The 71,512-nt window shown below is 39.9% G+C and overlaps 4 protein-coding genes across 4 annotated transcripts; 1 reads left to right on the top strand and 3 right to left on the bottom strand.

The window, feature by feature from the left end:
• Positions 1-12,136: 12,136 nt before the first annotated feature.
• LRRC10B (leucine rich repeat containing 10B) lies at positions 12,137-13,020 on the bottom strand. The gene has a single exon (XM_015816545.1). The coding sequence runs from the start codon at positions 13,018-13,020 to the stop codon at positions 12,142-12,144; it is 879 nt and encodes a 292-aa protein (XP_015672031.1). The 3' UTR covers positions 12,137-12,141.
• A 5,481-nt stretch (positions 13,021-18,501) lies between these two features.
• Positions 18,502-36,066, bottom strand: PPP1R32 (protein phosphatase 1 regulatory subunit 32). The gene is made up of 13 exons (XM_029284245.1): positions 35,877-36,066; positions 34,753-34,870; positions 31,507-31,660; positions 28,629-28,757; positions 27,775-27,838; positions 24,996-25,090; positions 21,371-21,430; positions 21,149-21,235; positions 20,612-20,728; positions 20,393-20,487; positions 19,661-19,825; positions 19,426-19,513; positions 18,502-19,013 (listed from the first exon to the last, which is right to left on the bottom strand). The coding sequence occupies exons 1-12, from the start codon at positions 36,064-36,066 to the stop codon at positions 19,426-19,428; spliced, it is 1,362 nt and encodes a 453-aa protein (XP_029140078.1). The 3' UTR covers positions 18,502-19,013.
• Positions 36,067-43,220: 7,154 nt separating this feature from the next.
• SDHAF2 (succinate dehydrogenase complex assembly factor 2) lies at positions 43,221-49,908 on the bottom strand. The gene is made up of 4 exons (XM_015816511.2): positions 49,704-49,908; positions 49,416-49,621; positions 47,278-47,387; positions 43,221-43,630 (listed from the first exon to the last, which is right to left on the bottom strand). Exons 1-4 carry the CDS (start codon positions 49,722-49,724, stop codon positions 43,500-43,502), a joined length of 468 nt encoding a protein of 155 aa, XP_015671997.1. The 5' UTR covers positions 49,725-49,908; the 3' UTR covers positions 43,221-43,499.
• A 92-nt stretch (positions 49,909-50,000) lies between these two features.
• CPSF7 (cleavage and polyadenylation specific factor 7) lies at positions 50,001-69,843 on the top strand. Its single transcript, XM_015816499.1, has 10 exons — positions 50,001-50,009; positions 50,484-50,582; positions 62,463-62,681; positions 63,356-63,459; positions 64,423-64,568; positions 65,542-65,947; positions 66,710-66,828; positions 66,912-67,086; positions 67,272-67,445; positions 69,245-69,843. The coding sequence occupies exons 2-9, from the start codon at positions 50,529-50,531 to the stop codon at positions 67,438-67,440; spliced, it is 1,392 nt and encodes a 463-aa protein (XP_015671985.1). The 5' UTR covers positions 50,001-50,009; positions 50,484-50,528; the 3' UTR covers positions 67,441-67,445; positions 69,245-69,843.
• The last annotated feature ends 1,669 nt before the right edge of the window (positions 69,844-71,512 follow it).

Genomic DNA, 71,512 nt, shown 5'->3' with positions numbered 1-71,512 from the left:
AAAAATGCTAAATAACACCAGCTCGCATGATGGCATTACTCCTTCCCCCTTGCCCCCAAATGTGCTTCAGAGAGGCAGCATCTGGAGTAAAATTTTAATGTGAGCCAAGAAAAGGAAATCCATTTACCAATAATATCAATTCGGCTACAAGAAAGGTTTATTTTACTAGATTTAAACCTACACTAATCTCTTAGAATAGGGCCAGGCAATTTTTTTTTTATTTTGAAGGATGCGCTATAAGTAGTCCTCAATTTACAACCACGATTGCGGCCAGAATTTCTGTGGCTAAGCAAGTTGGTTCTTAAGTGAGTTCCATCTGATTTTATGACCTTTTTTGCCACAGTTGTTTAGCAAATCACTGTGGTTCTTAAATGAATCACAGGGTTGTTAAATAAATCTGGCTTCCCCCATTGAGTGCTTCTCAGAGGTTGACTGGGAAGGTCACCAATAGCAGTCGCGTGACCCGGGGGACACTGCAACCTTCATAAATAGATGCTGGTTGCCAAGCACACAAATTCTGATCACATGACCATGGGGATAGTGCACCGGTTGTAAATACAAGAAGCAGTTGTAAGTCACTTTTGTCAGTGCCTTTGTAACTCTATAAACGGTCACTAAATAAATGGTTGTAAGTCAAGGACCACCTGTTCAGGTCACTGGACAGTGATAAAAAGCAGGCAAAGATAACGGCCTTCCCCTACTTGCATTGCATCGCAAGACAAACTTTTCCTGGAAATCTCTTTTCATTTGCTCTGTCCCAAGGATGCGCCTTCAACTCGTTCTCAGCTCATGAAGCTTGACAACCTTAAGTCAGGGTTAGCTGTATCAATGTTTTCCACTTACGCAACAGCAAGTAGTGGCGGCTTAGAAATCAGAACAATCTGCTGTATTTGCTGACTCATTCTGTCTGCAGTGCGGCCAGGTGACTGGAGGCTGAGGGATGAGCCTATCCCTAGAGATCACTTTAGCAGTCACTAAACAAGGACTAATTGATGAGATGAGGTTAAAAGAGCCAGATCTCTTGGCTGTTGTTGAGGTAGCCTGTTCTCCCACAGTGTTGTGTGTCCCCCTTCAAAAAGCTCCTGTCCCCCAGGCAAGCTTTAAGACTGAAAAACTGATAACTGGGTTAAGGTGCAGCCACCCATCTCTATTCTCAACCCACATATTAATTATATAGCCTGCTTGTTTTAAGTCCTCTCCCCCTCAAGAGAATGCTAAATACTGTGTCAAACTATACCTGCTGAACAACTGATTATCAAGCTAGGGCAGGGGTAGGCAACCTTGCCTCTTTTATGACTCGTGGACTTCAACTCCCAGAATTCCTGAGTCAGCCATGCTGGCTCAGGAATTCCGGGAGTTGAAGTCCACGAGTCATAAAAGCCAAAGTTGCCTACCTCTGAGCTAGGGGAAACTGCCTCAAAAAAAATGGAAAGCATCCACTATTTTTGTCTTAAAGGTGCTTTTTCAAAAGACAACAGGACTGCTTTTTCCCTGAAGAAGAAGACATTTCGCTTCTCATCCAAGAAATTTCATCAGTTCTGGCAAGATGGGGGACCATCATAAGGCATAAGGCACAGAAAGGAAATGATAGAAGCGTAGGTAGAATATCTACTTGAACTTAATGTGCTCTGGAGAGGACAAAGTAAAATAGCATGTCCTCCACATTGCATTCAATTTTTGGCAACTTAGTGGAGCTGTCCCAGCAGTTTTCTTGGCAACAGAAAAAAAAAATTGCAATTGCCTTCTTCTGAGTTGCTTTTTGTCTTCATGGCTGGCCTACAGCCTTGGTATTCCCTGGAAGACTCCCATCCTCATGCTATCCAGATCCTACCTCACTAGGCTTCCTAGATGCAGAAGAGTATGGAGAAAGACTTGAAAAAGGAACGCAACAACCATGAAGTAAATGTCAACTTAGCCCTGAAGAAAAAAGGGGGGGGATGAGAAAAATACTCCAGATAACACAGCCTTGGCTCTTTTTGGTAGAAAAGAGGGACATTCTAACAGGCTTTTAAGATTACGTTATTATACCGCACAACAATAAAATAGAGTGGCAATAGTTCTTGCAGAGTTTCCTAACTTGGCCTACCTTGAACATCAGCCTGGACAATGACAATCAGATGCCACTGTTTTCTAAATCACAACTGACTTTTAACAGCATCCTATTTGCTGTTTTTCATTATATTTAGTATGATTGGTGAATGGAAAACTAATAGTACCTATCCAATGAAGAACTTGTCAAGGATTTCAATATGCATTCCAATGCTGAATGCATCAACACTTCAGATATGAGTAGAAAATATAAACAAATAATTGTACCAATCTAAAGGATTCAATAACATTACTATCATTACTATTATGTATAGTAGCTTATGTTTAAAAGCCTTGATATAATATTTAAAAAAATGAATATCTGGGTGGAATTAACTAAGGCATGAGTTTCCCAGCTGGTTCATCACATTTCACTTTATGAATCCGTTACTATCTCAGTCACTGCAGCAAATGTAGCCTAAGCTACAATTCTGTAAAGGTATAGCCAACAACAACAACAAAAACATTGTTTCCCACACTTGTGTGTTCCCACTATACTCTTCCTTAAGTAAATTTATTCTCCATAGCACCTGAGGGCAGGACAAGAAGCAATAGGGGGAAGCTCGTCAGAGGTAGATTCATGCTGGAAAAAGGAGAACTTTCCTGTCACTCAGAACGATTAATCCATGGAACAGCTTGTCTCCCAGTGTAATGTGGCTCAATCAGATACTGCACAAACTAGGATGTAAAAATAAAAGGGTAAATAAGAATTGTCATTATTTCTTCAAAAATAGATCATTCCACAAAACAATTCATCAAGAAAAGAGTCTGCAAAATACCATTTCTTAAGATGATCACAAGCACTGCAATGTTTTAACTCCTGTAAAATGCAATGTAGCCCCAAACCATCCTGATGCTATTTCTTTCAGTTCCCTAATACGTATGCTTTTTGTTTCCAGATCTCTGATACCTTTTTTGCTGCTAGTATTTTTAAGTTCTAGCACTGCTTAGCTGTAATTCCAGCAAGGAAGATCTTTAAAGTTATAGAACCAGTTTTGCAGTTTTCCCATCTTCCCCTTTGAGTTGAGAAATGGGAAATCATTGCAGACAAGAAATTTATATTTGTTCTTTATTTCTTTTTGATCATCAAGATGCTGGATCTTTTTTTTTCCCAGGCCTAAATATCATTGTATAAAATTAAGCTTGCTAGCCTTCTAAATGGTAACCATTTGTGCACAACGCTGAATATATCTCTGGATATGTAAATATGTAATGGATATGTGAACATGGAGCAAAACTGATACAACTGAACCTGTATATGAATTCAGGGGTGGGAATATCTTACAAAGAGGCCTTTATGGCATGTAGTGTTTTAGGTTTGCAATGACATTTGGGTTGACTTACAGAAAGACTATGGGAGATGCTGGAGTGATATGTCATTTATTGTGGTTGCTCCCATAACACCACATTTTTACAGGTCAAGCTCAATAATCCAAGCAATGCAATTGATCAGATTCCAACTCAACAGGGGTTGAGGCAGCTTTCATTGTGCATCTCCACTTGTGTAACATCTATATTAACTTGATGATTTACAAGGTTCACACCTTAGGTTGGCCAGTAACTATAGACGGGCTTCTAAATGCTGGTAATATGGCACTTTTTTTTCAATGTTTCTCATCCTTTTATCATGTTGAGGCAAGAGCAGCCATAAATCCTAAAAAATGAAAGTTATCTCTTTTCAAACTTGTGAGCAATAGACATAAATGGTAGAGTGATATATATAATATAGAGTAGGTCAAGACCTTGAAATATGTCAGGATCACTTACTATGCCTTGGGCAGTTAAGAGTACATCAATAAAAATCTGAAATAGAAATAGCACCAGGCCTAGCCTCAGTTTCTTTCATACTAAGAGCGATCTTTAGATATTACAGGTAATCCTCATATAGTAACCATAATTGGGACTAGCAGCTCCATCACTAAGCACCACAGTCACTAAGCAGAAAATCATATGACCATGATAGATTTATGATATCACTTCCCATTAAGTCATTAAATGAAACATCATGTGACCATGACTTAAAATTTAATGGTCATAAATATGTGCCAATCACAAAGCGCCAAATGGCAATCACGTGACCACCGATGCTACCATGCAAGGATTAGTCACAAAGCTAGTATTCTTACACAATCCTAATTTTAGTTGCTAAACGAGGCCCTTTAGCAAGGACCATTTGTAATGACATTGGTATTGGTTCAAATGTTATATGGGTCTCAAATCTATAACTATAAAGCCCGTTGGCCACTGAAGTCAAAAATTTTATGAACTGCATTTTAGGATGCCCCAGCATCTTCCAAATGTCTCCCTGAATCTGGAATTAAGCTTGTTTCTATCAAGACTCTTGCTTGGATACAAACAAGTGTTTTTCTTCGGATCCATGGTGTCTTTAATATTTCTTGATGAATTGAAATCTTCCTGGAAAAAACCTCCTGAAGAAATTATGTGTAACTGTGGGTTTTTTATTCAGTTCTTGATTCAATGGCAATCTAAACTCCTATCAGAAAAGAGGTATCTGGCACTGATCTCCAGAAAAAAAAAAGGGCATAATTCTTTCCATTTTCAAAATAGGAAATATTAGAAGTGTTGTAACATCTGATAGCTACTTTTCCAACGTTATAAAAAAAAAGTTTCTGTCTATCTTGGTTCAATATCTTATCCTCAACACTTCTGAAGGGCAATTTTTAACCCAACCCTTCAAAACAGGTATGGCGATGTGAAATTAGTAGAACAGTGAGTGGGATATTTATTTTTGAGATGTCAATTTTATGAATGCTCAGTTGATATATCTTTTTTTTTAACACATGCGATGGACAAGTCAGAAGAGGTACATTACTTACTTCTTTTTCAGACTGGTATATAACTCTCCAGTACATCATTAGGCACTGTTTAATAACTACTTATTTTTCAAAGTGCTGTTAAAAATATTAACACTACATTCTTTCTCTGATTTGATTAAAAATTAGGTAGCATATGTTCTGTTAGCTGATCACAGATTGCAATAAAGTATTATCTACCACAGAGCTATAACTGTTGTGGGTAAAAAGGCTGGCTGGTATCAGGATTCTACTGAAGCCACAAAGCAAATCCTATTCATATCAAACCACAAGGTTAAGTGCAAAAAGGACAAACCATCCTTTAGCAGATCTAATAAGAGAAGAAGGACCTTTCTCTCTAAGAAACAAGGGTCAACCTGGAAAGCAGAAAACACAATTTTAAAAAGGATAATATTATTCAGAAACAGAGATATTGAGAGATAACCAGGCAAGCCGAATAACAATAATAATGAATTGCGTTCGAATGAGATCTATTGAAATTCCAAGACAGATCTTTACTGGGCTGATATTGTATTTGAGCTGCACCATATTTAAATCACATTAGCATCAAACACCGTTCCGACATCTCACGAGTAGAGACATTCTCTGCTGCCAGAACAGTGTTACTTTGATAGGAGAGACAAGATCTCCTTCAGGATCCTCACCTGTGATGGAATGTCTAACAGACCTGGGAAGAGCAAGAAGAGAGCACTGCCATTATTAGAGGAAGCAGGGCTGTTGCAGAAATAATTCCAGGGTCCAGGAGAAGAGAATGTGAGAGTCTCACTCCTTAATTATACTAGGTATAAATCAAACTGGAGAATTGCTTTGGCAGGTTTTCTGTTTCTGTACCCTACTAGCAATAAATATCTTTCCAGAAATCCTGGTGGGTTGCCTCCCTCAAATACTTGACATCATAATCTCAAATATTGCAAAGGAAATGCTGGCACCTAAACATAGAAACAATGTAAGCATAATTATAAGAATCACTTGTTATGTAAGACTGGAGGAAAGCATGCCCACTTATTGGATAAAAGATAGAACATCTTTTAATGAAATCTGGGATGTTCAAAACCAGGAAGTGCTGCTTTTTCATTTTTCCATTGAAGAATAGGTAGCTGAGAATAGGGCTATTAAATCTTGGTTGCAAAAAATCCAGGCAGCCACTAGAAGGCAATAAAAATTAAAATATTCTGCATCTACAATAGTTAGTCATCTAGATTTTTACAGCTCAGATCTGGTCAACCTAGTTTGTGACCTTCACTATTGATTTGAATATTAGGTATGCTGGAGAAGTAATTGCAAAATCCTGTGAATTCTGTAGTTCCTGAAACTTTGATATAATTAAACTGGCTTCAGTGACCAGGAAACCTCAGGCAGTGCTGGAGGTTACAGGATAAATTTTAAATATGTGTTTGTAAAATGTATTCCTGTATAACAAGGTGCCTAAAGAACCAATGCATAAGTGCATCTTCTTCCTAAATATTCTATTGCTTCAAAAGATGGAGTTGTCCTGCTCAGTCAGAACAGTCCCTTTGGTCATAGTTATTCCTGCACTGTTCATCCGAGAATAGTCACAAGTCACATATTTTATCTATATAAATAAAAATGTAAATGTTCATTTGTTCAAAATCTTAAATCTCTGAAAGTTCTTCACCGATTGCTTTGAAATTTTGACACAACGTTGCATTCGAATACGCGTGTGTTTTTATATACCTATATTATATAGATGTCACACCTGTGACAGGTAAAACATGCTTTTTTAAAAAACAGCACCATCTGTTGGATGTAAAAGCATACCCACAAGCATTGTGAAATTAAACATATTACAAACGTGCGCTTTCTCTTTTCTTTCTTTTCCATTTAACCAGACTGAGCCACAGCAACGCGTGGCCAGGTACAGCTAATACATAATATAAAACAATATTATCTGAATCTAAAATAATCTGCATAGGCATGCTCTATCAAATTTCTGCTAAGGAATGGTTGTGACAGATTGCAAAGGCAATGAGCTTACTCTATAGCAATTTTGTTGTCATTCAAAGCGCATTGATAAATATGTCTCAGATGTTCAAAACACTGTATTTATATAGATTTCACTGGACCAGAGCCAGTTTAAATTAGCTTCATTTGAAACGCATGGGAGATTGTTATATAATTGCCAACTTATATTAGTTGTTTCAACATAAGTACCACTAATTTTTGAGTTAGATCCTAAGCATGTGCCATTTTCATTTGTTTTGTTAATTACAGGAATATGTCAAGCCATACATCAAAAGCAAAGTGTATGCCCTGTGAACTATGTAGTAAAGAATGGCAGATGCCATTAACTTGTGTCACTTCCAACTTATTTCACAGCAAATTGGGCTTCTCTAGGAAAAAGTGGAGGGGTACCAAGATTTTTAACTGCACCTGTAAGTTTATTGTGACAAAGTGGTGACTCTGAGAAGGCAACATTTCTTAACTGCCTTCTTTCAAAAAGCTGGTTACTGTTGTCAGTAAGGGAATAAGAAAATATAGGATAAACGAGAGTGTAGGAAAGAATTGAAATGAATTTAAGTCTCTAGAGTTAGATGGATTACAATCTAGAGTCTGAATTAGCACAGGTAACTGCAGAACCATCCTAGATAACGTTTCAGAAGACGTGGAGAATTGATGGGTTCCCAGAACACTGGAGGGGATCAAATGTCACTCTTTTCCACAAAGGGAAATGAGGAAGGTATGGGAAGCTGTAGATCTGTTAGACATCCCTATTGGATAAGGTCCTCAGATTACAGTATTAAGCAGCATTTTTATGAGCACTTGAATAGAAATGCTACAGTTAACAGAAGCCAGCATGGGTTTGTCAAAGACAAATCATGCCAGACTAACTTTGCATCATTCTTTGTTATCTGTTTAGCAGCTCAGAGGAATAGTGTAGATCAGTGTTTCTCAACCTCAGCAATTGCAAAATGTGTGAACTTCAATTTCCAGAATTTACCAGCCAGTGTTGAGAAACACTGGTGTAGACATAGCATACAGCAAAGGCATAGGATACCTAATATAGAACTAGTACATATGAAAAAATATAGATGTGCATGTCAATTGTAAGTTATACATGAGCTAGCAATGTGTAACAAGTAATGTGATTTATTTGCACATTCAAGTAGTTTCTGATTTCAGATGTGACAGCCAGTGATCACATTCTCCAGCCTAATTATTTAACTAAAATTTCTTCTGATAAATGTGTATTTTCCACCAAAAAGATTAATAACCCAAATTAGTAAGTGTTGGGGTTGTTTAAAGATACCCTCTTTACTCTTTTATCAAAGTGAAACAGCAAGTGGACTCAAATATTCTAGATGAATTTACCTTCAACCCAGATCACCTTTTCCCTGAACATTTGTCAGTTCTGAATTAAAATCTAAGGCAGAAATTAGTAAGTTCTAGCTCATTTTTTAACAATCAGAAAAATATGAGTGAATGGAGTTCATAATTGTAAGGTTTCGTTATTGTAACTGTGTATTATGTCCCCAACTAAGCTATTTGACGATTTATTTTTGCATTCATTCATTTATTTATCATATTTAAGAACTACTCATCGCCCTCAAAGAGAATCAAGGTGGTGTACAATAAAAAATATAAATAAAAGAAACTATGTGTAAAATTTAAAAGAATTGATATTCTTCCACTTTCTTTTAATGGTGAACTCAGATGCTGTTGCCAATCCACTACAACCCAACGTTCTCTGTGTTGTCTTCCTATCTTTTGCAGGTCTAAGTAGTAACATTTTAAATCACTTAGAAAATGACAATAAAAATATCACTGTTTTTTTCTATGAATAAAACACCACAACATCTTTCAAGATAAATTTATTTTTTATTTTAAAGAAAGCCTCTTCTAGTAGCTGTAGCCACTAATTGTTTCCTGTTCATTAGTCAATTCTTGTTCCTATCAGGAATACCATTTTCTTTTAATCATTTTCTCTTTAAATTTTTAATTTAAAAATAATATGATTTATGATATTTTTTTCAAGGAAACCAAAACCAATAGCTTAAAGCTCATCCTGTTGGGAAAGGCAATTAAGGGATATTTAAGATGTGATGAACAGATCACAATTAGAGGCTGACGCTACACCTGGGAAGCTTCTAATTAAAGTTAGAGATGATTCTTTGATAATCAGAATCTAATTGGAAGTATCACATAAGGGTTTTTGCTAGTCAATCTTCTATAACTGTCATAAGGAACAATATTTAATTCTACTTCTAGCTAACTGCAGAGAACCAGTTCTTTATTATTACTAAAGAGCCCTGGGTCATAGCCACTTTAAATAAGAAAACCTATTTAGAGATGACTGTGCCCCCCCAACCCTTACTGGGGCTACAGTTGGACAATTATTGTATAATTTGTAGTGTATTGCACAGTAGGTGATCTGCTCTACTCCGGCAGGATGCTGGTTGCTTCAAAGACACCTCTCTAACCTCAGTCAAGGCTTGAAAATTCCCTGTCCTAATGACAAAATGCATTTGCCTGAAGTGCAATAAAACCTCAGTTTGATGCTAACCCAAGACTTTTAGCTACTCAAGACAAATGTTAAGATGTATGAATTCGTTTAGCAGATGAATACAACTTTAACACTGGTAACTGAATAGCACCTGAGGGTAGCAAGCTAGCATAGGAATGGAGAACAAGCCAAGTTGTATAAATGTTTTTCAACAAAGGGAATGGCACAGGAACAGCTGTTCCTCCTACCAGTATCTATCATCTGAGGTCTCACATTGTCTCTGACAGGGACAGCCCTGATTGTGTTTTTCAAAGATGATGACACAATTCCACCCATTCCTCATAATTATATCATCAGCATACTCAACATTTCTTTACCACGGACCCTGCCAACTTAGTTTTCCATGACTTATTTGCTTTCTCTACTGCATTTTTCAGTTGCTAACCAACCCACTACTTGTTCAGTGTTTGCCAAGCAAGCAGAACTCTGCCAAATGTGAACTCTTCTTAATGCTGAAAGACACATGTTAATGAACTGTCTCCACTTTGTAGCCAACATGTTTTTCAATTCCTTTAGCATGCTAAATAACATTCTAGAAAGGAAACATTCATGGAAGATTAAAACCAGTCCAGGCAAAACATTTTGGTCTATGATGTCCTGTTTCTTAAACACTGGTTATCATTAATTATCTGAATGTTTTCAAGTTGTTGTGGTTAATACACAACTATAGAATTGGTTACAGTCATGATGAAAATTCACTTAAAAGTGAGAAATGACTTATCTGTAATGACTACAAAGACAACTACCATACGGAACCTCTTAGAAGAAGAAAACACGAGTTTGGTAAATACTGATCTAGTTCGGGTGGCAACCTATGTCATGCAAAATCTGTTGTCTGCTTTGACAAAATCTTCGACAGTTCAACTATTGAACCAATATTTCAAACACATGGCATCACTTACTGCAGTAAACACTGTGATGCTAAAAATGGATATGGAAGCCAACAAAAATTGCTACTGTGTAGTTCAGTTATAACAGCACCATGTGGCTATGAGGCAGAAGCTGCATGTGAATGACTTAGGTGTGTGACTACACATCTATGGTATGAGATTTCTCACCAAAAAAAGCACAGTGATCAGATGGTTAGCCTAACAAGGGTGCAAAATCATGCCATGTAAATGGTTGCAACCAATTTTAAAAAAAAGTGAAGTTGATAATTGCACTCACTATCATTGTACAACACTGATAAGAAAGCCTTCCTTCCTCTGTCAGAAAAAACAACAGTGAGAATGAAGGGGGATAGATAGATAGATAGATAGATAGATAGATAGATAGATAGATAGATAGATAGATAGATAGATAGATAGATAGATAGAAACAAAGAGTTAACAAAAATAATATTTTGTGGCCATCAGCCAATTAATGAAAAATAAACTATAAGATTAAAATATAGCATAAATGTTCATTATAAGGCTAAAATTAATCCAAGAAAAAGATGTTAACTTTGTTGATGCTGGCTACCATGTCATGCCAGCACAGATATTGAAACTGAATCTGAGCAAAGTGCCAATCCAGAGAAAAACTGAACACAGTTGACAAAGAAATATATTCTGAAAAGGCGGGTGGGGAAAGAAAGCATGTGAACTATGGAAGAAAGAAAATCAGAAAGGGGAAGCAAAGAAACCTCAGAAGCAGAAAAAACAGAGAAAAGTGCATGATCAGACATAGCAAAAGCAGGATTTCTAAAATATGTAACAAGGGTGCCTGAGAAACATGATTCCATTCACCAGATACTGCAATTTCATTTATAAGTCTCTTTAAAACAGCCTTATACCTCACAACACCTTTGGTCTCTTGCTTTTATAGCAATCTCCCTGAGAATGTGTGCCCTTCCTTCCCTCTCTTCTCTAACGGGCTTTTATTGCTTAGATTTAATACAAATCTAGCCCGAAGGACCTCAGGAGAATGAACCTGTCACACTCCCATACAAGAAAAAGTCCTGTGGCTACCTCCCTCTTCGGTTCCAGATCCATGCAAATCTGCAGGGGCCAAGGTCATATCAGTTTTGCTTCTGTGCCCCTTTAAGGGAATAGAAAGTTCAGGAAAGCAACAGAATAATGCATGACCCTCTTTCCTGCTGTACAAAGAATAGAAGCAAAGCTTTTCCGGGACAAAAAGCTCTATGCACAAACAAAGATTTCACCTGAGCTTCTTCTCAAACCTGACAGCTGAAGGAACAGCACAAATCAGGTTTCCCTCCAAGTCTAATTCCAGTTATAGGATTAAAAATTTGATGATGAAAGTTAATTATTTATGGGGATAAACTGGGGAATAAATAAACAAAATGGCTTTATCCTGTCTTGCTCTTATAATGCCAGGCAAATAGAATGTCAATCTGAAATTCTGTTTCAGCCATATGTGGTCATCATAGATACTTCAAATTAGGGAGTTGTGCCCTAGGTTTAGACAGAACACAAAATTACCCATACAGCATTACAGACATTTTGGCAGAGGCTGCCCATGATTCCACTGAGAATAAGAAGACAACAAACTCTCTGATAAATAGGTGATCAATGTTCTTTACAAGGGGCTATCAACTATTGTGGTCATTTGCTACCCACAATCCTGCCTCTGATTGCAACTCTTGAGACAAGGGGGAGTGCCCAGCTCTTAATTTTCTACAACCCATTTGCAGATTTGAAAACCTATCAGTACCTACTAGACTTCTTTAGCAGCAATCATGCCATTACTAATATTTCATGTCTCCTCAGGAGAGCATTCCAGAGCAGTAAAACTGCCCTCCTCCTCCAATACAGTGGAATAATTTTTCATATTGGGTTGTAGAACTTCAGATTCATTCTCTTCCTGCTCATCTGCTTTCTGCTGTCGAAGAGCCTGGAGGCGTTCCCCCCTAGACTCCATGAATTCCTGTGCTCCCTCACCCACTACAAAGACAGTGTCAGCCACACTGGGTGGCGCTTCAACGGGATTGTGGTCATAGGAGAAAAGTCGTAGCCTCTGCAGGTGACTCAAGTCAGGGAATTCAGTAAGCTTGTTACGGTCAACATCAAGAATGTGAAGCTGACTCATGCGAAGCAACGGTTTTGGAAACTCCTCAAAACGGTTTCCATACAACCAAAGTCCTCGAAGGCCCTTCATGCGCGGCAGGCCATTCGGTAAGGTTTTGAGACGGTTGTCTCCCATTTGCAGGGATTGCAGTTCGGGCATCTGGAGCAGAACCTGGGGAAAGTGGTACAAATAATTGCTCTCAATCCACAAGCAACGGAGCGTCTTGAGCTGAGAGAATTCTGCAGGGAGGCCAAAGAGGCGGTTGCTGCCCAGATAAAGCCGAGTCAAGTGGGGAAGGCGGCACAAGGTTTCAGGCACTTCCTCCAGCTTGTTAAAGTCCAGGGCCAGGATGCGCAGCTCTTGTAGGCCCCCAATCTCTTCGGGCAGCTCCGTTATCCCCGTGCCGCTGACGTAGAGCTTCTGCAGGGTGCTCAGGGCGCACACTGGTGTCGGCAGCTTCCTCAGGTGGCGCCCAGAGAGCTCTAGCATCTGATCCCCTCCACTCAGCTGTTCTTCAGCCACTGACGGCAGCCGCTCCTCCCTGCCTGAGGAACCACCACTGCCCATCCTCAGAGACAAGGGAAGGTGTGAGCAGGATGAACGCCACCACCTCTGCCTGGAGTACTCCGAGACATGGCAACCAGCTAAGCTCCCCCAGTCCTTGAGACTGGGCTCCTCCTGGAAGGACAATCCGGTGGAAGACGAACCCTGCCAGGCCGGCTCCTCTTTCAAATCCCTTTCCTGGACCGGAAGACTGGAGTCCTCCAATCAGCATTCCAGCATGTGGCTCCTGGACTCGCCATCTGTGACCCCTGGGCAGGAGGGGCGCGGCGGGCGTCCCCGGGCATCGGACGGGTGAGCCTCCGAGATTAAGCTCCAAGAGCCGGGCTGCCTGCCCGCCTCCCAGGACCAGCCCATCCTTTAACCTCGAAGGCTGGGTTCCCGCGCCAGCTGCCGTCCATTACCAGGTCCCTCCAGAAGGAACCGCCTCGAGCTCTCCAGAGGACCGGTTCCGGAGACGGCGGCCGGCCGGCGGGGCCCGCGGGTCCTCTCCTCTGCCTCCCGGCTTCTCGCTCCCGGGTCCCCGCTAGGTCTGAGCAAGACTCCCACACATGAGCCGGGCGCCTAGCGACTCGGCGTTTCCATGGAAACCCCCCACGCGGGACCGTCCACCTATGGCGGAGCCGAGCGGGTCGGACGGGGCGGGACTAGGGAATTCGTTCTTCCCTCTCTTTCTGCGACGCGCTTCCTACTCCCGGCCTGGCACGCCCCCTCCGGGGGACAGGACGGGTTTGGAGCCCGCCTAGGCGAAAAGCTGAAAGACGCGCCAAAAGCGCAACCTCCGCCTCCACACACACACACACCCCGGGCTTCATTTCCCGGGCTCGGAGAAGAAGATGAAGTGATCCGGGCTCTGCTTTGCTCGTCGGTGTGCAGAACCGCGATGGACTCCGCCGCTTCGTCCGAACGCGGAGACCCGCCCAGCCTCCTGCCGCCGCCAGCAGCTTCGCAAGTCCACTTCTGCATCCGAATAGGCAGCCCAGCCGTGTGGGGATCCCGTCCTTTTAATCTGCTGCGAGAAGGGCAGCATCTTCATAAGCAAAGTCCCTCGGAAGACAGGGACAAGAGACACCACTCTACTTTCCAAATTTCGACGTTCATCCTTCCGCTTTATAAAGCGGAAAATGTTTCCAATAGGATAGGAGACTGCAGGATGCAAGAACTGTTGCTTTCCAGAGGCTGGATTTCAGCTTCTATGAGCTCCATCAATTGGAGATTTCTTTTAACAAATTATTATTAAAAGAATCAACAAAACATGTGATATTTTTTAAATACAGAACAATGTCCCACACTGAAACTCGGCTGTTTCTATTTCATCAAAGTTGTTGAGAACTGACATCCAATATCTGAAGAGTCAAAGATTTCTTTGCTGCTACTTGACAATAGTCTTGTTGAGAAAAAAAAGCCAAATATTTTGTCAACTGGAAACACCATTTTAACAATGAATAACCTTATATAGTTTAGGAAGTTGGAGTCATGCCCTCAAATCTTTTCAAAATGATGTGTCAGAGAAGCTTTCTGTCTACATTTCTAGCAGATCAGTTAGCTGCAAAGTTGAAACCTGCTGAATGTTTCATTTTGTAGTGACCGTACAGAAATAAATCTCTGCAGAGCAGATCCATCCTTCCAGGTATCTCTGCAAGGGGAAGTTCAAAAATCAAGATCGGGCCACAAATATGCTATCGACGTGCTACCCGTTATGGCCACCATCTTGACTTTTTTTGAAATGAATGCCAGCATTGATGGCACATGCACATTCAGCAACTAAAACAAATACTGGAGATCCTTAATTAGCTCCCACAGATATGAGCGATTCACGTTAACTTTAGTATCATAGATTCTACTCTGAGAAGTCTGTACCCAGAGAGATACTTATCTCAATCAGTTCACCCATCCCTAGGAGCTCTCAGTCTATCCCGACCAGTATGTTATTTTGATACCAATTCCCACTGGTATTATAGCTATTTTGGTACACAGACACACACACATCATTGTAACATATTGTGACACCCGCTCTGCATTTATTTCACTCCAGATGGTTCAGAAAAGGTGATGTGGATTCTTTTTCCACAATTATATGCCTGCATCTCTCTGTTGAGTCAATTGCCAGTTAATAATATAGAGCTGATCCACATGTCTATGTTCCTTTTTAGGCTCTAACATTGCCATCAGCAATATAATCACACATTAAATATCCATTCTGTAGTTAACCATAGCATCATATAGCTTTTATACAAGCTTTTACCAAAATGGAAAACATGCCAGCCTATCCACTCACAGCATGATAGACAAAAACACAATTTGGGACAATAACCCCCTACTCATTTAATGACAGCATGGACTGCTTATCTTCAGAAAATACAGCTAATCCATCTGGGAAAATTCAAACACAGATATTCAGTGGGAGGGAAAAAGCAGAGAGAGTGTGTCTCAGACAGAACAGCATAGCAAAGAGTACAGTTTTGCAAGGTGTATGAAAAGATGATAATGTCAACATGGTAAAGGTGTGGCCGTGAATTAACTGACACATGATAAGAAGTGAGTAGCTACGTTCCCCTTTTGTTGCAATAATGATACAGCAGGTGGAATTTATTTTAGTTTCATTAAGAAAGGGGCAGCATTAGATAATAAACAATATAAACTTATCACAAAGCCTTAAAATTGTTAAAGAAAAATTCAAAACAAAAAAAGTCGTAAGAATGGTTCCTGAACTTTAAAAAAATGAAAATATTAAAAACCACATTTTGAGACTACAAAATCAGCTGAGGCATAACCTCAATGGAGACTGGATTGTTTTAAATAGAAATGCACAGTGCTTTCTTTCCTAATTTTAGAAGCCCTCATACAACCTAACCTAGCTCTTAGATATATCCAGATGCAAAAAGACCATTTCTAAAACAAGAGTATGGAATTGACTAGGTAAAGGGTCCAACCATCACAAGCCATTTCTCCTTTCTTCAGTTGGAGTAACATGTTAACTTAATCCAGGGTCTAGTGAAAAATTGATTAGATGCCAGATGACCCCACACTGAACATATAGCTGCTCTATGTTTTCCAGTAAGGCAGCAGCAGTATTACTAGCTCATAAAACATTCACCAGAGTGAAAACTTATCCACTGGGAGAAATGTGAGAAATGGAAATAAAAAAAGAGAGTACAATGTGGCAGCTATTATTACTGGACAGAAAACTGAGAACAAAAGGAAAATTATGTGTGCAGTACTCCTAACTGGTAAAGTAAACCACAGTGTCTTGCTGAAAAGGAATAATGCAGCACACAAGATAATTAGTTTCAAGTCTGCAAGAGGTAATTTTTTCCTAAGAGTCACACCAAAAAACAGAATTCTAATTCCAGATGTGCTTTCTGCAACTTCTGAATGTTTACTACATCAAATCTGAAATCAACAAAGTCTTGCTAACTCTATAGGCAAGTTAGTCGGTTTGTGTATCACAAAGAGGAATAGAAAAGCTTTGCAGCATTATGTTTCATCATACTTGGTAGGGAGACAAGAGATCCTTCTACCTCTGTATGCTGTACTTGCATATGATTGAGATCAGGAAGTTATAGTATTTAAAATCTGCTAACTTAAAGAATATGTAAAAAAAAAAAAAAAACAACCAGGACTAATTTCTCCTGTGGAACTGAAATTTCCATCATGTTCAGATCAGACCAGTTTTATCTGAAAAATTGTAGAAGTTGTAGCAGTCATGTGCTCCATGCAGTCAAGTGATTGTGATTTCTGATGCTTGCTGCCAGCTTCCCACAAGGAAACTCAGTGGGAAAGCCAGCAGGAAGTTGGAAGTAATTCTCACTTTCACTGCTTTTTTGCCAACCCATGGTCATTCTGGTCATTTGTTTAGATTAGTAAATACTGATGTATTATTGAAGTTTATTTGCCACTACAATTATTTTTTCTACTTATGAAAAATAATTGTATATTCTTTTTAAATGATCACGGGACCTTCCAGCATTGGGGTAAAATAAAAATATGGTTGGCTTAGCATTTAATGTTCATTTTGGTCACATCGGACTGCATTATCTTTCTTTCAAACAATGGCCCAATGGGTCACAGGTTGTATACTATACTGTAAATAAAATAGTGTTAGGTTCAACTTGTAAAGGCACATTATACTGGCTCTAATATTCCATCAGTTTTCACTTTTAGCAGAGTGGAACTACCATTTCACTACAGATGAGAAATGAAGGCCACCAGGGTGGAAGAAGAGTGATAGGAGAAGTCTCCCAAAAGAGAATTTGGGTGTCTGCGGTCCATTTCTTTCTCGTTTTGTGACACTTACATATGACCAGGTCACAAGCATTCACCTGCTCAATGGCTAGGCTTGTGACTCATGCTGTACTAAAGACCAAGATTTATAAATAATAAAGTCTGAACCAAATGGAACACATAGTGGGTAAGAATAATGTAGGAAGTACGTCACTTTTATCTTAGATAGTGATCTTCCCTAACAGATTTTAGAAAAGATTGGGCAAAAGTAGTGATGGGCTGTTTGGAAGTGGAAGAGAAAATGTTCCCAAACCAGAGCATCCAGATATTTAAACGCATACTGCAAGTGGCATATGCATACTAAATGTTCTTCTTTGTGATTGCATCCACATGCATTTCTCCTTGAGTCCTTGAGCTAGCAAAAATATATGCTGGCATAATTTGTGCAGCCCCAACTGCCAAACCCTAGTGTGCCTCCATCACAGGATCAAGGACTGCTCTTAAAAGTTTTTTTTTAAAAAAGATTGATAGATTTCCCTGGCTTCGTCTCCTCTTCTACCAAGCTTAACTTGCCATCATGAAAAGCAGTCATCAATTACCTCTTAATATGTATTGAGACAAGTGTGAATAGGGATCTAGGAATGGAGGGTTTAGTTAGCTTTAAAGTTACTGGGTTGGTGGCTCACAGATATAGAAGTGCTCCATGCCTGTGATTTGCCAGTTTGTTTGTTTTTTAACACAGGTGACTTCTTTTCAAAATAGCCCAACTGATAGGTCAAAGAAGGACTGCAAGTATTGGAGGTGCTACCTTCCAGTACATAAAGCATTCCTCTGCTGAATCTTTGACCTGTCAGTTGGGCTTTTGAGGGGAAGATACTGTGGATCTAGCATTCTTTAGTGGCGCAGTGGTTAGAATGCCATACTGCAGGCTACTTCTGCTGACTGCCAGCTGCCAGCAGTTTGGCAGTTCGATTCTCAGCGGCTCAAGGTTAACTCAGCCTTCTATCCTCCCAAGGTCGCTAAAATGAGAACCTAGATGGTTGGGGGCAATATGCTGACTCTGGAAACCGCTTAGAGAGGGCTGTAAAGCACTGTGAAGCAGTAGATAGTCTAGACTCTAAGTGCTGTTGCTTTAGGGTACTTCTGCAGAAACTCTTGTGTCCTGGGTTCCAAATCAAAGTACCAATGGAGGGCCATGCCCAGCAACCAGAGGGAATGGGCCATGTTCACAGCAACCTAAAGTGGCCAAGTGGACTGGACAAATCCCAGCCCAGCTGTACCATCAACCACATAACTGAGAAAGCATGAAAATATATAACCACAACAAAAGTTGTCCCAGAAGATGGAAAGTATGACTTCAAAACTGGAAGAGCTAAATATACATTTAAGCTTTTTCTACTGTGAATTAAGGATGAAATGAAAGCAGTGTCATGAGGACAGGCCCTTACTTGTTGGTATCTTTACTCTGTGGATAGAGAGACATAAAGAGCTTTCAGTTAGTCAGATGCTCACATTATGTCACAAAGTTTGTACAGCTACAGAGCTATAGAAACTCTATAAAAATATAACTACCCCAAAGATTTTTAAACCCCTGTTTCAATGTGCTAATCTAGGACAGGAGACATAGCTAGAATATGTCTTAATTTCTTTAAAACAATGCATAAAATAAGATAGATTTAATATGACAATGCAATTAGTGACGCTCCTTCCTTAGCATGTGGAGTGGTTCCTTGAAGTCTAAAGACATCACTGTGCTTTTCACTTCTGAACAGAGGCTGGAAAGAGGCAAACATATTAAATTAGGATACGTTTTTATGATGAAAGGAAACATAAGGATGACAACAATATGAAAATAGTCTCCACTGATGATTTGTGAGATTCCCTCCCCTGCAGCATTGACCTGTAGCAAGTTCCTAGAACATTTCTTGAAAAGGGAAAATGACTTGATTGTTCTATGTCATTTTGCTGTGTGTATGAGAGAGAAATATCAAATATCTGCATTTTTTCTCTGAAACTGGGAAATCTTGAGTAGACATAGGAGGCACTAAACTGAGCTTTGGTTTCTCAACAGTAGTTGAATTAAACTCATACAATATACTACCATAATCTAACATCTCTTAGCCTGATAATATCATATTTGGCCCTGCTTTTGTAGTGCCTTAAAATGCAATGAACCAAATTACTTACTTAATTGGGGACAGTTGTCTGATGAAGAGCAGCAAAGCGACGATCATGGGGAGAATCGCGATAGAATGGGTCAACTGTTGTGATTGTCCTATAATGGCAGAGGGAAAATATCGGAAAAAAAATAAATAAAAGAGGGTAGAAGGCACCTGAGGAAAGGAGAAGAAATGGCACCGGGCACCAAAAATGGCTTAATGGAGCAAAAGAAAAAGAAACAGCCCTGCCACTATGATGTCACCTGCCGACATGGGGATGAACAGTTCTCAAGGTTTCTGTGGCATTAGGATCGCTTCCTAAATCACTTCCGTGGTTGTTGGTGGCAAAGCCACCTGCTTGTTGAGGCTGGATCCCCCCTCTGGTCCAGCCTTCCCTGTCCACTCCCTTTGAAATGGTTTCATAAAACCTAATAAAGAGAAAGATGATTAGTGCATGACTGATTCAGCTACTGCAACTTGTGTTCTCACAAATATAAATCAGAGGTATGTCTTTATCCTGGCACTTGTTGCCTCTGGCACTGACAATTTGAGAGTTCACACTACTTTATAAATATTTATTTTTCTACAAATAGCAGACCCACTACTTTTTTCTGCCCTCTGCTCTCACTACCCATCCTCCAAAGTCCTTGCTTTGAATAACTTGATCCATATAGATAAAAGAATTAAAACCACATATATAAATAGAAAATCATAGCTTAGGAATTTTACTATCTCTTTTTCTCCTTCCTAGCATTTTCCTGTAAATTCGGGGTCTGTTTATCAGATCACCCAATTGTGACAGGTATTGAATGAGCTCAACATCATAAGCAGAGAGAGAATCACTGGTCCAAAGTCACCCAGCTGGCTTTCATGCCTAAGGCAGAACTAGAACTCACAGTATCCTGATTTCTAGCCTGGTACCTTAACCACTAGGCCAAACTGGCTGTCTGAATGTTACTATCCTAATATGGATGGCAAATTACTACCAAACTCACTTGGAATTATAGCTGGTCAAAAACCTGTTGGGCAGATTTGGATCATAGGCAGGTGTCGCATAATTAAGGTTGTTGGTGCTGAATCCTGTTGGCTCCTGTATGGAGATAGCCATGAAAGTAGAACTAAGGGCTTGATACCTCAAGAAAAGAACAAGTCTGTGATTATGAAAAAAGTTTTTAAGATTCCCAGATAACCCCCGAATTATACATCTGACATACTTTGTTGCCCGTATATTCCCGTCCTAGAAGATTGGTTTGTGTTTGAGGCTGTCGCTGATGGCCTTGGAACTGAGAATGGCTGAGTGGCCCAGATGCTTCTGCATTGGGTGGAGGTCCCTGGGAAAAATGAAGACCATAACAAGCAAAGGAGTTTAAAGTAGTTGGTGAATTATAGAGAAGTAAGTAACAAAGAAAATAGGGATCAAGATGGGAAATGTAATGGAAAATGGGCAAATAAATGGCTAAGAAAGTGTAAGGAGTTTGGGAAGCCCGTAGATAACTGAAAAAGGAAGAAGTGGAGAAAAGAAAGGGAGATCTGTTTGTAGATGCTGATAAGGAAAGTCAACTAGAGAAAAGTGTAGAAAAACAGTCAAAAAAGGGAAATGAAAGCAGAGAAATAGCAGGTAGAGGAACTACAAGCATAAGGATAATTCGGAAGTAGCTGTTAAAAATTTTGGACACATTTGAACAAAAGTTCAGAGCAGGGGAAAATGAAATGGGAAAAGACCGTTCTGTCAACAAGGAGCTGTCACTTACTGAAGAACTAAGGCGAAGATCCTTCTGCCGATTAAATCCAGAGCCCCGCTCAGAACCTTTGGAAAGGACTGGTAGAAACTCATCCCCCTTTCAGGAAGAATAAATAAATAAAGACGCATGGATAGCTACAGTATACACATACAGGGGTAGATATTGGAGAATAAAAATGGAAATAATATTTGTTCATCCAGCCCCATCCACACCAGCAGATGGACTCCTTACATGCGGAACAGAAGATGGTAGATAATCTGCTTTCATGATGCTGATTCCAGGATTGCTGTCCTAACAAAGCAAAACAAATGAAAAGTACTACTTAGACCTAGAGAGAGAGAAACAGATTGGATATAACGGTTATTTTATTATAGCTTTTACTATGTTGAAAAATAGCAAGAAAGAGCCAGGTTAACAGGAGACCTATCTGATTATCTGAACTAATACTCGTGGTATCTGGATCAGTTATGGCAGGGCATAAGAAGTCATTATTATTACTACCTTATTATTATGGCAGGGCATAAGCAGTAATTATAACAAAAGCATTTAGTTTATTTAAGTTTCCAGCAGATATACCCTTTTTCATAGTACTCCTTTCCATTAGGTTGTTTCCCCCACCCAGGATTTCAAGCCAAACAAGCATGCTCAGATTTCATTGATCTTAGCTGGGACCTTTCCTTTTTTCTTTTCTTTTTTCTTATAAAGGGTTTTTGTGTGTCTTCAAATCTAGGGGTTCCCTCAAGCTTCTCTTCTACAAAGAAGATACTCTTTTAGCCACATATGAATAAAGAAAATGAGTTTGCTATTTGTATGGGGAACCTTAGGCAAAATAATATTCTGGAACCTTCAGTCTGGGAATTTGTGTCCTGATTTGTTGCGATTTATACCCTTGAAAAGGACCGTGCTGGGAAAAATAGCTCCTGAAAGATATAACAAGCCAGAAAGTATCAAATTATTAGAATGCTACCTTACCCTCAAGCTTTGGCTCCTGTATGCTATCTTAGCATACCTTGGACCTATTACTGGCAAGTGGGCATATTTCTAAAATAATCCATGGCTACAGCCATCCAATTTTCATAGAAGAAATATAGGAAAGATATATATTTGGGGGAAACCAAGGGACCTGGCAAAAAATTTTTGCTTAATGAAAATATTTGAAATTTATTTGTAATAAAAAGTCCAGTGCTAGCAGATAACATTGGAGTGCCATAGTACAATGGAAACAAGAGCATTTATAGAAAGTTATCAGAAAAGCAAAACATAATTCTACAGGGATTCTGGAAATTTTCTAATAATGAGGAACAAACATTGTGATTATGAGTCAAGCAAGCTGGGTGTTATTTACATTTTCAGAATTGTAGTGCATTTTCTTTTAAGAAGAGGTGGCTACATTGCCTAACATGAGTCCCGTAAGGGAGATAGGGCGGTATATAAATTTAAATAATAAATAAATAATAAATAATAATAACATCCTAATCTTTTAATAATATCGATTTTTTTAAAAATTGTGGATTGTTTTTAATATTGTTCATTTTACGGCTTGTTTGTTGTCCCAAAGATGCTTGTTCGGGAGGCAACTGGACTTTCTCGTTTTTCTTTGAAGACGTTTTGCTTCTTATCCAAGAACAGCTCTGACTAGATGGTGGAGGATGGAAGGATTTATACTCCTTGCAGACAGCTGGTCATTTGTGTTCTTTCAGAGAGTTGTTGAAGCCATTTGGAGGTTTACCTGTGTCCTCAGGATCACCTGAGTAGTGCAAATGGGTGTGGAGCCTTCTTGACTACAGGATGTTTTCTGCCCTGTGACCCTTCACCGTTGAAGACAGGCGCAGCCTGTTGGGGATGTGTCTATGTTGTCTTCATCTCAAACTGAAGCACAAATGGTTCCTGTAGTTTGCAATGTTTTCTGGAAATCCGTTCATACTCCCTCACCATTCGAAGATGTTCATCCCAAAGGGCATAGCTAAATGTCTATGGAGATTCTCAGTCATTCAGGTCATGGTTATCCCAAAAGTGATTTTGGGACTTTCTTGTTTTTCTTTGAAGACGTTTCGCTTCTCATCCAAGAAGCTTTGTCAACTCTGACTATTTGTGCTTCAGTTTGAGATGCAGACAACATAGACTCATCCCCAATAGCCTGCGCCTGTCTTCAACAGTGAAGGGACACAGGGCAGAAAACATCCTGCAGCCAAGAAGGCTCCACACCCATTTGCACCACTCAGGTGACCCTGAGGACACAGGTAAACCGCCAAATGGCTTCAAGGACTCTCTAAAAGAATGCAAATGACCATCTGTCTGCAAGGAATATAAATCCTTCCATCCTCCACCATCTAGTCAGAGCTGAAGAAGCTTCTTGGATGAGAAGTGAAACTTCTTCAAAGAAAAACAAGGAAGTCCAGTTGCCTCCTGAAAAAGCACCTTTGGGACAACCATGACCTGGTTGACTGAGAATCTCCATAGCTTGTTTGTTGTTTGCTGCCCAGAGTCAAATTTGTTTGTTTCCTCGCTTGTTTATTGTTTGCTGCCTGAAGTCAGGTTTGTGAAATGGGCAGCTATGATAGGATGCATATACATAAAAACCCTGATTGAAGAGAAGACAAATTAGACTGCACTGTGCAGGGGAAGGCTTTAGCCCTCTTACCTTTGTCATGTTCCAGAACAAAGTCACCATACCACACATTTTGGCTTTTAGAGAGAAAGTTTCAAGGGAAGCCAATCAGGAACACAGCAAATTTGTCACAGTTCTAAGACTAAGAAAGTCTGCTTGCTTGCCTTCTTGCTGGTTTATGTATTATTTTGTAGATCAAACTGAACATGTGAATAATTGTTACAACCTTTCAGATTTATGCTTGTGGGCAATAGAATACCATATCATGGAATGCTACTAGTGAATAGTCTTAGCCCAAGGATTTAAATGAAGACATTCAGTACTTACCCTTGATTTAAACATGTCTCTCATTAAGAATGTTTCCCTTGCAGCTCACAATCCCTTTTGTACTACAAATCAAAGAATTGCTCTCAACCTTAGTTGGTTTTGCAAAACACTCTGATAATTCCATAAAATAAAATAATCCTATGCCTTACTTTTTTGTTTAATGGAGATTTTTCTTCTTTTTCATTTACTTTCATTCCCAATAGAGATAAAACAGTTGCTGCATGTTTCTAAAATGGTGGTATGCCTTGTAACTAATTATTCTTATGCTCGTGAAGGCAATATTCTTGAATTTGATATCTGAGTTCCATAAACAGATTTTTAAATTATTTTTAAATTAATTTGACAACTTATAACTTGAATTTATTCTTTTTTAGGTATTTGCTGAACTACTTGAAATGTACCCAGGTTATCCATTTTAAAAAAATATTATTATATCATATATATATATTGTTCAAGTTATTTTAGTATCCTTTTTTATATTCTTTCTATTTTCACCATTATCCATCTGTTGGGCTGAATAAAACCTTTACTGGAATGCGAGTTTCCTCCTTTTTTTTGTTTCACAAATTGTTCTGCTCCTATAGTAAACAGGAGTCCCTGCCTGGAGACGGTCAAAAAAGTTCAGATGGTGGCTACAACCATGCTATGCCCATTTTGATGTGCATTGTGATCTAAAAAGGTGAACGTTGATCACATGGTTGTGGCCATCATCTTGATTTTTTGACACACACCCCCTCCTTAGAGACAACACTGACAGAAAGGGAGCCCATGTATTGAGGGAGAGCAATTGTTGAAACCCAAGGAAAATTGGACAAGAGGAAGGGCACCAATTTGCCAGAGTCTGCTTTGCAGCGTCTTTAACATGATGCCTCATCTGCCCCTTGGGAAGAACAGCAGAAGAAACCAAAGTTATCGGAGGACCTGAGATGTTAGTTTCTCCACAATGGGGTTAGCCAGGCAGCCTTCAGTAAATCCTGACTCTTCTTTGGCTCCAATTGTTTTCTTTTGCAGGAAATCTATATGGAGAAAAAAAAATAAAGATGTCCATTGAGGGGGAAAGGAGCATATGAAGTAGATCACTTCGAAAAATATCTTGGGAAGCTGGACTGATTTGTTCAGTTCTCACAAATTAACACCAGTGAGTCATGCAAAACCTTGTGAGAGATTTAGCTTTAAATATTAAGTTTAAAAGGGCCTAATACTCATATAGTACTATCCTTTTCTGGATGCTTTTCCTTTTCAACTGCTATTCAGAGGTTTACTTTTTCTCTGATCCTAGAGCTGATGCCTAGCCAATTGTGATTAAAATTGCTTCATTTTCTATATAAACATAGCTGAAGCCATTATAATTTGCTATTTCCTCAAGCCCCTTTAATCTTACCCATCAGTGAAATCAAGAGAGGGAGGAGGGAGATGATACATTGTTCTTACCAAACCTTTGGAGGTTCCACCCGGCCCCCTTACTCAAACAACAAAGAGAGCCAATATGCCTTCATCGGTTGCTCTTTCTTCTATGATGTTCACTCACTATATGACAGATATTACATGCAAGCTTCATAGAAAAGAATGCTTTTTTAAAAAACTGCAAAATTCCATAGCAGAAATCTGGAGTATGCAGAAGTGTTCCTTGAAATAGCTGCATGGATTTTGCATTGGTGCTACCTGTTACGTGAAGTTATTTTTTTAGACAGTGCAGGGATTTGAGCATTTGTATGTGACATTCATCCAGTGAGAAACTATCCCAGGAAACGAAGACTTTTCAAAGTGCCTCACAGTTCTTGAGATGTTGTTTAAAAAATGTTGCTCAGTTTCTCTGATCTCCAGTTTTAAATTATGTAAGCAACTCTATCATTATTAAAAACGTATGGCTTAAATGCCAAAATCACCATGGGACTAGAAATAAAAACGATAAAAGACAACCTTCTCCAAACAAAACAGAAACAAAATAATTATTGAAATGTATATTTAATAATCTCAATTGTTACTTTCTAATGGTTGTGAAATTATTGTATTGGTAATGGAAAGCAACAGAATTGGCTGGTAGATTCTTATCTGACTCTCATTGATTGATTACGTGCCATCAAGTTGGTGTTGACTCTTAGTAACCTCATAGAGAGACCTTCTCCAGCATAATCTGTCCAAACCTATCCCTTCAAGTCTTCCAATAGCATACCAACTTCAATATTTCACCCATTGACCTTGCTACTGATTGTCTTCTTCCTTCCATTTTTCCCAGCCTTATGGGTTTTTCAAGGAAATTGGATTTTGGGGCCAAAAATAACATAATGGACCAAAATATTATAATTTGAATCTAGTCATTTGTGCTTCAAGTAAGAACTCTACACTGATTTCTTCTATGAATGATTTGTTTTTGTGGAAATCCATAAGATTCTGAAAAGTCTTCCCAAACTTCAAAAGCCTGAATAATTTTTCTGTACTATTTCTTCAAACTCCAACTTCCAAACAGTATCATGGAGAAACCATTGCCTGTTTGGTTATGATCTTTGTACATGCAGAATATCATGGCAAGTGAATTCCTTCTGAATTTGGAGACTTTTTGGAAGACCTTTCTTATATTTCTATGTCTGCTTCCATCTCTGATGTCTTCACAGATGTTATAATACTGCTTGTCTTTTCTAACATCTGAAATTCCGTGTTAAGATTCTTTCTGATATCTTTGCTCTCTTCTCTTATTACAAGATAAATATTTCTGCTGTATTATCTTCTGATTGAAGGTGTCTACTTCCAGTGCATTTCAAGTGCCTGATGCCTAAGATTCATTTCACCTTTCATTGTGTTAAGCTTTCCTATGTTCATGCTACTTATATTCCATGTTGCCACTATAATTTGGTCTTTACCGTTTTGGATTTTCCTTTTCTGCATGGTTGCATCAGCAAATAGACATCTCAAAAGCTTTAATTGAAGTACATCATAACTGAATGCCATCGGACTTGAGGGACCCAACATTGAGGACTCTTACCAATCACTTTCATCGTGTCTATTCATGGAATTATCTTGGCAAAATATAAGCATGCTAAAATGTAGGAGTGCCTTACCATTGCTGTTGTCATTAAAGTGATCATTGCCTCCAACATCTTATACCACTGTTGCCTAATAGAATCCTTTGTTTTAGTTGAGCAGCTCGGATGATCTTCACACCTTGGATGACCCTGCTAAAAGTACATACTCTTCTTCTATACTTCTGGTGTTCCTCATTCTTTCCTCTCAGTACTTCCCTGCATTACCATTTTAAGGCAGCAAAGAAGGATCTGGGAGGAGGGGGGGGGGGAAGATCCAACGTAAGCTGATGCAGAATAAGTCTGTGAAAGGCAATTCTAGAGGGCCAGATACACATGGTTTAGCTGTTCCGAATTAAGAATTAAATGTGACATATAGTGTTTTGTGGATCTATAGTATTTCAAAGTGACTCTATTAAATCAAATTATCCCACTGAAGCATCACGAGCTCTATTTCAAACTGTAATTTTACATTTTAATATATTGATTTAGGAATTTAATATTCAGAGAATGGGATATGAGTTTCAAAGGGGGAGATATACTGATATAAAAAACCACCATGGATAGTTTCAAATGTTGTGATAATCCAAGCCCCTCCCCCAAAAAACAAATTATGCTTTAATGCATAATAGTAGCATAAACGTAGCGACTATTATGTTCTATTATACGCATAGAAATTATACCTGGTTGCCCGGGAATGTTGAAATGGTACTTAGAGCCATATTCCGTGGACATGAACTGAGGTCCCTACAAATGCAACAGAGAAGAAGACCACGTTCTCTGGAATTAACCACTCTTCTCAAAGTCTCACTAAGCTATATCTCATCTGCTTTTCTCTTTGTGAGTAAACCAGTTATTCTTGCTGTACTTAGGTATCTCTAGTTCTCTTGCTCTTTTAAAAAACATTGCCCTTTCTCCTTAGCTGTCTTTCATGTCTGGATTTCATGTCTAATTCCTTTTCAATGCCAGCTGTTATTTTCTATAAATCGCTACTCAATGCTCACATTTTCTGTGATGTCTTTGACACAACCTCTCAGTCTAATTCTCAACTGTAATGAAGCCTAAGCACGTGTAGTTGAAATTGTCTTATTTTTATAGCTGCTGATAAGCTTCCAAGCCCAATTCAAAGTACTGGTTATCATTTATAAAGCCAGGGCTTACTCAGAATCTTTTCCTGTTTGAGCAGAGTAGCAAATACCTACCCCTGGCCAATCTCTTTTTATATTTAGGTATTGAGTACCCAGGTTTATCCAAATTGTTCTGACATTTGAGGCAAAAAATCCTATAAGTGCTTCTCCTCCAATATTACCACCTGCACCACATATCAAATCCCCGATCCCTTGCAGCCTTCTAATCAGTGGTGGGATTCAGCCAGTTCGCACCAGTATGGCAGAACCAGTAGCTAATTTTTTGTTGCCCAGGCCCAGAATGGACTTTCGGAAGCAGCATCCACACAGAGAACCATTGTTCACATATTTGAATCCTACCACTGCTTCTAATGGCATCTCACTCCAATTATTGGAGCCCACAGACTCACGTGTCTTGCATTTTCCACTTCAACGGAGCCTTTTCCAAATGAATTGTGGAGCACAGGGACATATCTGGGCTCCAGCCCTATCACAGCTTCAGGTCCCTGGTTCGCTGTGTCAAAATGGACCTTTTTGACCTGTAATATCAAATCCAGTTGGTCTCTGAGAAGAACAACAAGCTAAAACACAATGGGATGAAGGGAATGGAGATGCTGCTAAACCTGCTGTAGGGAAAGAGGAGAGAAGAAGGTCAAGGAGGACCATTCCAAGACATTTTGCTGAATGACAGAAAACACGGTGGCATCCAAAGTCCGCATTAAGACAACAGGGTCTGTTGGTGTGGGCTGATACCCCAAGTTAAATAAGTAAGTAAGTAAGTAAGTAAGTAAGTAAGTAAGTAAGTAAGTAAGTAAATAGGCATGATTCAAAAGCTGCTGAAGTTTTTTTGGCACCCGAGGCAGCAAACACACACTCTCTGTCAGAGAAACTCCAATACATTTAGATAACTGTTTGCTGCCTTTTATAGTATCCAAAATCAGTTGCCTGGAGCAAATGCTTTCCTCCATTGATAGGGCGAGTCTTGAAAGCAATCAGAAAGGGCAGAAATGCCAAGACAACATTTTCTATCTGTGACCCGCGTTTTATCTTATGGCCAGGTCTTGTTACCAGAAGACAAGAAAGCAGTGAAATAACAAATGTCATACCCCTCTGTCTCATTCTTTTTTTTCTATAAACTTTAAACAAAATAGTATGAATTGCAGCATATACCTTTTGAATAAACATTTTAATCTCTGTTGTAGTGAACATTTTGAAAAATAAAGCTATGGTATTTTTCTCAAAGCCCACAACTTAGAACGTAAACTGTATTTTGTGCAACAATGTAGTAAAGTAAGACCATAATTATGAAGCCTTTGCATTTGGCAAAACTAGACATCAATGCCACTGCCCTTTTCTTGTCTAGGTAGAATATAAGCAGTTGCGTATTCACAAGGGTAGCTGAGTTCTTATTAAAATTATGTTTGTGTGTTTTCAGGGCTCATATTAAGGCACAGACTTTCTCAAATAGCTCTCTTCTATCACAGCAGTTTCACTTGAAATGTTACCTATATTGACATGAACATACATACAGCAGCTCTCATTGGATCAAGTTCTAAATCTTGATGATGATTCCTTAATGCCTTAATATTATTTATTTTGAAAAGAAGGAATGTAGAATGAACTTTGGGAAGGGTCAGGATAATGCAGTCTCTTACTAACCAGCTAGCCAAGCTTTGTTTGGTAATGCATTCTGTGCACTCATCTCTTGGGTGGATAAGCAAGTAAACAAATAAATCTCCTCCCGTGTAAACAATTCTGTTTTCATAGCATCTCAATTTATGTCCAGATCTGAAAAAGTCAGAACAGTCTGAAACAATATCATCCTGGCTTTAAAAAAGAGTAAGCAAGTTTGCGGAAGATTTAATCTTATGAAAGTCTCCTGTGGCCACTTTCAACAATCAGTTGCTCTGCAGGTATATTGGATTTCCCCAGAATCCCATTCATGACTGTTGAACCATTTAAAGAACCACTCAGAAAACTGCAGAATTGTAGTTTTGGTAAATGAGTTTTCCAGATGTTATTTGATAATGCACATATGGGCACTGTTTCTCCACATGTATACAAAGACACACACATACACTCAAAGCTACACAAGTCTGAGATATTTTTTGAAATGTTGTCCCATTTATCTATTGTACACACAGTACATTAAAATTGAACTGAGTAATATATATAGGATTGTGCTATACATAGTCATTTGTGCTGGTCCATTTGCGACATCAGATTTTAACTCTCTTAGTCATCTTTGTTCATTCTGAATCCTGACACATTCTCACCTGATCTTATAAATTTAGCAATTTTGCTTCCACAGTCTTCACCTTGCATGGCAGTAGAATGCACTAGATCTTGTGACCATGCAGAGAGAAGCTCAATTATCCAAAGATTTCAGCATTGATCCACAACTGCAGTGCAGGGAACCCTAACAGAATAACCGAATTGGAAGGGACCATGGAGATATTCTAGTCCAATCCCCTGCTTAAGTAGGAAACCCTATACCAGTGATGGGGAACCTTTTAGAGACCGAGTGCCCAAACTGCAACCCAAAACCCACTTATGCATCGTCGGGTGCCAGGTGGGTGTGGCCCATTGGGTGGGTGTGGCCCATTGGGTGGGCGTGGCTGCGGTGGTAACGGCAGACTGGGTGGGACTAAAAAGTTCAATCAATCAATTCTAACTTTGCAAGATCTTTTTTTTCCCGCAAGAAGTTGAAATTGGCTGATTGATTGAACCTTTTTTTTTTTGCACACGGCGGCGGAGGCCTAAAGCGAAAAGGTTTTATAAAACCCAGCTGGGCCTAGGACTGGGGCGATGGCGCGCGTGCCCATAGAGAGGGCTCTGCGTGCCGCCTCTGGCACCTGTGCCATAGGTTCGCCACCACTGCCCTATACCATTTCAGACAAATGGTTGTCCAATCTCTTCTTTAAAACCTCCAGTGTTGGAGCACCCACAATTTCCGGAGGCAAGTCGTTCCACCAATTAATTGTTCTAATTGTCAGAAAACCTCTCCTTAATTCTAGCCTGGTTCTCTCCTTGATTAGTTTCCATCCATTGCTTCTTGCCCTGCCTTCAGGTGCCCTTGGAGAATAGGTTGATCCCCTCTTCTTTGTGGCAGCCCCTCAAATATTGGTACACTGCTATCATGTCGTCCCTAATCCTTCTTTTCATTAAATTAGACATACCCAATTAATGATACTAACCTAAGTCAGTATCAGTGGATACTGTTACTGCTATTCTCAGGAAAACATACACCCACAAGAGAAAGCCAGAATGTAAAGTTAGGCTACTTACTGTTTTGGTTGTGGGAAAAGTTAGAGGCTTTTCTCGAACATACCCACTGCCTGGCTGATGTACACTCCAGGGAAGAGGATACTTCCCATCTGGGAGCTGAAGGGGCTGGAAATGTTTATTGGTTGTTGATTCGTAGTTATCCTGGAGGAGTTTCCTGGTTTAGGGAAGATAACATACATGTATTCAGCTCAAGAACACGTCTGCTTTCCAGCCCAAAAGCATTTTATGAATTTTGCTCATGTCCCAGATTTGGAGAAGACTCCTAAAGATATCATGGATTGTCAAACAATACAAGCAAACAAACCAGAGCTCTTATCAATATGGCAACATTAGCCACATATTTAGTGCCAACATTTAATGTATGAGACTGATTGTACTCACACAGTTTGTAATTAGTGACAAATGCAGTGGTTGACTTTATCATGGCTTTGCCTGAGCATTCCAGCACAAGTCAGTATACCAAGGCCTTAAGTACTTTATTGTAGAAATACTGTTAGTTGTACAGTTCTGGATTCTGAATCCCATTGACTCAGAACCAATCTACCAAATGGGAGAATCCAGACTTTCTTCACCTAAAGCCCTCTGGTTTCATATTATCCACTTTAATGATGTCCTCTTGAGACAGATCATTGATTTTATAACCTCAAAATTGATGTCCAGATGCAAATAGTCTGTATTAGATCACTGAACAGTTTAAGGGTTTTTCCTATGTTCACCACACATTACCAGATTCACTTTTTGAGAACCTGGAGTGATCTGTTTTGCCAATCTAGTAAGATTCACATGCAGCATGTTGTTTTGAATTAGAGTTATCAAATACCTCCTGATCAGGTATCTGTACTCAGATTGCCTCTGTTTTTAAGAGTACCTATCTAGTCTTACTAGTCTTGGTAATTTAATATGAAATTCCCAAAGCAGGGTAAACATAGCTGCTTGTGCCTTTTTAACAAATGATGCACTCTACAGAAATAATAGTTGTTAATTATTATGATTCTCCAGAAGTGAGCAGAAAATTATTTTGGAGAATTTCTGAAGCAGGATTGCAAAAGCAGATTGGTTTGAGCACTATTAGAGGCAAGCTAGGGAAGCCATCTGTCTGATTTTGGGTTTTACCAATTAGATAGACTTGATGTTATCGAAATGGTTAGTTTATATTATTTTGTAAAAGTAAAGAGTTGAGCTTTGATGTTGATATTCTACTTTACTGCACCAAAGGAAGTCGGAAGTCCGTGCCTCTCTCTCTCTCTCTCTCTCTCTCTCTCTCTCTCTCTCTCTCTCTCTCTCTCTCTCTCTCTCTCTCTCTCTCACCTCACTTCTCTACTCCCTTTCCCCTTCCCTATCTTTTCCGCTATTTACTTTAGTACTTTCATTGTATCGTATATTATAAACTAATAAAACTTTTGGCAAAAAAATAAAAAGAAGCAGGTGATTAAGTCTACCTAAGCAGCACCAAAGCTGTCCACTTTGGACACCGTGATTTCAAATGTTGATGCTGCTGATGCTGAACAGTGTGGTTGTGTCACATTTTTTTATAGCTGGAAAAAAAAAATCCAGTTGAGAGTCCAAGACAAATACTAACCAGAAAAACTGAATCCTGTAATGCACTGTCATAGTATAATTTCTAGTGGTGTGGATTATGTTGTACAAAATGTTAGCCAATGGTTACATTTGTAGATATGTGCTGCAGAAGCTATGTTGCTCTTTTTGCCAAAAATAGGAGGCTACACAGTGCCATTTGCTTTGGTGGAGCATTTCACATTACTTCATTTCTCCCTGTCTCTCACCTATTGCTTGCCAAATCAAGAGAGACTGGGCAATCACCACAGAGGAAGAAGCTCTCTGGAGTCTAACAAGGAAAAACTAGAGAAGACAGTGCTGTTTTTTGCCAAAGCTTCTGGAAAACAATGGGGGAGGGAAGAAGGAATGATCTTGTAGGATAGGAGGAAGATCCGCTACCAAGGCAATAGTCAACTAAAATAGGCTGAACCTGGCCAAGAAAGAAACGTCTCAGACATTTCCCTACTTCACACAAATATAAAGGGAGGGAAGAGAGAAGCACATTCAGACTTGCATTATTCTGTGCATTTTATTATAGATTATTATAGGTAGCTTTACAATACAAGTAGTATCAATCTACCTGGGATTGGTTTTGTCATCTAATCTATTTGGAAGGGCTAACATTATCCAGAGGAAGCAAGGAGGGTGTCTTCTGTAGTACTCACCAAAACCTTTGGCAAGCATTGCCAGAGGAGGCAAGCATCTGCCTTACTTGCCAGGTCTGGAGAATGAGCAATATCTTTCCCAATAGCTCTTGTCAAAGCTCGGTGAGTGTTGGCAGAGAGTGTTGCACAGGAGAGCAAATCAAAGCCAGGTGATCACTTAACTTGGCTCTTAATAGTTATCCAAGTCAAGCACCCCCTAGAAGATTTGCATAGCCCTATAATATTACGACCACTCTGTCTGCAAAGAGGAAGTGATGGAGGATGAGCACACTGAGTTTATGGATGTTCTCTGGTCACAGACTTTGTAGCTGCACTTTCTGGCAACATTAGAGAGACTTTAGGAAAAAGAACCATGCTGTTAAGGAGTAAGAATTATGGGAGTGCTAGACAATGTGTCATTGTTTCAGAGATATTTCCTTGCCTAAACAGAGGAATAGAATGAAGGAAAACAAAAAAAGCAGTAGAAGCAGAAGTGACTTCCAACTTCCTGCCAGTTTTTCCATTGAATTTTTCTTGTGGGAATCTGGCGGGGAGCATTGGAAATTTTCCTTCCTTTTCTTCCCTCCCCTTCCCTTTCCAGCAGGCAGGTAAGTGGCTACTGCTGGGTGTGGGGGGTGAGAGAGGGATTAAGAGACTGGCTGGGAAACTGTCAGAAAACATTGAAAATGAAGATCCCATGAATGCAGCAGTTGTCAATAGCACCAAAGCAGCTGTAACTTTCCCAAATGTCATTTTCATGTATTTTGGACACATTCTGTAAGTTAGCCCATTTGAGGTACCTTGGTTCAAAAACTGCTGCCCTATGAGGCACCGTTTCAATCAGTTAAAAGTCATGACAACAAAAGTCTTAGTGATGAGGGGAGAGAGAGAGAGAGAGAGAGAGAGAGAGAGAGAGAGAGAGAGAGAGAGAGAGAGAGAGAGAGAGAGAGAGAGAGTATGTACTCATAGAGAGGGTGGCTGAAACATCCCAGTTACTCTATCTCAGCCTGAAACATTGTACAGGCCTGAAAAAGGAGATACTGACCCCACAGCTGGATTATCTAATTTATCTAGGTTTGGATTGTATTGAACAACAGGCCGGTAGTTGCTTTTATATCCTGCTCCAAAATGGAAGCCATTCCGAGGACGAAAGCCTTCCTGACCTGGGGGAAAAAAAGTTTGTCATTATTTTCCTTATTACACTGCCAGCCCGAATCACCTTTCCATCAAGGCACTGTAATAAATTATAATACAAAACAGCAGCTTAACAAGATTTCTAAATGTTGAAAACATGTTCTGATATCTTCTCAAATGGCTATCACAAGGAGGTTTGATTGCTTCCTCACAAAATGGCAGTCGTTGAGAGTGACCATTTTATTTGGTGAATTTGCCCTCTGCCAACCAGGACTCCAGCTTACTACTATCTTTGGGGGCACGTCTGCAAATTACATGGGGGGGAACTATGTTTGAGGTCCAGAAGTTTTTGAAATAAAAGATATTGCAGGTTACTACTTTGCTTTCTGAAGGGAAAAGGAAGAAGGGGAGAAGGAGGGGAGGAGGAAGGGGAAGGGAGAGAGAAGGGGGAAGGAAAGGAAATCCCACCATTATCATTTAATTAAAACAAAAACACCAGGAAAGAGACAAGAAAATAAATAGTAATAAGCTATTTTAAATACAAACTTTTACACATTATTATATGAAATATAAATTTATATAACACAGAATGATTGATGCATATAATATAATGTGGCAAATTTATATAAGATTTATTACATTCATATAGATATACTGTAGTTTTGATTATATTACTTAGTGTTGGTATTTTTTCCATTTCTTCCCAATTTCAAGCACGGCAGTGTATGGATGTACAGTAGAAAAAGGAGAGTAGCTTATAACAGAAAGGTATACTTAGCTGTTAATTCTGTGTATTTCTTGATATAATTCCCAAACATATTGTTGACATTTTTTAGAACAAATCCTAAAGAATCTCAAATTTGTCCTTTCCTCTCTGCTCATGTGCCATAGTTACTAACTTGTAGCTTTTCATCTGGACAGATAAATTATATATTGGACGTTCTTGCAATCCAAAGTAAAAAAGCAAGGTTCAAATTCTAGTTGTTAGATTAACTGAGGAGAATAAATTCTTTTCTATATTGGTTAAAGTCTTACCATAAGCTGCCCCATAGCTGGTGCAATAGAATTTCATGGGGTCCATACTTCCACCGGAGCTTGTTTTTACATAGGGAGAAACTGAACCTAAGGGGAGACGTCCCATCTTCTCTGTGGATACAGAAAAAGTTTTTGTGATACAAGATTTTCCTGGGGAAACAGTTATCATAGAAGACTGGCCACTGATCATTGTGGAGAAGAATTAGAAAGCTTCTGAGTACCAAAAGGAAAAATCAGTTTGGCTTTGAAAGGTATTTATTTAGACTGTTTAGAATCAGATCTCCTAGAAACAGAGTGAGCTCACACACAGCTCTGTGACATCATAGAATCTTAAGATTTTTTTAAAAAAATAATAAAACTGAAGTGGATTGTAATTGGGATAATACAACAAAATGTCCGTAGCGCTCAGGTTTGACACTATGTAGCACAGTATTCATTTTATTTGACTAGTCAACATCATTTCTATGTCTCCTCAATTGTATGGATGGATGGCTTGCAATAATTTCAGCATTTAAAGCCATAAACACATAACAGAAATAACAGAATACAATTAATAAATTTCAATAGCAACTTTCAGTAGGTAAGATACTGAAGCTTTGCAGAAGATATTCATTTAAGGTTTCTTCTTAAATGTCTACCCCCTCTCTTTATTTACTTCAAGGGAGACATTATTCCACAGGCCTGAGGCAGTAACAGAAAAGGCATATTTTTCTGGTCTCCACCTCTAGCTTCATGAGGAATAGAAACCCACAGCATTTCTTGCTATTTCAATCACAAAGGAAGGGTAGATCCAAACTAGAACAAATTATTCCTCAGTAGCCAAGACCCAAATCATAAAAGGATTTAAACTGGCACCTGGAAATGTAACCAGAAACCTAAGGGTAGCCAGTACAATGTTCAGAGGAAATGTGTTGTCAGCCACATTGAATAGCTGAAATATTTGAATGTCCCTCAAATACAGCACCAAGTAGAGTGTGTATTGTAGTAGTCCAAGTATGCTGTAATGAGAGCATGAATAGATGTAGCCAGCACACTAGCTGAAATTAGGTAAGGGTTTCTTGGCCATAGTTTTCACTAGCTGTTCCAGCAGGAGCTCAGAGTCCAAATGAATTGCCAAATGATATACCTACTCCATGAGGGGGAACACAACCCCATCCATTCTAGAAAATAAAATCCCTGAGTTTTATCTGTTCACACCAAGATAGAGAGATATGGCTGAGTATTTTCAGCGTAGTGATGGTATTTTACTTCAGGTCAGCAGGTAATATCTCCTCATGATTTCAAATAGATGTTAAATAAGATAGTGAAAAAAGCTACGTCCCAAACACACCATGTAATAGGCAAAACTTTGATCTTTCTTCTCCCTCAATACTGAGTAAAACCATCTGCTTTAGGAAGGAGCAGTGTAAAAGATGTACTTCCAATCTCCAACTCTCACCCAGGAAGATACTATGGCTCCTGTGAGACTCCTGTGAATCTAACAGGATCAAAAGGGCTGCACTCTTTCCCCAGATCCTGTTGCAAGACATCCTTAAGAGCTATTAATAGAGTTTATATCCAGGTTTGAACCTAGTATTCAGAGAATCCACTTCTTCCATGATATTCTGCAAATGAACCCACAATACTTACTCTAAAGTCTTCTCCCCAAAAGGGAGGATGAAATGGGGTAGACATTGTCCAGATTTCCTGAATTTAGAGGTGTCCCATTCAGGAAGAGACATAATGCTTTATTCAGTGCAGAGAGCACTATCTACTCCCTTACAGAGGCATTCATGACTTCCCTAATCCAGCTTCCAGTCCTCTTATTAACAAGAAATGGCAAGGTTCCAACCGCTACATGACATAAATTTGTGCTATCAAGAATCTTGTCTATTTCCTTGGAGTCCATAGCATCAAATGTATCCCAGATAATCCAGTAGAATTTAGTTCCATTCTCCTTTTAAGGCTCTCCATATGTATCATCAAGCACCCAGATCTTATTTTAAAAAGTACAGGTAGTTCTCAACTTATGACTACAATTGAGCCCAAAATTTATGTCACTAAGTGAGAAATTTGTTTTAAGTGAGTTTTCTCCCATTTTATGACTTTTTTGTCACATTTGTTAAGTGAATCACTGCAGTTGTTAAATTAGTAACACGGTTGTTAAGTGAATATGGCTTCCCCATTGTCTTTGCTTGTCAGAAGGTTGCAAAAGGGGATCACATGACCCAGGGACACTGCAACCATCATAAATGTGTCAGTTTTCAAGCATCCAAATGTAAATCACATGACAATGGGGATGTTACAATGGTCATAAGTGTGAAAAATGATCGTAAGTCATTTTTTTCAGTGCCACTGTAACTTTGAACAGTCACTATGTGAACTGTTGTAAATCAAGAACTAGCTTACTCAAAAGCTAGTTCTCAGGCTGTTGGTTCATTTGAATGATGTGGTTTTCAAGGGAATTATTGTTGTTGTGCGGATATACCAAGGCTTTTATACTGTTTCATCTTTTGATCATTATTTTCTTTGCTTTGCTTTTAATATAGTTACTTTGAATTGGGTGGTCTTACAAATCTAATTTATTTACTTATTATCAAGTTCTGACTGAATAAGATTTAGTCTTCCAAATGCTTTGCACAAGGACCGCAATGACTGAAGCAAGTAGTCTTGTTTGCCAGTCCCCAAAAGGACATGGGTCACCCTTAACAGAGTTGTTGGACAGCAATCTGAAGATACAGTAGTTGCCATCCTAATGCAAGATTCCAGTATGTCTGGTCAGTTCATTTCATTTTTTACCACTATCACACCAATGGTGGGATTCAAATATGTGAACAACCGGTTCTCTGTGTGGATGCCGCTTCCAGAAGTCCATTTTGGGCCTGGGCAACAAAAAATTACCGGTAGCTACCGGTTCTGCCGAAGTGGTGCGAACTGGCTGAATCCTACCACTGTATCACACTAAATGTCTCTTCTGCTGTTTCATCTCCTGAAGCTTTTTGGTAAATCCAGGAGTATATTACTGAAACCTTTTTATTGTTAATGCAATTACTGGGGTGAACCCAGCTGAAATAAAGAGCTTTATAAAGGCAAGTCTGTTTATATTTTACTGAGCTTTGGAGAAATAAAATGCAAGAGCCCAGAATTTATAGCTGCCAATTGATAAGTATATATATTATTCCTTGTTCATCTGAAGTGTTATTTATGTGGCAACTAGTTAGGCAGTAGTTAATTGATGCTAACATAACACAATCATTTTTTGTCATTTTATAGAATAACTCTTTGAAGCAGATATGTTGAAATTATTTCAAGTACTGAAAATGTTAGATAATATTGCTTCAAATATTCTTACAGCTAGCTCTTAATTAGTGCTGTATAACAAATCCTATGAAATTTTATTCAAAGTTGCACTATTCAAAGTGAGATTTCTGTGGAAAATTGGTTTCAATTCAATGGAAATAAGCAACAACTTTTAAACATAAATGTTTATATATATATATCAATTATTAAAGAAAAAATATTTATAATTTAAATTTATAATAAACCAAGTCACAGAGTAGTTTTAGAAAGCAGAATAAAAACAAAAAACTTCTAAATTTCATTCCCAAAGGTAAGCTTACACTGACAAATTTTACTTTTATTTTACTTTTATTTCCCCTGCATTTTTATAATAGTATGCCCTACAGACTCAGGCATTCCAACAAGTTCCAAGTTCATGTTGTTCAATTACATCAAATTTTTTTGCTCTAATGTAATAACAAGCCTCTTCTTTTTTGAACCTATACTCAAACTTGTACTGTTGAGCTTGATTCCTCCAAAAGAATCATCCTTTTCTCCATTGTGCACATACAAACATTAGCAACATCTAAAACTTCAACCACAGAACTTTCCAGTGTCAAAATGTCTGATATACTGATAATAGACATATGTACTTACTCTTCTGGGAACTCACCAACTGAAATATGTAGGCATTCTCTAATGTATATATATATAGCTATAGGACAAGACCTAAATCAAGTTTTAAGTAACATAGCCACTTCTAAACAGATGCTCTGTTTAAACATGTGTAAGCACTGATATTTTCAAATGCACTGTTAAATCCTTCAATAAATTACTTTGAATGTATAGTCCAGTACTCAAAGCTCAGTAACAAAGTATACATTTTAAATAAAAGTTTAGTCTCTACAATACTATCCTTAAAAGGAATCAAATAGTATGGTTAGCAAGTCTATGATAAAGTAGTTATCACCAGTCTGAACAGAATGTGGTTCATATAGCAAATGGGAGAAGGCAAACTACATACAATGAGGCAAAATGCTCCTCTATCCTGAAAACTTGTTTTATGAAGCATTGTCAAGATTCATCTTGCAATATCATGTCCTTACCTGCCAAAGTATTGATTGGTTTACTGCAATGAGCAGAATCCTTGTAGTGTCCCAGAGGACTAAATTATTCCCTTAAGTTAAGAACTTGGAGGAATATGTAGAACTGAAGTAACAGTATGTATCCTAGCAACTAGCTCATAGCAACCAGATCAAGAAAACTTGTCCACAAGACAGCCACATTTATAGAATCCAATAGAAAAGCCAGTGGAATCAGTTTAGTGGCTTTTTAACATGGCAGACACATTACAGATTATTATCAGATGTGGAGTAGATGTTCAAAGTTAACCTTCAGAGTAATGGTAAATGGGATGGGACTTTTCTTAGCAATGCTCTAATTGTGAGCTTCAACCCAGTGACGGACTAGATTCACAGAAACAGTGAATTTGATAGTAATAATGCTATTCCATTTGTGAGATTTGAAGCAATACTGACTGCATAAAATGGATTTATGTACATGCTTTCTACAAGTCTGCAAGTAAGTATCAGCAAATTCCAAGTGCAAATTTTGGTATCATAATCATAGCTGTTTGAGAATGTAAAACTATCGTCATAGATCTGTATATTAGTTGACCTTAATAAGAATCTATGGAATCTGGATCAAATTCCTAAGCAATCCTAAGATACAAAGCTACATAATGTATTTGATCAAACCTGTATCTAAAATCTTCATTTTCATCAGCATCGAGAGTAGCACTTATAGGCATATAATGACACCCTGTGGTAGTTCCAGGCAACACCATAGGGATATTGTGATATCAAAAAGATGTACATACAATAAAGAAATTTTTTTTTGAGCCTGTATGTTTAAAAGCGGGAAATTCTAGGGAAAAAAACTGTTTTAAATTGCCATATTTGAAAATAACTAAAAACTTAAAACTTTTATAAATAAAAAGACATAGAATAAAATAGCTGTTTTAGTATATAATTGTTAAGTCCAATGTTTTGTTGGCTAAAACTGCCCTTCATAACAAAATTAAATTCTAACCTTCTGAAAGTGTTATTTATAATTTGTTTAGCCAGCATGTGATCAACTGAGGAAAAAATACAGATTTATCTTTCCTTCAAAATAACATCTGATAAAACCATAAGGATGGCAAAAATCAAACTGAATTTTTATTTCTTATGAATTAATATCACCACTTAAAGGGAACAGCAAATAGGAAGCAAGATGCTATGTTAATACAGCATCTTTGAATTATGAACTTAAAACAGTACAGATGATATTGATTGATCAAGAAAAATACTTCTAAAGATCTTTTAATATACATCTTGCTTTTTAAGGCTTTCAAATACCCATCCAATTTTGAATCTCTGCACTTTCCATTAGAATCATAAAAATACTAAAGAGCTAAAGAAATTTACATACAAAATGAGCTTGTCGTCTAAAAGCTAATGCAGACATTTACCATCCGCCAAACTTGTTAAATTACAGTAACCAGATAAGCAATGAATGTGTCTGTTAAGTGCAACTAATCTCCTGTAAATACTCATTCTGATTACATTTTATTAAATGAGCTAAAAAAAATTAATAGCCACTGCTGTATACAAGCTCCTTTGGAGACCTCTGTTATTTACAAGCTCCCCTGAAAATTTATTTCTGCCTATCAATTGTCAATCACCACAGGCAAAATACTCAGGGATGGTGGGAGTTCTAGTGCAAAACTCTCATAATCACTAAGAGAGGGATGATTTGATTACAATATGGATCACTTACTCCCATTTTTTTTTTAAATCCCCCTACCTAGGTTTTGAGAACACAGCATCTGAATCCAAAAACAAAGAATGCCTATGAAATTTCCTTTACAAAAAAACTGATAGTTGCCTGAGAAAACTAGGACAGCAACACCTGGGCCAAGTAGATGGCAAAAACTGGACAAGCAGGAATAAAGTTGCTGCATACAAAGTAGTATGTGCACTGACATATCTGAATTAATATAATTTTGTTCACATGGTACTTCATTGCACATTATTACTGGTAAGTTGCTGTCCTGGAATTGCCCAAGATTAATACCTAATTGAATTAACAAATATTCACTGATGAATCAAATATCACTAACAGCTTTTGTTTCCATCATCCAGTAACAATATGTCAGGAAGCTTTTGGGATCTAGATGGGGAGAAATGGGCCACAATTGAATTCAAGCAAGACACTAAGATTCTCCCCCGGTTCTGGGTTCTCTCTCATAACAGTAGTATTGCCTCTGAAAGGGGAATCTATGACTTAGGTGGCTACTACCAGGCAGATACTATTAGGCAGGAAAAGGGTAGTTCTCCTGCCTTGGGCAGGAGGTTGGACTAGATAGAAGATCCCCAAGGTCTCTTCTAGCCCTATGGTTCTTTGATTTTAATGCCAGCCAGGAGAGCCATTACCAAGTCTGAAGATGGAGGGATAGTAACTCATACTGTCATCAACACATTAGCCAGTTGCAATTCACTCTACGTGTTCAGTTTAAAAAGCTACTAGGCACAACATACAATGGCCTCAGTGGTGGGATTCAAATACTGTATGTGAACAACCGGTTCTCTGTGTGGATGCTGCTTCCAGAAGTCCATTCTGGGCCTGGGCAACAAAAAATTAGCTATCAGTTCTACCGAACTGGTGAGAACTGGCTGAAGCCCACCACTGAATGGCCTGCATGCTAACCAGCACTGATGCCATGAACATCTACCCATGGACCCTGCCTTGAATAACAGTAAATTTCCATGCAATTTAAAGTGTTAGTTTTAATCTGTCAATATCTTATATGGCTTGGCATCAGGGCTATTGTCTTCAACATTTTTCATCTTCATCTTTCATGGGAGATTACAGGGTCTAAAATGAGGAAGTGCTTCTCCATTATGATTACTGCCAGCTAATAGATATAAATTTAGCCCCTTTGGCGAACAGGTTAAAGAGCCTTTTAAGTAATTAAAATTGTGCCTTAGAAATCACACATACAAAACACACACACAAATATATATGTTCTATTAGATATTTTAAAATATATTACAGCTATTTCAACTTCTGTTAAATTGCCAAGATCTGCATGATCTAAAAATCTAATAAATAAAAGACAAAGTGCACTGTTTCTTAATGTATGTTTCAGCCCTTCTTTCAAGAAAAAAACAGCTTTATTACAGAGCAGAACAATAAGAAAAAATGGCTATTTATATGAGAATTCACAGATTAGGCATAAAGTATTTTAAGAGGAGCCCATGAAGCACAAATATGATTTTAAAGGATTCTCCAAACTGGGCATTTATGGAAATACACACAGAATCAGTGGGAGCCTTCAGCAAGATACTCCAGATCTGGTGGCCGTAGTCTCTTCTCTTTATTCTTGTTTTTAGTAAATTCTCTAAGCATCTGTAGGATTTCATTTTCAAAGATTTCTGGAGCAGGCTTTGTTTCTTGAAAAGAAAAAAAAGAGTGAAATTTTCCACAAATCCAATAATCTTTTCCAAACAAACTTCAGTTAAGTTCTAGATAACAGACTGCATTAGTTTGCTAAATATAAAAAATGAAACGTCAACTGATAATAATCAATTCTAAGGCCTTCTAAAGAATATTACTTTCATCTTCTTGTAAAATATATTCAAGATATCCTTACTGCAAATCTTATAATAATCACGCAGTTCAATCCTGTATATGTTTTTGGGGAAGTCCCACTGAATACAATGTCTATACACCAATGCACAGAGTATGAACAGTAAACAGGGTGAACTAGAAATTCAGGTACATGAGGGCAGGTATGATATTGTTGCCATTACAGAAACATGGTGGGATGAAACCCACAAATGGAACACACAGCTAGAGGGATTTAAATTATTTAAAAGAAACAGAGCAAACAAAAGAGGAGGTGGAGTTGCTCTCTCTATAAGAAATAACTACATCTCTACAAAAATAGAGCACAACAATGATGAAAACTGTCTTGAATGCATTTGGGTCAATATAAAAGGGGGGGGGGAATGACATTGCCATAGGTGTATACTATAGGCCACCCAACCAAACAGAGGAAATAGATGAACTTTTTGCTAGTCAGCTAACTAAGGTATGTAGGAAGCACATCACAATAGTAATGGGGGATTTTAATTACCCTGACATCAACTGGGGGACAAACTCTGCACCAAGTGGAAGATCAAACAGATTCCTGACAAACCTAGCAGACAACTTTGTCTCCCAAAAAGTAGAGAAGGGAACTAGGGGAATAGCCATATTGGATCTAATCCTCACTAACAGAGATGAAACGATAGAAGATGTTGAAGCCACAGGAACCTTGAGGGGAAGTGATCATGCAATATTGGAATTCAAAATTCTGGAAGCACAAGCAATAGAACACAGTCAAACTAGAGTCTTGGACTTTAAGAGAGCTAATTTCAATAAACTTAGAGAGAGCTTGGGAAGGATTCCATGGATGAGAATCCTCAAGGGAAAAACAACTCAAGAAGCTTGGGAAATTTTGAAAAGTGAGATAATAAAAGCCCAGTCTACCAACAAAGAAGAAAAATAGCAGCTCTCAAAAGAAACCAGTATGGCTGCATAAAGAACTCTCTGATAAATTGAAAGATAAAAAGGACAAGTATAAAAAGTGGAAAGAGGGACACATAACTAAGGCAGAATATCAGCAAATAGCCCAAATAGTAAATAGTTGTCTTTACACAAAGGGAAAAAACAGTGCAACCTATCAAAAACAGTAACATAAAAAACAGATTGGAAACACAAATTAAGATAGGCAAGAAAATGGTAAGTGAGCACCTGTCCAGCCTAGATGAGTTCAAATCACCACCCCAAGGAACTGGCAGATGTGAACTCAGAACCACTGAACTATATTTTTCAAAGCTCCTGGAGCAATGGAGGACTGGAAAAGAGCTGATGTAGTTCCCATCTTCAAAAAAGGAAAAAAATAGATCCAGGAAACTACAGACCTATCAGCCTGACCTCAATACCTGGGAAGATCCTGGAAAAGATAATCAAACAACGAATTAGTGAACACCTAGAGGCAAACAAAGTCATTACTAAAAGCCAACATGGGTTTGTCTAAAACAGATCATGCCAGACAAATTTTATTGCATTCTTTGACCAAATGACAAAATTAGTGGACCAGAGGAATGCTGTGGATATAATTTACTTGGACTTCAGTAAGGCATTTGACAAAGTAGATCACAACCTACTACTTGATAAGATAGAAAAATGTGGGTTAGACAGCATCACCACCAGATGGATTCGTAGCTGGCTGACCGGCCGTACTCAACGTGTGGTCCTCAATGAAACTGCATCTACATGGAGGGAAGTGTGTAGTGGGGTACCCCAGGGCTCTGTTCTGGGCCCAGTGCTCTTCAACATCTTCATCAACAATTTGGACGAGGGGATAGATAGAGAACTCATCAAATTTTCAGACGAACCCCAAGCTGGCAGGAATAGCCAATACTCCAGAAGATAGGCTTAAGATACAGGAGGATCTGGACAGACTTGAACACTGGGCGCTATCTAACAAAATGAAATTCAATGGTGAAAAAAGTAAGGTTCTACATTTAGGCAAGAAAAACCAAATGTACAGGTATAGTATACATGGTACCTTGCTCAATACAGTAGTAGTAACTGTGAGAGGGACCTCGGAGTCCTAGTGGACAATCACTTAAATATGAGCCAGCAGTGTGCTGCAGCTGCCAAAAAGGCCAATACAGTGCTAGGCTGCATTAACAGAGGGATAGAATCAAGATCATGTGAAGTATTAATACCACTTTACAATGCCTTGGTAAGGCCACACTTGGAATACTGCATCCAGTTTTGGTCACCACAATGTAAAAAAGATGTTGAGACTCTAGAAAGAGTACAGAGAAGAGCAACAAAGATGATTAGGGGATTGGAGGCTAAAACATATAAGGAACGATTGCTGGAATTGGGTATGTCTAGTTTAATGAAGAGAAGGGCGAGGGGGGACATGATAGCAGTGTTCCAATATCTCAGGGGCTGCCACAAAGAAGAGGGAGTCAAGCTATTCTCCAAAGCGCCTGAAGGCAGGACAAGAAGCAATGGATGGAAACTAACCAAAGAGAGAAGCAACCTAGAACTAAGGAGAAACTTCCTGACAGTTAGAACAATTAACCAGTGGAACAACCTGCCTCCAAATGCAGTGAATGCTCCAACACTGGAAGTTTTTAAGAAGAGACTGGACAGCCATTTGTCTGAAATGGTATAGAGTTTCCTGCCTGAGCAGGGGGTTGGACTAGATGACCTCCAAGGTCCCTTCCAACTTTATTATTGTTATTGTTACTACAATATTGGTTAATTAACCATATGTAAAGCTGGATTCTGATTTAGTCATGCTAGGAATAAGACTACTAAATTTAGCACAGCAAATTAACTGCACTCCTCCCATGTTTCATTTATTTCAGCAGATATACTCTTAAGCATAAGCAAGGATCCACTCTTTTAGTTATAAACCTAGATCTCGTTACCTGGAAAAAGCCCTAAATCAGGCATGTCAAACTGCTGGGCCATGGGCCGGATGCGTCACGTCAAAACCGTGCTCACTCCATCGCCGGCAATGGGGAAAAAGTCACGATACATCGCGTGATGTCGCGAGTTTGACATGCCTGCCCTAAATAAACCCAGTGCATCTTTCAAAGATGAGCATCTATGAACTTTTCAGTTCTATCTATAATTCTGCAGATAATATTGTAAATCACAATAGTTGTGAATTAATATGGATAGTTTTAATGGACTCACAAACTATCTCTACAATTGTACTTTTTAATAGATATGCACAGGATTGCATAGTCTCTTAGTTGTCAAGATAGCAAGTGATATCCTTAACCATTTTACTGTATTCCTGCTCCAAAATAAAATTGTATTTCAAATTCCCATAAGGTTTCAGGGCCTATACATATCTTTTATAGTTTTTAAAGGTCTGTCTACAAGATCCCTGAAATATAGAATAAAGATAAGAAACAGAGGCTCAAATATTGCCTATATTGCTTCACTCACTATTATGAGATTAGAAATATGCTGAGAGCTACATAGTCTGCTGGCTCCAAAACACACTGTTCTACATTACCTGTTGCCCAGGAGTATATGTCCCAATCATTGCTAGGCTCATTTATGAGTCGGTCATAAAGGTCCAGTTGTTGTTCATTCATTTGATTCAGATTCTCTTTGGCAAATAGACTATTAAAAACAATTAAGAGTACTGTTAAATACCAAAACAGTTAAAGGTGCTAAGCTCATACAAAACCAGTACACACAAAATGAAAAAAAGAATCAAAAACACACGTCAAACACCTCAACAGGAGAACAACCTGAATTTTCCTATATCTTTATAGATCAGGGGTCCTCAACCCTGAGCCGCTGCCCACTACCGGGCTGTGAGCTATTTAGAATTGGGCCGCGCGAGTGGCTGGCTGGAGCATGTGCATGCGTGCACATGCACAGCTAAACTTGTGTGAGCGGCAGGCCAGCAGGCATTTGCGCACCGGCTGGCCACTTGTGCAAGCTGAGCTGCACCCATGCATGCCGACCCACCACTCATGCAAGGGCTGCATGCATGCATTTGTGTGCATGCCAGCCCACAGCTCACATGGCTCAATTCCCCTCTCCTCCCCAAGTCGCAAAAGTTGGGGACCGCTGGAATAGATAATCCTAACTTATCTTTCTTAGTAGATTCTAATTAGTTCTGTTTGCCCATTATCATTCGAAGAGGCAGGCACCAACTCTACCTCATCTGAAGATGCCCAAGTAACATTTAATTTTCAGATATATCTATACTCATAACAAAAACATCTGTACTAAGTAAGTCTTTGTGCACAATGCATGCTTCTGTGTTGACTTTGAGGAGACAAAAGAACATATTATGTCATATAGCACATATTTAATATCAAGATCTTACAGGGAAAAGATATGGTAATTGCTACTATTTTAGACTGCTTTACAGGACAAATTAGTCCTCTATGGGTAGGCCTTAGAGAGTTCACACAGTAAACTTGATGAATGAAAACTTGGTAAGAAAAACTTTAGTTTGGTCAACAGGTAATAAAATAAGGAAAATCCTCTCAAGTTGAACTTGATTGCTACCCCCTATGTCCATATAGAAGCAATATGTATATGGCAGTGATGGCGAACCTTTTAGAGACTGAGTGCAACCCAAAACCCACTTACGCATCGTCGAGTGCCGGGTGGGTGTGGCCCGTTGGGTGGGCGTGGCTGCAGTGGTAATGGCAGACTGGGACTAAAAAGTTCAATCAATCAATTCCAACTTTGCAAGATCTTTTTTTCCCCCCGCGAGAAGTTGAAATTGACTGATTGAACCTTTCTCTTTTTTTGCACACGGCGGCGGAGGCCTAAAGCAAAAGGTTTTATAAAACTCAGCTGAAGGCCTAGGACTGGGGCGACGGCATGCGTGCCCACAGAGAGGCCTCTGAGTGCCGCCTCTGGCACCCATGCCATAGGTTCGCCACCACTAGTATATGGCATTGTGGCATTGCAGGATTATTCCTGTTCTGGTTTACAGTTCTAAGATTTCCTGGTGGTTTATCATCCAAATATTAACCACACATGACCACCACTCCCTTATCACTTTTCAAGATTTGTTAAGTGCTGATCCATGCTCTGTTGAATATCTCAGGGCAGGAGTCCCAGTGAAAGTTATGAGGAGTGGTTATTAGCACAATATTCAAACACAGTTACTATATTATTAGCATTCAGCTTGTCCCAAAAGGGTCTCAGCTAAATAATACAGTAGTAAAAATTAAAATTGCACGACTCTGGATTAGCAGTTCTAAGTATAGGTGGTCCTTGACTTACGACCACAATTGAGCCCATAAATTCTGTTGTTAAGTGAGACATTTGTTAGTGAGTTTTGCCCCATTTTACGACCTTTCTTCATCTAGCCAGTGTTAAATGAATCACTGCAGTGAAGTTAGTCACCCGGTTGCTAAGTGAATTCGGCTTCCCCATTGATTTTTGATTGTCAAAAGGTTGCAAAGGGGGATCACATGACGTCGGGACACAGCAACAGTTGCCAAGCATCCGAATTTTGGTCACGTGACCACGGGGAACACTGCAACGGTTGTTAAGTGTGGGGAAAAAAAATGGTCATGTCACTTTTTTCAGTGCCGTTTGAACGGTCACTAAATGAACTGTTGCAAGTCGCGGACTCTCTGCATGCTGGCTGAGAAAGAGAGAAGCAAAACCGCCCACCTGAGCAGCAGGCAGTTCTCCAACATGCCTCTCTTGCGGCTCTCGTATAAGAGCCTCGCGCGCTTGTTCGCCAGGGGCTCGTGCGGCCGAGCCTGCCATGGTGGGAGCGGGATCTCCAGCAGGTCCTTCCCAGAGTCAGGCGGAGAATCCCCGCGGTATCCACACTTGGGCAAGCGGAAGAGACAGCCGGGCAGCAGCAAGACACGCTGCGAGGAAAGGGAGATACGAGCGACCGTCATTCAGAGTAACGACCTTCCCCGGTCCTCCCGCTCCGCCTCCCACACTCACCCGAACCATTAGAGCCGCCATCCTGCTTTCTCCCCGAGCTACTCTAGCATTCGCTCTCGACCATAGACATGTGACGCGAACCAGGACGCGTTTGCTTTTCTTCAGCTAGCCATAGAGCTGGCCGCGCATGCGTCTTAGTTCGATACCGTTCGAACGCCGACTTGCCGAAGGGAGCCAAATAGGAAGTTTTGGTGTCCGGGCTTTCTTGCGCGGAGAAGCATTAGAAAACGGAACAGGCGGGACTCGACCAGCCGGAAGGGGCGGAGCGGAGGAGGCCCTTACTGTGGGAGAGAGAGAGAGAGAGAGGTTCGCGCGCGTTTTGGGCCTGCTTGGGATTGTGGGCCTTTACGCGGTATAACGGGGCCGCCTAACGCTGGGGAGAGATGAGGTTTTTCACCGGCGGTCTGGTGGCGGCCCTTCGGGGGAGGGAGGGAGGGAGGGGGGGGAATGGCGGGTTCCCTTCCCAGCGCGGGAAAGCGGGAGGCGATGGCTGCCGCGAGCGAGCGAGCGGGCGCAGTTATGGCGCCGACGTCGGGGGGGGGGGAGAGGAATTCTCCGTTTCCCACCTTGCTCCTCGACCGCTCCTCTTGCGGGGCTGGTGTGGTTCGGTCCTCAGATGCGCGCGGAGCAAAGGGGGGCGGGGTCGCTTTGCGGTCCTAGGCCCGCCTTGCCGCTGGCGGCGGCGGCAACAGAGGGAGGGCCGGGCCCGGTTCGTAGCCGCGCCAGAAAGGTTCTCCCGGGGGTCCGCGTTTAACCCGGTTCTTTACTTTTGACCTGCAGTTGCCGCTCTTTCTCCCCGATTCTCTCCGTGGCGCTCCTGAAACTATGTCGGAAGGAGTAGACCTCATTGATATCTACGCCGACGAGGAGTTTAACCAAGTAAGTGTCGATGCGGCCTCGTTTGGGAGAGAGAGGGAAAGAGAGGGCAAAAGGGCGCAAAAAGCGTCCGATCTTATTGAAGCTTCACCTTGTTCCCTGCTTGGGGGGCAACAGCGCGCTGATTTAACTGAACTGATTGGGGGGTTTTTGGTGTTTTTTTTTTAAAGAGATTTTTAACTCTGAAGAGGATTGCATACCAGGTAATTGTTGTTAAATTCTCATTTGCAATTCCGGTTGGAATAAACTCTCCACGCAGTTTTTGCCAGTTGCTTTCAAAAACGTTTTATCTGCAAGGAAGAAGAAATATTCCTTTATTTGAAGTACTAATCGTCAGTATAAATGAAAAGTGCAGTTTGGAAGGAACGGCTATCCTTTTTCTTGGGGAAGGCCAATGTGTGCACATTGAACTTTTCTTTTTAATGGGAGCCCAAAACAAAGCTATGTTATCCGTAGTGTCACATTTACACACAAAAATCATGAAATTAGTTTAACTTGTCTTTGAGTGTGCTTTTCCTTTTTTTATGGAATTGCATCTATTAAATGGAGTTGGATCTTTGTTTTGTTTTAGACTTGGATGTTGCATATGAAGAAGGGTTGCAGGAATTGGGTATGTCTAGTTTAATGAAAAGAAGAATTAAGAGTGCCATGATAGCAATGTTCCAATATCTCAGGGGTTGCCACAAAGAAGAGGAGGTCAACCTGTTCTCCAAAGCACCTGATGGCAGAACAAGAAGCAAAGGATGGAAACTAATCCAGGAGAGAACCAACCTAGAAATAAGGGGAAATTTCCTGACAGTTAGAACAATTAATCAGTGGAACGGCTTGCCTTCAGAAGTTGTGGGTGCTCCATCACTGGAGGTTTTTAAGAAGAGACTAGACAACCACTTGTCTGAAATCATATAGGGCAGTGCTGTCTGTGGAATTCTGGGAGTTGAAGTCCACATGCCTTAAAATTGTCAAGGTTGAGAAACACTGATATAGGGTCTCCTGTTTGAGCAGAGGAGGTTGGACTAGAAGACCTCCAAGGTCCCTTCCAACTCTGTTATTCTGTTGCAGTTACACCAGTTTGTCAATATTAGTTAAGCAGTATAGGCAGTCCTCAACCTATGACCACAATTGAGACCAGAATTTCTGTTGCTAAGCAAGATGGTTGCTAAGTGAGTCATGTCTGATTTTATGACCTGTTTTGCCATGGTTAAACAAATCAATGCAGCTAAGTGAACCATGCAATTCTTAAGCGAATCTAGGTTTCCCAATTGACTTTGCTTATTGGAAGCCAATTGGGAAGGTTGTAAACATCAGTCACATGATCCCAGGATGCTTCAACCAACATAAATACGTTCCTGTTACCAACACCTGAATTCTGATCATATAATGCAATGTCAAAAGTCATGATCACTTTTTTCAGTGCTGTTGTAACTTTGAGCAGTTGCTAAATAAATGGTTGTAATTTAAGGACTACTCTTACCTCACTACTAATGCCATACTGATATAGCAATAAAGTAAAGCTAAATAAAATACAAACCATCAGTCGTGCAATTAAATCCAGACTCATCAGCAGCAGAAGGAAAGCACAGTTCATGTGCTATAGTATGGTTCTTACAAATATTAATTACCATTTATTAGATTAAGATTTTTAGGGATAGGATGAGCAACTCTGGATTCCATTCTTATACTTTGGCACAATGAGTATAATTAACTCTTGATACTTTTACAAGCTGCGATATTAGATAATTTGCACGACATATAAAGGAAGAATAAATTAAAAAGCAGGAGACATTTTATAATCGGAGTTACTAGATTTGAGAAAAGTATGTTGCCTTAAACTTTGGAAGAGGGAAGTTTCTGTTTTTGTCATTCCCTGTTTAGTTTGAATCTGTCTCCAAGCATGTTGCAAAAATAGCTATACATTATTTTAAATAAAACTTTGGGAAGTCAGGAGAATAATAACTTGGCAGGCAGAGGATTTGGAACCAAACCATTGTTAAAAATTGCTTAGTACTAACAAACACTATCATTTAGTTTTGGAAGCACTTGAGATCATTGATGTGTCTCGTGATATAACGGGAAGATGCCAGGTTCTTTTGCTTATATCTCCTAGTAGAATTACTTAGACTTATGTCTAAAATTCTGTTACTGTAGATAGTGTTAGAAGGAATAGATTAATAATGTAAGCAGAGTTCTTAGAAATGTTAAAAAATTGTGTAAGCTTCTGGGTTCATACTCGCATTTTTTTCTTACCAAATAGCTTCTTATAACAGGATTCAGAGATGTTTGCTTGGTATTTGGGTTGAAGTGTTATAAATCAAATACCACTATTAAGTAATGTGTCTCTGATTTGTATCTTGGGGCAAAGCAACTTTTATATCTTCATGGTAGTCTTGCCCTTAGCAGCAGCAGCCCACAAGGAATCCTGATGGATATTTTCTGGGTAGCTGTATCTGAGATACAGTCAGCACCTTTTTGAATGATTAAAATTCGCTATCTGGATATCAGTTTGAAGCTTCCTTTCTGGGATCACAAAAGTGCCTAATAGTATGTCCATGTTGTAGTCTCAAGTTAGAATTGTTATGCTTTCATTCTGGCAATATTTTTAGTCATCTCATATTTGCAGCTAGAACAAAGAAGGATACTTTGGTAATTTTTCCAGTATGCTGGGCAATTTGTAGTATAACAAGTGTTCGTCTGCTGTGCTAATTATTATTTGGTGTTCCAGAGATCCAAGAAGTGATATTAAGACACAATAAGAGAATGGCATAGATGCTCGTTTCTTGTTTTTGTTTTTAAAGTTGGATTACAAAAGTCAGGAAACAATGTATGTTATTCTTTGGCCTATGCATATGTTAATTCTTCATTCTTTTACGTCTTTATTAAGTAAAATAGGTGCCTGAGAGATTACATGATTGACTAATTGTTGTCCATTACGTCTTTCATATTACAACAATGTTCTGAATTTACAATTATTGGTTCTTTACAATCAATTTATCTAAGTCTTCTGTTCTGGGCAGGTTTTAATTAGATTTATTCTCTGATACAGAATTACTTTTATGCTTCTTTCTGTAAATCCTGGTAGAAGGTGGAGAGAAAAACAAAGGAAATAAGTATTACTTCAAAAGTGTTCTGTGATTTTGGAGTTCTGCATTATTCATATCAAGACTGTTTTTTATTTATTATACATTCATCCATTTCACTGCTAAAGTGTAGTTATGTATTTGTCCTAGTTCAGTTTTATTGAGCGAGAGAGGTAGCATTTTGAAGCTATATACAGTATATATTTCCATAGGTTCATCTTGCTTTGAGTTCTTCTATAAGTCCCATTTGAATTGTTGCCTGTCCTTTTAAGAGAATTGATTTAAAAAGTAGTGGATATATGAATTTGTCTATAATTTGCATTTCTTGACATACACATCATAGGAACTTGTATGTTTGTACATTAACAGTTATACAGATAAATATTTAAAGGGTTTTGATTGCTTTTTGATAGATTAGGGTCCCCACCTGTGGGCCGTGGGCCACTATTGGGCCTTGGCCTTTTGGCCACTGGGCCACATAAAGGGATGGCCAGCACACGTGTGTGTATGCATGCACTCACTCCCCACACTCGCACTAGTGCTGCTGCAAGTGTCCCTCGGTGCTAGCACCGCCCAGCCCCGAGCGTCCCACCGGCACTAGCACCACCTCGAGCATCCCACTGGCATTAGTGCCGCCCTGAGTGTCCTGCTAGCGCTAGCGCCGCCCCACCCCAAGTGTCCCCTCCCATTTGTGGGTACGCACATGTGCGAAACAATGCCTGCCTCCATTTCCAGGCTGCCAAACCCAAAAGGTTGGGAACCTCTGTGATAGATCATTTGCTACTATGATTTGTTGAATGGATTTTGGGTTATAACCTAATACGGTTGAAGTGTCTACAAGTGGCAGTGTCCAGCGAATATTGATTAATTCCGACAATTAAACAAGATTAAAATCAGATTGGTATTTAGATAAACTATCAGGATTTAATTTGGTTGGCAGTATAGATTGGAACATTGAAAAAGGACTGATGAGCCATTTCCATATTGCCACTAGGAAAATACAGCATTGTAGACTATTTTCATGAATGACAAGAACTTGTCATTGCCTGTGATCCTGACTTAAGGGAGCTTTGACTTTAAGCACTGGGTCCCCATAAGCAGAAAACTTAGTTGTTTCCAAGCAAAGGAATGGGAAGCTGACTGTGAACATCTGGAAACTGAAGCCTTACAGTACTGCTCTTTCTGTAAATGAGCAAATGTGTGTACATGCTTCTATAAACGCTGATGTATTCACTACAGGCTTCGAAATCATTACTACTTCAATTATTTGCTCTGTGTACTCATAGTTTTGCATATGTTTTGTGAGTCCTGACTTTTTCTCTTCAATCTGAATCTCCCAATTTCCATGTGCTTTAGTTGTAATATAGCTATTTCACAGATACAATGTAATATTATTTGAATGGTTAGAGTAAAGATTCCATGCATTTTTGTAATAATCTAATGGCAGATTCATTTCCATGGACTAAGTAGTCCAGTTCAGAATGTCTTTGTTTTTCAAGCTGAGTTTCCAAAGTTGAGGGCATCTCTGATATATTCTCCTTTAGTTTTCTATTAACTACTAATCTCTCCCTCCCCCTCCCTTTCATGTGATCCCTGGATCCCTTTCTGTGGTGAGGTCTAGAAGTAAAGTGGATGCTGTCAGATAACATGCATACATTATTGTTGCATTCTATTTTGCTTCAATATTTTGTTCCCAATTCGATCTAGCAGATTGGGCATGCTGCAGACCCCCGCCCGCCAAGGAGTGTTGATGAGCATAGGCTAGAAGACAAGCCTTTCTGCAGTAGCCCCTACTCTGTAGAATATTCTCACTTTGGAGATTAGAATGGCTCCAACCCTATGGGCCTTTTGAAAGGCTTTAAAAATCTGGCTATGTTCCCAAGTTTGGGGCACAGGGTCAAATGTATTAAGAGCCCCCGTTTTTTGGCTTTACTATCAACTGGCCAAGTATCTCAGCTGCTGTGTGTATTTATTTTGGATCCTTTTGTTGTTTTTGAATTGTTTTATTGTTGTATACATTTGGAATTGTAAACCATCCAGAGTCATTGGTTGAGATGGGTGGCTGTAGAAATTGAAAGAAAGAATGAATGAATGAATGAATGAATGAATGAATGAATGAATGAATGAATGAATGAATAAGCTTTATAAAGTTTATAAAAAGATACGTGTTCAAAACTGAAAATACTGTATATTTATGTTAAATATTGTGCCACACAGAACTCACTGTTTTTGCTAAAAGATTGTATAGAATCATGGCTTTTGGTTCATCAATTGTACCTAATGGCTTTATTTACTTTTTACATTCCATTAAACATACGGCAAAATACAGAGTCATTAAGTAGGCAAGTAGCAGCTGCACGAATTCTGAGGTTGTGACTGTAAGTAAAATAAGAATACAGAGCTACTTTGAAAAGGCCATGAGGAGTAACAAGTGATATTGGGAGTATGGTAAAAAAAATGTAATGAGCCTGAAAAGATAAAGCAACTTTTAAGACTGCCTGGTAGCCATTAAGTGCTAAAAAGCAAATCTTGAAATGTCTGGAGAATCTTAATATTCAATAAAAAAAAATGACAGTATCTTTAAGGTAATATTTGATTTGTTCATACAGCGAGGATGAATAAGAATCAAATCACAGCAAATGTATGAAAGAAAAGCAAATGGAAGAAGAAAGTGAAGACTGAGAAAGGCATATTTGAATGGAGTTTATTGCATGCTGATAAAGAGAGATGAGAAGTTTTAAGAACAGATTAGTGCATGAAACAAAATTTAGACATGATAAAGCAGGACTGAGTTGCAAATTTTTAAAACAAGCATGAAGAGGAAGATGAAACAATGTTGGTATTATCTAGGTTTAGTGGTGTTATTCCACCACCCACCCCGCCTCATTTAATTTTTTGGGTGTACTACTTCTTACAGATAGTCCTCACTTAACAAGTTATGACAGCACTGAAAGAATGTTAGTAACAACCAGTCCTTGAAGTTACAGCCATTGCAGCACCCCCACAATTAACGCAATCAAAATTCGGGCGCTTGACAGCCCACCCACATTTATGACTGTAGCATGTGCTTCAGCTCCCCCCATTCACCTATGTCCCTCCCATCTCTGCCCTTTTACCTGCCCTGCACTCCAGCATCTCTGCTGTGCTGCACTCCGCCAATGGGTCTGGGTTGTGGAGTGCAAGTTGACCAAAAGAGCAGAGACGGTGATGATGAGCGACTGGTGGGCGTTGAAGCGGAGACGAATGCAGCAGAGCAGAAGGATGAGGTCCTTATCTATCAATGGCATGGTTCTTGTCTAATGACTGCAACCAGGACTACCAGAAGTGCCATTACTATTCAGAGCAGTCAGGTGATGTTTCCCTTTGCTTAGCGATGGAAATTAGGGATGCTAAGTGAAAACCATCTGTATTCTATTTTTGTGAATAGTATTCCTTAAAGCAGACATGTCAAACACAAGGCCCGGAGGCCGGATGCGGCCCGCGAAGTGGTTTCATGTGGCCCGCGAAGCCATCCTGGAAACAGTGAGGGAACGGCCCCCACTTCCTTGGTCCTGGCCCAGGCCGGCCAGGAGCCAAGGTACAATTTTGTGGTGGCCATCTATGCTGAAACGCATTCAGTCTTAGCTCCACAAGGCCGTCTGGAAACAGCGAGGAACCAGCCCCTGCCGTGTTGGCCCCACCCCCTGGGTGCATGCTGGGGAAGTGTTACCCTTTGTGAGGAATGAAGAAATGCACCATCGCCTGGAAGTGGCCAGCAAATGGCCCTTGCCTACTTCATATACTGTATCCGGCTTGATGGGCTCCGGCGGAGGGGTTTCGGCAGGCAGTGAGGCTCCTCCAGTGGACCATGCCTTGGCACTTGCCCCGGCCCCACCCCCTTCTTCCAGAGACCCTCAGAACTGTCCCATTCTTGCCCAGGCTCCCACAGGCATCCTTGACGCGAACGATGTAGAGCTGGCCATGCCCACCCAATAGGCCACACCCACTCCATCCACACACATCCAGTAGGCCACACCCATCCTGGCCACACCCATCCGGCCCCCTGAGGGCAACCACAATGCTGATGCGGCCCTCAATGAAATTGAGTTTGACACCCCTGCCTTAAAGGGAATAGCATGATAGATGCATCTGGATGTATATCACTGAAATGTTACGTATTTATTTACTTATTTATAAGATTTATACGACTGCCTATGTCACAGGTGTCAAACCCGATCGTGTCATGTGACATCGTGAAGTTTTTTTGCCTTTGCACGTGATGCATCCAGCCTGCAGGCCGCCAGTTTGACACCCATGGCCTATGTCATATATTGATTTTAGGCACTTCACAACAATCCATAAGAACAAAAAGAAAAACAGTTACTCCTCCCTCTCCCCAAGCATCAGACCAAGTAGCCTCCCAGCTAAGGCCCCATCCTGATCCAGTGCTTGGGAAAAGACCCAGGTCACCCCCATCCTCCAAAAGAGTAAATGGGTAGGTAGGGATCTCTCAGATGTACTGTAAAGGGTTGGGACAGCCATCAGAAAGGCTCACCTCAGAGCTTCCATCAGGTGGCAATATTTAAGCGAGGGAGCCTGGATACACACAGTTTTATCTAAACTGCTACCACAGACAAGTATTTCAGGAAGAGGCAGACCCACAAATAACATGGCCCTATTCTATGTGTTAAATATAATGCTAGCACCATGAAAATTGATACAATAAATCCATCCCAACTTACTCAAAATTAAAATCCTATCACAGATAATGAAAATTAGGATTATTGTTAACAAAGTAAAATTAATCAATGGATTTTTAACTAGATTGTGGAAGCCCGGTAAGTGAATGAAACCTAGAATTAATCAATATGCACACACACATAATTGAGGAGTATTTTTAAATGTTAATTTTTAATCATTCTGAGAAATTAATACAACTTTTAGAGAATTTGTATTACATTATTTCTCTCTAATGCTACCAAATTCCAACCAACTCTGGGTTGCTCAAAAATAAAGAATATAAAAACAAATAACTAAAGATATAACAATCCCTAAAAGGATTTACAAAATAGTTACAAACTGGTAATCCATACAATATAGACAACAGCCTACCCCAAGGCTAAAGAGAACAACTAGTATTTTCAGTCCTTCTGAAATACAATAGCAGGGGGAACCATCCAAACCTCTAAAACAACTTCATGCCAAAGGGCAGGAGCTCATACAGAGAAGGAACAATTCCTGGGTCCCAAAAATATGACATTGTTTAATCAACGGGACTTAGAGTGCAGACACTAGCCAGGCAAAAACCATGAATAGGCTGTCCCTTGAATAACTGGACCTAAAAGGTGTGTAGGCTTTATGGGTCATAACCAGCACCATGAATTGTACCTGAAAACACTGGCAATCTGTGCAAATTATAAAACCCATCATTGAACATGATACTGCATTCTGGACAAGTTGAGGCTTCTGAGCCAGAGGTCCCCAACCTTTTGGGCACCAGGGACCGGTTCCATGGAAAGAGGTTTTTCCGTGGACCAAAGGGTGCATGATTTTGTGTGCTGCCTGCATCCTGTGGATGGGGCTTTGCTTGTTTGTGGGGCCCGATAGCTGGCATGCCGCAACCCGGTACTCATCCACGGACCTGGGGTTGGGGACCCCTGTTCTAAGCAATCTAATGGCACCCCCCCTGGAGACCAAAACATTGCAGCCGTCAAGCTGTGAGATGACAAGGGGGTGGGGGTTGAGTGTCTAGAATATCATCAAATTCGGAAAAGGACACAAATGCACCAGATGGAGCTGTGCAAAGGTCTCCTTGACCATAACTCCCCTCTCCTCTTTGAGCAGGAGTTGAGTCTAAGAAAACTCACAGGTTGTGCCCCGCTCTTGAGGGAAAGTGCAAAATCCTCAAACTTAAGTGTCCGGGTAACCACAGCCACTTCTTGATCATGGTGAGAGAGAGCCAGAGTCCGTTCCTCCCCATCTAAGCCTGCCTTCAGGTGCTCAAACATCCTTACTTGGCCTGATGTTGAAAGATATAATGGGGTATAATTGGCTGATGTTATTGAATCCCAAATTGGTGAGTGACCTCACACAAAGGTTTCATGTAGATGTTGAACAAGAGGAGAGAAACTGTGGGGCCCTATTGTACCTCGCAAAGGGAGGGGTCTAGGGAACAACCTTCCCATGTCAACATCAACTGGACCTTGTCTTGAAGGACAGATCACTATAATGCAGTGCCCCCAATTCCTAGCTCTTGGAGTTGGTTCAGAAGAATACTGTGATTGATAGTATAAAAAGCTGGTGAAAGATCAAAAAGCATAAGATGGATGTATTATCCCATCCTACCTCCACATCAGGTCATCATCTCAAGTATGACCAAAACTCTCAATACCGAATAGTGGCCTAATACATGACTGAGATGTGTTTAGATAATCCATTTCCCCCAAAGTCTTTTGTAACTTAGGACAACCATCTTGTTAACAAGGTTGGAGATAGAATGATAATTGTCTAAAACGGTTCTAAAAATGAGAGCATCCTCAAGGAGACTAACATCACTGAATGGACCTAATTCCAGAAAACAAGTTGCTGGAGGAACTACACAGAGAACCTCAAAATCCCAACTCAGATACATCCTAGATCATAACACAAGACTATGTCCCTGGCATTTGGCCAGATGTGCCCAGTTGGAATTCATTCAGTCTGGATTTGATTTTCTTTATTTTTGAAATAATCAGATATTCCTCACAGCAGCCCTGCAAATGACCTAATACCATGCCATTCCCTAGCAGTGATCACACCACCCTCAGAAGGGCTGCTGAACAACCTTTGGTGGAAGCAATAAGGGCAGAGAAATATTAACATTTACCTGTCCTTATTGCCACAAGGTCATTCCCCATTATGTACTCTTAACCTTGTTCAGTCATACATATGTGAATATAAATTGGCACTGATGGCACTAACTCAAAAATAGATGAATTTTGTGTGCCATTTCAGTGCAATACAGTATTGTTACTTATGATCTGCTTGCAATCCTGTTAGCCTAGGGTTAATTATAATCAGTATGCTATGGTAGTTATATATCACTGCCTCCAGTCATCAAAGTGAGCTGTTGAATTTTTTCCAGTGAGATTATGAGGATCAGAACGGGTAAGAACAAGTATGCCTCAAATCTGGCAAAACCTGAATAGTATCTAGCGATTTTCAATCCTTAATTCCAGAAATGGTGCCACTCAGAATTAGGGTAGAATCTGGAGACCCTCCTGGACTCATGGTTCCTGCTTGAGATAGCAGTCAGGGCCAGGAGGATATTTGCAGAAATATATCTTGTATGTCAGTTGCATGTTTTCCGGAGGCAATGGTCACAGTCGCTCACACACTAATCACTTCCCAACTGAACTACAGCAATGCATTCTATATGGAGTTGCCTTTAAAGAGCATGCTGAAACACCGGCTGATTCCCAGTGCAGAGGCACATGCAGTGTGGTGAGCGCCCGTATAACACTAATGCTACATGATCTGCACTATGGATTCAGGTGCAATTCAAAGTACTGGTTGTTGCTTCTAAAGCCCTACATTGCATGAAGTTAAGTTAATCTGGGACATTCCCAGTGGGTTTCTGCCCATTCTACTAGATCCAGAGTAGTGGCTATGCCTCAGGTTCCTTCAGTGAAACAACATTGCCTGGTGGGGGTCTAGGAAGTGTGCCTTCTCTGTTTATGTTGCCTGCCACTCTAACCCATCACAGATTCCTATAGCTCTGAATCCACTAGCTTTGTAAAAGGCAATGAAGACCTGACTTTTCCCTAAGGTAACATCCACAGGATGTTAATGGAATTCATCATAATGTGTGTGAGATATGCAGATAATGTTACGGTGTTTCCATGAGGTTTACTTATTTTTGTTCACTGCCCAGAGTTCCTCTAGGCTATATCAGCAATTGTATAATTTTAACAGTGTAAGTACTGTTAAAAGATACGTGTATGTGCGCATGCACCTCTGTGTATGTTATTGAGCAGTGAGTTGGATCTAGTTGAAGTAGGTCTCATTAAATTCAGCGTGACATCTTTTCAATTGTATGGTTTCAGGGAATTTAGGCAAAGTCCTAGTCAATCAATACTTGGTTTATTCTTCCCAAAAAACAAAACGTGGTCTTGGTTTCTCAGTACAGCAGCAAATAGAACTTTTCATCTAATGTAAAATTGCTGAGTTTCAAATTTCATTCTAAAGGAATTTGTCGATGGAATCAAGGGAGATGATGCCATGTCTTTTGATGAGATAAATGTCCATCTCTTATTTGATTGCAGTCTCTTGCTAAATCAGATCATTATTATCACTGATTAGACAGCAGGGAAATATTTAGAAAGAGCCTGATTGAGTTATCTGTTTTTTGGTAAAGGAATGAGAAAAAAATAGGGCTGTTGATTTCACATTTGTAAATATACTGTAGTATATGAGAGCATGGAAGCATAAAACGAAAATCTTTGTAAGAGTGACAGCAGTCAACTAAATATTCATTCCATTTGAAGAGGAACATTGGGGACTTAGGTGCATTAGTAAATAAATCCATCCTACTGGACTTTTTCCTTAAGTTTTTAGGAATTCAGGAGATGTAAGTCAGGCATGTCAAACTCGCGACATCGCACGACATATTGTGACTTTTTCCCCAGTGCTGGCAATGGGGTGGGTGCGGTTTCGGCATGACGCATCCGGCCTGTGGGCCGGCAGTTTGACATGCCTGATATAAGTGTATTTTACAAATATAGTAAAAGATTTAAAAACATTACTGGAGCTCTAGCCATGAAGATGCTTAGTGGTATCTTCCTCTTTCTAGGACTCTGAATTTAGTAATGCTGACCAGATGGATCTATATGATGATGTGCTAGCTGCCAGCTCACAACCTTCTGAAAGTTGCACTAGCAGCTCTGAGCCACCAATTGAAAGTCGCCAAGATCAATCTTCTAAGTCAAACAGCAAATCACCTGCTATTTTGTATACGTACAGTGGACTGCGCAATAAAAGGGCTGCTGTTTATGTGGGCAGCTTTTCTTGGGTAAGTATTGTAAATTAGAACAGGAAATAAACAGTATAGTAAGTTGACTTTTTACAAAATACTCACTGATAATTTCAGAGAACCAAGTGCATTAAGTGCTTTTGTCATTTGTTCACTTTGATTCGATATAAACTATAATAGCCATAGATGCACTAATTGGTTGAAGCATTTACTCTATGCTACAAAACACAATTTTCTTCTGATGCAGGTGGTTCTTTTCAACAAGATAGAGATACACTGTTGGTGTATACCTGAAGGGAAGAATAGTAATTTTTGCTAGCATCCATTTGGACAAAGATTTGATGAAAAATTAATGTAGTTGGTTTAGAAGTTCTGCTTTTTAAACCAGGAATGCTGTTTTGAGGATACAGAAATCTGGATGATTATTAGATGGCAGCAGAAGAGTTATTTCTGTATCATCTAGACAACTCAGATACGATAACTTTATTCTAAGTTAGAGCTGCTGTGTTCTCCCCCATCCCTCCAAAGAAAAAAGAAAAAAAAATCTGCTGAAGTAAATTTGTATAGTAAGAGGAAATAGTCTAGTCTAAAGAAATGTAATGAGAGTTCAGCAAAGGAAAATTGCAGCATTATATTATTTTACTAATTAACAGATAGAAATCTTACAGAGGTTTAAGATAACATACTGTGATTTTATATCTCTTCATATACAGTGGACAACTGACCAGCAATTGATCAGAATAATCCGCTCTATAGGTGTTTATGATGTTGTGGAGCTGAAATTTGCTGAGAACAGAGCCAATGGCCAGTCTAAAGGGTGAGCAATGCAGGACTTCTCTGTTAATGATTGAAACATGGAAGGGCAATCATTAAGGAAGATACTTCAGAATAATCTGGACTACTTTATGATAAATCATATATATGAAAATATGCATGCAACATTCTGGCTTTTTGAATGTGGCTTTGTTTTTGAAGAAGCTGAACATTTTGCTCTATGCCTGCCTGACAAAAAATTTACTTTGATAAAAATTTATATTTGTTTTGAATGCTATTCTAGGGCCACATGTCAGATAAAGATAGAAAAGAATGAAATAAGTACTGATTAACTTAATTTGAACATTTGGTTTTGCTTGATTGCTTCAGGAATATGCAAAATATTTCAGACTTGAAATGGATAGAAAAGGTGCTTTCAAACATAGAGCATTTTAAATTAGTGAATTGTTCTTCTGTTATATGTGTATGTGTATCCTCTCTAAGGAACCTGTCTTTGCTACTCCTTCACCCTCCAGCTATACATAGAAGGATTCCTGAAGGGAAGAAAGACAGAATTTGTTTGCAGGAAAAGCAGACCACTGAAATCAGGGAGTGTGAAGGGAAGATCAGACTGAAAAGGAATAGAAAGGGGAAATGCATGTCTGAAATTAGCTAAGAGAAAGAATGACCAAGTGAAAATGGGAGATAGAAAACTAACCAAATTGGGTCAAGTTATTTAACCTAAAATGTTTAACTCTTCTGGCACTAAGGAGATGGTGTGGGCAATGGAAATAAATGAAGATACTGTTAGGTGGAATTCTGCAGAGATGAAGAGGCAAAGGCCTTGGAGGGAAGCTACTCTCCCCACTTCCCCCCCCCCCATATGATTAAGTACAAGGAAAGTTGGGGATTTACAATTGTACAGGAATGGCTGATTGTTCCCTTCCCTTCCCCTTGTTTAGATGGTATTCCTGACAAAAAGTTTCCTAATGGTCTTCCAATGGTTTTTCTGTGGCTCTTTGAACAGATACGCAGAAGTGGTTGTTGCTTCTGAAAACTCAGTCCACAAACTTCTAGAGCTGCTACCAGGGATGATTCTAAATGGAGATAAGATGGAAGTGAAGTTGGCTACCCGGCAAAACCTTGCACAGTTTGAGGCACAAGCCCGAAAACGTAAGTTTAGCATTTGCAGAAATAGGAATACTTTTTGGGGGAGGGGGGATGATTTCAGTGCATTTAAATATAATTGAAGCCCATCAAAACCTCCTGTTTGCCACCCTCCAAATTGCACGGGCTTAACTCTGAAGATTTCTGTCGTATCTGGAACACTCCATATCCATAAATAGCTGCACTCTGAACTTCCTCCGGAATTGTTGTGTCTCTAAAGGGGAAAGGTTATGGTACTCTTGTTTGGGACCGTTGAAAATTGGCAATACATGTCTTGGGTTTTTCTGTTTAGTTTCTCCATTGACTTCTTTAAGAGAATGATGTTGTAGGTCCCAGTGTCATCCAGGATTAATTTGATTCATTAGATTTTGATCCTGTTTTTCATCCCAGAGCTGAAGGTAGTATACATATCGCTCTGTCCTCTTCTTTTTTTCTCACAAAAGCACTTCTGTGAGGTAGGCTGGGCAAGAGAGAATGGCCCAAAGTAACCCACTGAACTTGCATCACTGAATGTTGCCTATAGACTAGTTTCCCCACTTAATACCTTAATAATCTGCAACATGCCGGTGTGAGGGGAAGACTTAAAGAAATAGAATTTAATTAGATCAGCCAAATAGCTAATTCCCACTGTCATGTTTCAGCCTAATCAGGTGTACTGTTTTTGTACTTTGCGGCTTTTTGTGATTTGTCCTAGACAATGGTCAGGTATCAGTATTGGGAATAATTTAAAATGCCTGTTTCCATTGAGTCAGAGACCTGGATCTCTCTACAAAGTTTAAGCCCTGTGTGAGCGTAAGAGCAGAATCTATCCTTCGTATGATATAAGCAATCAGAAACTAGAACAAAGTGGGGCTTTATTTATTTTACTTTGTCACAGTAATGTGACAAAAAGTATTTATTGGAGGTTTATACTGTATGAAAGGGAAATCCTGTACTACTCATGTGCTTAATACTTTTCCTCATTTGTGGTGTCTAACAGGGGTGCCTCCCAGGGCTCACTCGAGGGATTCCTCAGACTCGGTTGATGGCCGAGCAACTCCAACAGAGAACGCTATCCCACCCCCACGCATTGAGAAACCTCCTGTTTTACCTTTCTTTAACCGCCCTCCCTCTGCGCTTCCTCTGATGGGGCTGCCCCCTCCACCCATACCGCCCCCTCCGCCCCTCTCTTCGAGTTTTGGAGTTCCCCCTCCCCCTCCTGGTATCCATTACCAGCATCTCATGCCTCCCCCACCTCGACTTCCCCCCCACTTATCTGTGCCCCCTCCGGGGTCAGTGCCACCTGCCCTGCACCTCAATCCAGCTTTCTTCCCACCCCCAAATGCGGCCATGGGGCCTCCACCTGATGCCTACAGCAAGGCTTCTGCACCGTATAACCACAGCAGGTGAGAACGAGTCCGCTCTTAAGAATGTGCAAAAACTGGAAGCAGCACGAAGAATAGTGTCTGGGGTCTAATTAAAAGAAGGGACTTTGTAAATTGTTTGTTAGGATAGAACAGCGGTTCTCAACCTATGGGTCGCGACCCCATTTGGGATCGATCGACCATTTCATGGGGGTCGCCAAGCAAGGCTGTCCGCCATTTTTTCCCCCTTTTCCGGCGGGTGCCTTACCTTCCTTGGGCTGGGCCAGCTGGTGGTCGGCCTGCTCCGTCTCTGCCGCTTGCCAGCTACGCCTCGGCCGGCGCAGGGGGCAGAACCACGCATGCGCGGCGCTCCCAGGCAGGGAAAGTCCTCGACTTACGACCGTTTGGGTAGTCCTCGACTTACGACCGTTTGGGTAGTCCTCGACTTACGACCGGTTTAGTCCTCGACTTACGACCGGTTTAGTCCTCGACTTACGACTGGTTGGGGGTCACGGCATTAAAAAGGTTGAGAACCACTGAGATAGAAAAATGGGTTTTAGCTGGCCAATATAGAAACGACCGAAAATGCCTCCAGTCACAGGGAAAGATGTCATCACTTAAGACTCTTAAGATTACCATAATATCTGCTATGGTGGGAAATAGAAGAGAGAGAGAGAGAGATTCAGCAAACTACTTCCTTTTGGGGGGGGGGGCAAGGCTATTAATCATGCAGGTTGGGCAAAGGTCTGCTTGAAGAAATTGTTCTCTGCCTCTGAATGATGGGTGCATTCTTCCGTCCTGCAGCAGGGAGTTGGGCCCATTGCCTCCCCCTATTGGTGAATCAGAATTTGATGATATCATGAATAGGAATCGAGCAATTTCCAGCAGTGCCATATCCAAGGCTGTATCGGGGGCCAGTGCAGGTAAGTGCAGTTGCTTGATGCTGTCTTTCCTTCCTAGCTCAGGCCTCAATTTTAACATCTTGTTTTATGTTGTTACGCTGCAGGGGATTACAGTGATGCTATCGAGACTCTGCTTACAGCCATTGCTGTAATTAAACAGTCACGTGTAGCAAATGATGAGCGGTGTCGGGTCCTTATCTCTTCGCTTAAGGATTGCCTTCACGGCATTGAAGCCAAGTCTTACAGCATGGGCACTGGCAGCAGCAGCAGTTCCTCGAGGTTTGTTACAACCGGCAAAACTATTTGTATTTATCCGGCTGGATTTATTATATTCACGATTCATATATTCACGATTTTTCTTTGTTTGGGATTTGTACATCCATATAAGCAGTGTATCCCTTTGTAAAAAACAAAAAAACCCTAACAGCAAGTTTATCCACTTGACATTTCTTGTTATTTTCCAGAAAAAGACATCGGTCACGTGATAGGTCACCCAGTCGGTCACGTGAGAGCAGCAGGAGGCACCGAGATGTGGTTCATAATGAAGATCGACATGAGGACTATTTCCAAGAAAGAAGCCGGGAGCACGAGAGGCACAGAGACAGGGACAGAGAAAGAGATCGGCATCATTGAGAGAAGTGAGAACATTTTTTTAGATGGGGCAAAGGAATGTTAATATGCCTGTCTTTCTGTATTTCTTCCTCCCTTTAAAAAAAAAGAAAGCAATCTGTCTCTTCCCTCTAATTGGGTGTCCTAGTCCATATTGTTGTCAGCAGAATCCGTGGTGGGCATTGGGCAGGAGAGGTGATGTTATGTTAAGACTTGAATCCTGTTTTTTTCTTCATTTGTGGGCATTTAATTTTTCAATGCTTTGTAAAGTTGTTTCAGAAGTTTGGGGGTCTTGAAGGGCTAGAAAATAACTTTATTTGTCAGTGCTGTTCTTCCTGTTGTTGCCAATTCCTTTTTATGTGAAGCAGCTTCAAGAACAGATAGTCCTCAACTTACGACCATTTGTTCAGCAACCGTCCAGAGCAGGGGTAGGCAACCTCGGCTCTTTTATGACTCATGGACTTCAACTCCCAGAATTCCTGAGTCAGCTATGCTATGAGTCATAAAAGAGCCGAGGTTGCCTACCTCTGGTCCAGAGTTACCACAGTGCTGAACAAAGTGATTAGGATTGGTCCCCAAAGTTATGAAACAACTCCTGCAGCCATGTGATTGTGATCTGGGTGCTTGGCGATCCATTTGCATCTACAGCTGGTTGCCAGCTGTAGATGCAAGTTGTCCTTGCCGGCAGTTGCAGTTGTCCTTGCCGGTTTCCCCAGAAGCTTAATGGGGAAGCTGGCAGGGAGGGTCGCAAGCTGTTGTCACCTGCCGAGAGGATTCCCTCTTGTCTCTGCAGGCTGACTGAAAAACCTCTGTGCTGAGGCAGGATTTGGGTGTTTTCCGCCAGCCCCCGGAGTTGTGTCGCTGAGAGTTGGCTGAAAAAGCCTCATGCTGAAGTTTTCCTGTTCTGATAGTTCACCTCTTAGGGTGATTGAAGGAAAGTCTGAACCCTTTCAATGGTATAGTCCAGGACCAATAACTCGCCACAATTGCCCACTTCCAAATAGAGTGGGAGCAAGTGGGATCCTTCTCATTATGCTCGCTAATCCCCCGTGGGAGTCACAACCCATAACTTGAGAACTCCCGCCTTGAGCTTGCAGGGATGTAAGGAACCATGGCATCACTTAAAAATATTAGCACCTTCTCCAAAATTTGGCTGGTTTTTCCTGTTTTTTTTTCCCCCAGGGAAAATGATCACATTGCTAGCCATGCCCCCTTTGACCCCAAGGCAAGGCAGGAAAGCGAACTGTGGCCCCTGGGCCCAAAAGGATTATCCAGCACTGCTGTAGATAATCAGACCAGAGCTTCTAATTTAACTACTTTTAACAAGAAGGAAATCCTGAAGTACATTTGTGCAGAATCTGCTTTGTTCTTTCCTGGGTGAAGTATATGCCTAAAGTCATAATCTTATTTCAGAAGGAGAAATACTAGTAAAACAAAATTTCTAAAAAAAAATAATCTCAAATTTAACTGATTTTATTCCACTGTAATCTGCTCTGGGTTAAAGGGAATTGGACACTTAAAAACAAACTAAACTAAACTACAACCTTTTGATTTCCACCTATTTCTGAATAGTTTCATAAGACCTGAGGTGGTGGTCTTTTTTGGTAGGTGCCATTCTGTGATGAGAAGTAAGTAGTTGGATTATGCCTAGTCTATATAATTCAGTAGCAGAAGAAACCTGGCTTCAAATCCTAATCCAGGTCAACTATGCTCTGAAACAACCCACAACTTTCAATTCCCTCTGCATATAGGAATTCACTCTTGGAACTTATGCTGTCAAAAATGCCTTTAAAAGTGACTAATATTTTACGTTTCTTCCTTTTTGCAGGGATGCTGGAAGCATTCAGTGTTTTTATGGACTTATATCCTGTCCTTAATCAAGACTAAAGGATGGGGGATTCTCCACCCACTCCTTCCCGCTGCCCTCTGCTCTTTCCAGACCCCTTGGAAGTGACTTTGCCTGTAGGACTCCATCTGGCACACTATGGCACTAAGACTTGAGTTCTTCCTACGTGTGCTGCTGCTGCTGCTGCTGTTGCTTGATGGAGGAACACTGAATGACTTGGAGTTTGGGAGGGGTTGTCTGAGCCACTGTGACCAGGGGGCCATTTCAATCCATGGATTCTTGGACCCAAAGAGAATGGTGCTTTCCACAGAGGTCTGTCACCTCTTTCCTTTCCATGGCGTTTTAGAAACACCCAGAGAGGAATACATCCAGCTTCTCTCCTGTAGGAAGACCTCATGCTTCAGCACAGCACAAGGTATATTACCATAGCCTCACTGGAGCTTATGTTCAAAATTCAAACTGCATTGTCTTTTTAGGCATCAGTCCATAGAGTCCCTCTTGATTTTTGATCCTTTTTCCAAAACAGCTTCAGTCTTGCACTCTTTAACAGCTTTGTACACAGCTTAGAAAAGTTTTGTTTTTCTTTTCTGGAAGGAGAACAGGCTAGCTGTTGCTTCCAGCCATGCCTCTTAATTCCTGACAGTTGTCATACCAATTTAACCTAACTTCTTTTAGGAGGGGCTGTGCTGCTAAGCTTGCCCATAAAATTGAGTCTCCCTTAAAAAATAAATCTACCTTTCGCTATTGCAGGAACTCTATCCACAGGTGATTTACTGACAAATTCCTTGCTTTGTTTCACCCGCATTAGCTGCTCTGATTGTAATTTCGTACACAAACATTTGTTTTCAAGGCCATTCTTTCCCAGTATATCACCTTCCTTGTTGTAGAGGAAGAGTTGTGACTAGATACAGAAACATGGAATTGGGGCAAAGTCAAGCTGAGGCTTCTGGACATTATTGATTAGAGCACACCTTGAGCATTTTAAATTGTGTGTGATGTAAGTGTTGAACTAAGGTCCAAAACTACCCTCGCCCCCATTCTCGTTTGGAACTTTCACTTTGGTGGGATTCACTCACACATTTGCTTCAGTGACATAAAACCTTAGTGGTCTCTGGCATGCCAGCTGAGGGAAAGAACAAAGTTTTAAGTTTTTATTATGTAAACACAAAACTAGGATTCCTGGATCCAGTGAGCCTTTCGGCTGGCAACCAATTGAAACCAGAAACATATTACATGAGGATCCTTATGGGAAAAACAGTGGCTGCAGAAATCTTGATTCAAGTGTCATCTTTGAGAAGGAACTTTTTGAGGTGTGCATTTTAGTTTTCAGTGCTCCATCCTAGCTGAGCACCCCAGTTACACAAAATCAAGTTACATACCCTGGATTTCTTTAGTAAGACCAAGCATCTATTACATTGTGACTATCCAGCTGCATGGTGAAGCCCTCCTCATAGAAGGATCTGTCTTGTCTCAGAGAACAATTAATTGGATAGGTTAAAGAGGATAACGGTGTCATCAAGGGATATGATGCCTCCTTTTGTGCTGTTGATCCAAGAGGGTCTAAGGTCAATGTTTTTTTAAGAGGAAATAAAAAGTTAATGTAAGCCAGCTGAGAGAGCTTAAACTGTAAAGTAAACAATACGGATTGGAAAAGTTGCTTTTTACCTAATGGGACATTTTTAGTTTGTTATGAAATAATGGAAGAAAAAAAAAGAAGAAAAACAGAAAACAGAAAACATAACTTCAGTTCCCTTCTACTCTCCCACTCCTGTTCTTCGTGATTTGATTTGTTTGTCTTTTTCTGATAGGTTGGAAATTGTGTAATAAACTTGATGATATTGTCAAATCTTTTATACTGCATTGTATTGTTTCTTTTCCTTTTGTAAGTTTTAAAAGGGAGGGTGAGTTGTTTTTTAGAAATCTCCATTAAAAAAAAAAGATTGTAGGGGGAGGGATTGGGCTAAATGTGACTTAGATACGTCAGTGAAGATGTATAAATAAGGCAAGTGCCATGTTCTAGCTGGGTGCTAGCCCTTGTACAACCATGGCTTTATGTAATGCTAAATTAGTTCAAAAACCACTTTGTGTACAAAAATTAAAATGCCTTTTTAAAAGATAAAACTTCTATCTCATCATTATATTTAACTAATCATACTTCAGACTGTGTCTGAACATTTGACAAAATCCCTGAGAGTATTGACTTCTGGTTAAACTTAATAATTCCCAGGGGGGTTGCTGTCTTTACCTGAA

Source organism: Protobothrops mucrosquamatus, unplaced genomic scaffold (genome assembly GCF_001527695.2).
Source record: "Protobothrops mucrosquamatus isolate PMUCROS unplaced genomic scaffold, P.Mucros_1.0 scaffold_115, whole genome shotgun sequence".
NCBI lineage: Eukaryota > Metazoa > Chordata > Lepidosauria > Squamata > Viperidae > Protobothrops > Protobothrops mucrosquamatus.
Note: the sequence above shows the minus strand (reverse complement) of the source record. Positions and strands in the feature narration are given on the sequence as shown.

What these genes read in the sequence shown, in the direction of transcription:
- CPSF7 (XM_015816499.1), top strand. Translation starts at nt 50,529, where the DNA reads ATGTCGGAAGGAGTAGACCTCATTGATATCTACGCCGACGAGGAGTTT. An exon ending in TGAGGCACAAGCCCGAAAAC is followed by an intron (nt 64,569 to 65,541) that starts GTAAGTTTAGCA and finishes GGTGTCTAACAG; the next exon opens with GGGTGCCTCCCAGGGCTCAC. An exon ending in AGCAGCAGCAGTTCCTCGAG is followed by an intron (nt 67,087 to 67,271) that starts GTTTGTTACAAC and finishes GTTATTTTCCAG; the next exon opens with AAAAAGACATCGGTCACGTG.
- SDHAF2 (XM_015816511.2), bottom strand. Translation starts at nt 49,724, where the DNA reads ATGGCGGCTCTAATGGTTCGG. An exon ending in TGGCGGCTCTAATGGTTCGG is followed by an intron (nt 49,622 to 49,703) that starts GTGAGTGTGGGA and finishes CTTTCCTCGCAG; the next exon opens with CGTGTCTTGCTGCTGCCCGG. An exon ending in GAGAACTGCCTGCTGCTCAG is followed by an intron (nt 47,388 to 49,415) that starts GTGGGCGGTTTT and finishes TGTTTTTAATAG; the next exon opens with TCTATTTGCCAAAGAGAATC.
- LRRC10B (XM_015816545.1), bottom strand. Translation starts at nt 13,020, where the DNA reads ATGGGCAGTGGTGGTTCCTCAGGCAGGGAGGAGCGGCTGCCGTCAGTG.
- PPP1R32 (XM_029284245.1), bottom strand. Translation starts at nt 36,066, where the DNA reads ATGATCAGTGGCCAGTCTTCTATGATAACTGTTTCCCCAGGAAAATCT. An exon ending in AAGTGGAAAATGCAAGACAC is followed by an intron (nt 27,839 to 28,628) that starts GTGAGTCTGTGG and finishes TTGCATTTGTAG; the next exon opens with GGACCTCAGTTCATGTCCAC. An exon ending in ATCTTCGCCTTAGTTCTTCA is followed by an intron (nt 20,729 to 21,148) that starts GTAAGTGACAGC and finishes CATTTTTCCCAG; the next exon opens with GGACCTCCACCCAATGCAGA.